This window comes from Argopecten irradians, unplaced genomic scaffold (assembly GCF_041381155.1).
Source record: "Argopecten irradians isolate NY unplaced genomic scaffold, Ai_NY scaffold_0086, whole genome shotgun sequence".
Classification (NCBI taxonomy): domain Eukaryota; kingdom Metazoa; phylum Mollusca; class Bivalvia; order Pectinida; family Pectinidae; genus Argopecten; species Argopecten irradians.
Window position 1 is genome coordinate 6,572 of NW_027187553.1, and position 71,585 is coordinate 78,156.

Here is a 71,585-nt window from a genome sequence, read left to right on the forward strand (position 1 = left end):
TTGGTCATTATCAAAGGTTTCTCCATTGTTTAAATGCTGTCTTTTATAATATTACATTACATTTGTTTGTATCTAAATCAGTTTTTTACTGGTGTTCCTCCTAAACAGAAAACAAAACAGACTTATTGATATTTTGTTTGCATGAGGTCATCATATAACGGTGATATGCCACTGAAACAGTGACGTCACATTCACCGGAATTACGTCATTTTTTCGATATTAAAAAATCTCGTATGGCGGTGTCGTCTTTTTCTTCGCTCATAGCCAAGGGTATGTATTGTGAAGTAATTCTTTGATTTTTTTAGTATTTGTATATTGTGTATTCAGTGATTTTACGCACTGAATCAAATAAATACAACATGAATAATAAATAAACTAGACTTTGGAACCTTAGGTAATTGTCATATAAACCCTTTGGTCCGAAGCTCAGCTCATCCTAATCTGAAAGATAACCTGAACAAGAAAAAAAATCGATTTTATGATATTATTGATTGCATTCGTGAGAAAAAGTAAGCTGAAGGGGGGGGGGATTTTTTAATATTAATTAAGAAATTTTTTTATTATTTTTTGTTCTCAAAATTTTTTTTATTTTTTATTTGGGTGTCAATATCTGACAATTTACACATTTAATTCAATTTTATCATACATATGAATTAATTTTTCATCTTTGATTGTAATAACGCGTTTAGTTGAATGTGGTATCTGGGGAGGGTAGTGAATGGTAGGAGAGGGTGCTGCTTGATATGGGAATTACATATGAAGCAAATTACATGTAATTGATGACAATTTCAGTCTTTGTATATATATATATACGTAGGTTTGCATAATATCTATAAATGAATTGTTTTTCCCAGTTGATGTGAATACCAAATAATTATAATAATATTGCATACATGTACATGAATGTGCAATGCAGGGTCAAAATAGGGTTCTTTAATAATATATGGAAACTGAATGAAGTATGTACACATACCTATCCACATGTACTTTTGCATATTTCATTGGACATTTTATTAGCCGATATTTTCATCAGGATATATAATCTATCATTCAGCATAGATTGGTATAACGATATTTTCGCAAAAAATCTAATTCATGTATTTGCTTTCTCAACGTTTGCATATCTATACACTGTATATCAACATTGTTTCAAAGGATGTTGGCGGACATTTTTCTTTAAGGGGACCTAGTTACCGCTCTTGATAAATATGGGGATATAAATAGTGCAGTATTGTAAAATCGCGTTTCCTTTCAACATTGAATGTGCACGTGCACACAGTACAACTCCAGCAACTTAACTACATCATATCTGTTTTTTTTTTATTGTTAAAACTTGCGTCAAGGAAATGAATAATAAAAAAAATTAACTTTGGAATCTTATATTAGGTCATTGTTATATTTACCTCCGAAGCTCTCATCCTATTCTGAAAGTTAACCTGAAAAGAAAAAAAACGGTTTTATGATATTTTGATTGCATTCGGAAATAAAATAGCTAAAAAATTCCATGCACTGCCTAAAAGAAGACACCTAGGCTACTCACATGCTTTTGACTCTATAGATATACGGAGACCTCTATGGTGGCAGTGTACCGTAGATTTAGGCAATTTATGAAAATAAGGCAACTGCCTTATAAAAATCAATATATAGCCATTTAACTGTTACAAATACCGATAAAAAAGCATATATATATAATAGGGCTGGAAAGTCTCGTAATGGAGTCACTTCCGGTGCACGTGCTGGATACAAACAAACCCACGTGTACCATTGAGACAGTAGTAAAACGAGGTTAATGTACTTGATTTCGTCGTTGATTTTGTCCATCAGTGTACGGTAAACATTATTTTCATTTGATATTCTCTATATTATTTACAGCATGAAATTATACAGGTGAGTGATAGATAATTCCATAAACACAAAAAAACGTAACCGAGTTTGGCCTTGTACATGTGTACTGTGCACTTTCAGTCCCGTGTAGACAATAGTAGTATATCATTTGGGTATCATATCTGACAATTTACACATTTAATTCAATTTTATCAAACAAATGAATTACTTTCACTTTGATTAAATATCTGGTCATACAAACGCGTTTGTGATTGAACTGGGGAGGGTGGGGGTCGAGGGCTGCTGCTATGGGATTACATATGGAAGCAAATTACATGTAATTGATGACAGTTCCAGTCTTTGTGTATATATATATATATATATATACGTAAGTTTTCATATATCTATCAATGAATTGTTATTCCCAGTTGATGTGAATACGATCTTGCACACATTTCAACTAAATACCAAAGAAATATAGTAATATTACAAACATGGACGTGCAATTCAGGGTCAAAATAGGGTTCTTTAATAATATGGAAACTAAATGAATGTATTTAACAGCTCATAAGAATTAGGTAAAATGTATCTGAGATAGTAATATTAACAAATATGTACCCATAACTTGCATCAAGAAACTGAATCATTAAGTTTGGAACCTTCATGTGAGCTATTGTGTTATTTACCTGCAAAGCTGCCATTTCCTGTTGATGGGCCTCCTTAAAAAAAATGAGATTTTATTATATTTTTTTGCATCCGAAAAAATAAATCAGTGGTGTATTTAATTGATATGAGGCACCAAAGGGGGTATTATATCATTCAATAATGCAATGTTTACACACCGATGAATACAGGGAAAGTAAAAATTATTTTTGGTCATTATCAAAGGTTTCTCCATTGTTTAAATGCTGTCTTTTATAAATATTACATTACATTTGTTTGTATCTAAATTATTTTTACTGGTGTTCCTCCTAAACAGAAAACAAACAGACTTATTGATATTATTGTTTGCATGAGGTCATCATATAACGGTGATATGCCACTGAAACAGTGACGTCACATTCACCGGAATTACGTCATTTTTTCGATATTAAAAATCTCGTATGGCGGTGTCGTCTTTTTCTTCGCTCATAGCCAAGGTATGTATTGTGAAGTTATTCTTTGATTTTTTTTAGTATTTGTATATTGTTTCAGTGATTTTACGCACTGAATAAAATAAATAAAAATGAATAATATATAATTAACTTTGGAACCTTAGGTAATTGTCATATATACCTCCGAAGCTCTCATCCTATTCTGAAAGTTAACCTGAAAAGAAAAAAATCGCTTTTATGATATTTTGATTGCATTCGGAAAAAAAAACAGCTGAAGATTATAATATATCATTTGAGTGTCATATCTGACAATTTTACACATTTAATTCAATTTTTATCATACATATGAATTATTTTCACTTTGATTGAATAACGCGTTTTGTGATTGTACTGGGAGGGTAGGGATGGAAGGCTGCTGCTATGGGATTACATATGAAGCAAATTACATGTAATTGATGACAATTTCAGTCTTTGTATATATATATATATATACGTAGGTTTGCATAATATCTATAAATGAATTGTTTTTCCCAGTTGATGTGAATACCAAATAATTATAATAATATTGCATACATGTACATGAATGTGCAATGCAGGGTCAAAATAGGGTTCTTTAATAATATATGGAAACTGAATGAAGTATGTACACATACCTATCCACATGTACTTTTGCATATTTCATTTCATTTCAAAATGATTTATTATCACATTCATTAAGAGTGTATCTAACAGCTGATAAGAACTACATAAAATGATTTGTAGGATTGTCCTTTCTTCATTACAAGTAAGGAAACGTTGGACATTTTATTAGCCGATATTTTCATCAGGATATATAATCTATCATTCAGCATAGATTGGTATAACGATATTTTCGCAAAAAATCTAATTCATGTATTTGCTTTCTCAACGTTTGCATATCTATACACTGTATATCAACATTGTTTCAAAGGATGTTGGCGGAAATTTTTCTTTAAGGGGACCTAGTTACCGCTCTTGATAAATATGGGGATATAAATAGTGCAGTATTGTAAAATCGCGTTTCCTTTCAACATTGAATGTGCACGTGCACACAGTATAACTCCAGCAACTTAACTACATCATATCTGGGTTTTTTTGTTAAAACTTGCGTCAAGGAAATGAATAATAATAAAAATTAACTTTGGAATCTTATATTAGGTCATTGTTATATTTACCTCCGAAGCTCTTATCCTATTCTGAAAGTTAACCTGAAAAGAAAAAAAATCGCTTTTATGATATTTTGATTGCATTCGGAAAAAATAGCTGAAGATAATAATATATCATTTGGGTGTCATATCTGACAATTTACACATTTAATTCAATTTTATCATACATATGAATTATTTTCACTTTGATTGAATAACGCGTTTGTGATTGTACTGGGGAGGGTAGGGATGGAAGGCTGCTGCTATGGGATTACATATGAAGCAAATTACATGTAATTGATGACAATTTCAGTCTTTGTATATATATATATATACGTAGGTTTGCATAATATCTATAAATGAATTGTTTTTTCCCAGTTGATGTGAATACCAAATAATTATAATAATATTGCATACATGTACATGAATGTGCAATGCAGGGTCAAAATAGGGTTCTTTAATAATATATGGAAACTGAATGAAGTATGTACACATACCTATCCACATGAACTTTTGCATGTTTCATTTCATTTCAAAAAAATTTATTATCACATTCATTAAGAGTGTATTTAACAACTGATAAGAACTAGATACAATGATTTGTAGGATTGTCCTTTCTTCATTACAAGTAAGGAAACGTTGGACATTTTATTAGCCGATATTTTCATCAGGATATATAATCTATCATTCAGCATAGATTGGTATAACGATATTTTCGCAAAAAATCTAATTCATGTATTTGCTTTCTCAACGTTTGCATATCTATACACTGTATATCAACATTGTTTCAAAGGATGTTGGCGGACATTTTTTTCTTTAAGGGGACCTAGTTACCGCTCTTGATAAATATGGGGATATAAATAGTGCAGTATTGTAAAATCGCGTTTCCTTTCAACATTGAATGTGCACGTGCACACAGTACAACTCCAGCAACTTAACTACATCATATCTGATTTTTTTGTTAAAACTTGCGTCAAGGAAATGAATAATAAAAAAATTAACTTTGGAATCTTATATTAGGTCATTGTTATATTTACCTCCGAAGCTCTCATCCTATTCTGAAAGTTAACCTGAAAAAAAAAAAAAAACGGTTTTATGATATTTTGATTGCATTCGGAAATAAAATAGCTAAAAATTCCATGCACTGCCTAAAAGAAGACACCTAGGCTACTCACATGCTTTTGACTCTATAGATATACGGAGACCTCTATGGTGGCAGTGTACAGTAGATTTAGGCAATTTATGAAAATAAGGTAACTGCCTTAAAAATCAATATATAGCCATTTAACTGTTACAAATACCGATATAAAAGCATATATATATAATAGGGCTGGAAAGTCTCGTAATGGAGTCACTTCCGGTGCACGTGCTGGATACAAACAAACCCACGTGTACCATTGAGACAGTAGTAAAACGAGGTTAATGTACTTGATTTCGTCGTTGATTTTGTCCATCAGTGTACGGTAAACATTATTTCCATTTGATATTCTCTATATTATTTACAGCATGAAATTATACAGGTGGGTGATAGATAATTCCATAAACACAAAAAAAAACGTAACCGAGTTTGGCCTTGTACATGTGTACTGTGCACTTTTCAGTCCCGTGTAGACAATAGTAATATATCATTTGGGTATCATATCTGACAATTTACACATTTAATTCAATTTTATCAAACAAATGAATTACTTTCACTTTGATTAAATATCTGGTCATACAAACGCGTTTGTGATTGAACTGGGGAGGGTAGGGGTCGAGGGCTGCTGCTATGGGTTTACATATGAAGCAAATTACATGTAATTGATGACAGTTCCAGTCTTTGTGTGTATATAATATATATATATATACGTAAGTTTTTTATATCTATCAATGAATTGTTAATCCCAGTTGATGTGAATACGATCTTGCACACATTTCAACTAAATACCAAAGAAATATAGTAATATTGCAAACATGGACGTGCAATTCAGGGTCAAAATAGGGTTCTTTAATAATATGGAAACTAAATGAATGTATTTAACAGCTCATAAGAATTAGGGTAAAATGTATCGCTGAGAGAGTAATATTAACAATATAGGTATACCCATTAACTTGCATCAAGAAACTGAATCATTAAGTTTGGAACCTTCATGTGAGCCTATTGTGTTTATTTACCTGCAAAGCTGCCCATTTTCCTGGTTGATGGGGCCTCCTTAAAAAAATGAGATTTTATTATAATTTTTTTTGCATTCCGAAAAAAATACCATCAGTTGGTGTATTTAATTGGATACTGCGGCCACCAAAGGGGCGCTATTATATCATTCAATAATGACAATGCTCTTCACACCGTTGACATACACAGGAAAGTAAAAATTATTTTTGGTCATTATCAAAGGTTTCCTCCATTGTTTTTAAAATGCTGTCTTTTATAAATATTACATTTGTTTGTATCACTAAATCATTTTTACTGGTGTTCCTCCTAATACAGAAAACAAACAGACTTATTGATATTTTGTTTGCATGAGGTCATCATATAACGGTGATATGCCACTGAAACAGTGACGTCACATTCACCGGAATTACGTCATTTTTTCGATATTAAAAATCTCGTATGGCGGCGTGTCGTCTTTTTCTTCGCTCATAGCCAAGGTATGTATTGTGAAGTAATTCTTAGATTTTTTTTAGTATTTGTATATTGTTTCAGTGATTTTACGCACTGAATAAAATAAATAAAAGTGAATAATATATAATTAACTTTGGAACCTTAGGTAATTGTCATATATACCTCCGAAGCTCTCATCCTATTCAATGAAAGTTAACCATGAAGAAGCAAAATAAATCGCTTTTATGTTATTTTGATTGCCGTATTCTGACGGGAATAATATTAAGCATGAATGTAATGACTGTATTAGCATTTAGGGTGTCTTATCCTTTAATTCTTTTCCCTGACAATTTACACATTTATATTCTTTTTTATAATACATTATGGATAATATTTATTCTTATTGATTTGTCTCAACGCGTTGTTTGTGATTGTACTGGAGGGCGGGTTGGGATGGAAGGAGGGGGGGGCTGCTGCTATTGCGGGAGTACTTATCAGAGCCAATTTACATGATAATTTGATTGACAATTTTCATCTATTTATGCTATTTATACTTATATATACGTAGAGTTTGGATTATTATCTATAAACTGAATTGCTCTCTTCTCACCAGTCTGATGTGATTACTCAATAATTATAGATTATATTGCAAATTACACTGTACATTGAATGTGCAACTGCCTGGGCGTCAATTTAGTGCGTTCTTTAATTAATATTTGTGAAAATGAATGTAGTCATGTGGACCTCATACCTATCCTCATGTTACTTTTTGCCATATTTTCATTTCACATTTCCAAATATCGCCATTATATTATCACATTCATTATGAGTGTAGTTTAACAGACTGATATGAACTAAGATAGTATGTATTTGCTAGGATCTGTCCTTTCTTCAATTACAAGTAAGGAATCGTTGGACATCTTTATTTAGAAAACCCGGATATTTGCATCAAGGAAATATATAATTCTCATCATTCAGCTATCAGCGATTGGCATATAGACGATTTTTTCGCAAAAAAAAATCTAAATTTCATGTATTTGCTTTCTCAACGTTTGCACAGTATCTATACTACCTGTATATCAAACATTCGCTTTCAAAGGAATGTTGGACAGCGCACATTTTTCTTTTACAGGGGACCTAGTTACCGCTCTTGCGATAAATATGGGGATATAAATAGTGCAGTATTGTAAAATCGCGTTTCCTTTCAACATTGAATGTGCACGTGCACACAGTACAACTCCAGCAACTTAAACTACATCATATCTGTTTTTTTTGGTTAAAACTTGCGTCAAGGAAAATGAATAATAAAAAAATAACTTTGGAATCTTATATTAGGTCATTGTTTATATTTACCTCCGAAGCTCTCATCCAATTCTGAAAGTTAACCTGAAAAGAAAAAAAAACGGCTTTTTATGATATTTTGATTGCATTCGGAAATAAATATAGCTAAAAAAATTCCATGCACTGCCCTAAAAGAAGACACCTAGGCTACTCACATGCTTTTGACTCTATAGACTATACGGATGAACCTCTATGGGTCGGCCAGTGCTACAGTAGATTCTTAGGACCAATGTATGAAAAAATACAGGCACACATGCCTTATAACTCAATATACTAGCCATGTTAAAATGTACCCCAAATACCGATAAAAAACATCATTGTTAATATATAATAGGACTGGAAAGTCTTCAGCTAATAAGGAAGTCCACTTCCGGTTGCCACTCTTGCTTGCCATACAAACAAACCTCACCGTTCTGTACCTATCTGCAGCACAGCGTAGTACACCGAGGTCTAATGTACCTTGATTTCGGTACGTTTGATTTTGTTACATCAAGTGCTACGGTTTAAACATTATTTTCATTTGATGTTATTCTCTATATTTACTTTACAGCAGTGAAATTGATTACAGAGTGGGCTGATAGATAATTTCCATTAATCACAAAAAAAAACGTAACCGAGTTTGGCCTTGTACATGTGTACTGTGCACTTTCAGTCCCGTGTAGACAATAGGTAATATATCATTTTGGGTATCATATCTGACAATTTACACAATTTAATTCAATTTTATCAAACAAATGAATTACTTTCACTTTGATTATATATACTGCCGTCATACAACGCGTTTGTGATTGAACTGGGGAGGGTAGGGGTCGAGGGCCTGCTGCTATGGGTTTACATATGAAGCAAAAATTTACATGTAATTGATGACAGTTCCAGTCTTTGTGTGTGTGTAGCTATATATATATATATACGTAAGTTTTCATATATCTATCAATGAATTGTTAATCCCAGTTGATGTGAATACGATCTTGCACACATTTTCAACTAAATACCAAAGAAATATAGTTATATTGCAAACATGGACGTGCAATTCAGGGTCAAAATAGGGTTCTTTAATAATATGGAAAACTAAATGAATGTATTTAACAGCTCATAAGAATTAGGTAAAATGTATCTGAGAGAGTAATATTAACAAATATATACCCATAACTTGCATCAAGAAACTGAATCATTAAGTTTGGAACCTTCATGTGAGCTATTGTGTTATTTACCTGCAAAGCTTGCCATTTCCTGTTGATGGGCCTCCTTTAAAAAAATGAGATTTTATTATATTTTTTTTGCATCCGAAAAAAATACATCAGTGGTGTATTTAATTGATATGAGGCACCAAGGGGGGTATTATATCATTCAATAATGCAATGTTACACACCGATGAATACAGGGAAAGTAAAAATTATTTTTGGTCATTATCAAAGGTTTCTCCATTGTTTAAATGCTGTCTTTTATAAATATTACATTACATTTGTTTGTATCTAAATCATTTTTACTGGTGTTCCTCCTAAACAGAAAACAAACAGACTTATTGATATTTTGTTTTGCATGAGGTCATCATATAACGGTGATATGCCACTGAAACTTCACTAATTCAACGGGTAGCGATAGGCTTAGGACGTCTCCTTGCTGGCGGTGTTGGTATCGTTTGTTCGATGAGAGGAGATGACGAGGTTTTGCCGATGTCGACACCAAAATAAAACTCGTACTTTAAGATTCTGACCATGTATCCGATGTAAATCCTAAGATATATAATAGTATATTTTGTAGTAATAGCTACATGTACATGTAGCCCTCACCAGATTTTGTGAATAGTTTGAATTGGCATGTTTTGCATGAGATATTCAGGGGCGGATCAAGAGGGGGGCACAGGGGACACGTGCCCCCCGGCAAAAATTCTAATAAAAAATCAAAATGTCATTGTCGTAGTGGAGATCTATCAAAGTTGGAGCCCTAACCTAATTTGTTTCCAATTACATCATTTTTTCCCATCATGCATTTTTTATTTGTAAACTTCCGCTATTGCTGGTATGAGATGGACATCAGAAAATTCCTTCCAAACACTTCAAAACGGTAAGTTACTTTCTGAAATGGTTTGTATTTATGAATGCAAACATAAGAAGTTACACGGGAATCATAATCCGTGCAATAATATGGGACTTTATCCTCATATTTAAACAAAGAGATAATGTGACACGATCGGAATACACAGGATAACTAACAGCGTCGAATTTTTCAACAAAGAAATATTTTGTAGATATCATGTATAAACATTGTAAATTCTTAAATCTTTTTAACAGCATTATGAAGTGGATTTTCGACACCCTAGGGACTTCTTTAAATAAATAAAGTTATTATGGATGATGTTTATGTCCGTACTTCCAACGCTTACAACATCGGCTAGCCGTACACGGTGATGCTCAAAGTTTTCTGTTTGTTTATTTTGTGGTTATGCGATTGTATTAAATATGCTCTGTGTAATCTAAGTTCATGAAGGGAAGGATAAAACATCAAAAAAAAAAACAAAAGTTATGTTGTATAGTTTGATTATAGAATTTGTGTGAAAAGATTGAACAATTACTGATTGAGATTAATAGCAGTCATTTCCTTCGTTTACATTCAATAGTTTACACTACTTTATAATCAAGTCAATATTCTCTGTATTCTAAGCTAAAATTAACTTTAAAAAATGGGTTACATGACTCATACTGAAAAACAATCCACAAAATCTTTGTTTTATTTTTACATCAGTAAGTTTTCTGAATATTGATATGTTATAATATGACAATATTCTAGTGAAGTGGTAGATTCAGCCATGAAATTTTTTCTTGGATTTGAAATGCAATGCTACATGTAAATTTATTTTTATTGTGTTATTTTTTATTTGTATGAGAATGTTAACGGAGTTTAAAAATCTTATAATGATGTATCGTTGCAGCATTTTCAATGTAAACATCACTTTATTTGAATTCACAATTTTATTACAGATCCCTAGACAATTCTTCCAAACGTGCTAGATGTGATCCACCAACTTGCCCCAGTACTTATCATACCCCAGCCATATCATCTAGAAATGCTGGCCTTGATATTGCCACATACATGGGAACAAAACTGTCAGATGAAGATAAATATAAGAGTATTAAAACCATTTTCAACCAGACAGCAGCTATAAGTTTCATTCCACAAAGTTTGGTCAAAAACAGAGAAGTTTACAGCGTACATGGATTGGTCTACTCTCCATCTCTACTGACGGTGCATTTTGCTTGCATTGCTTTCTATTTTCTTGTGGAGCTGTGAGAAAAATGTCAACTTGTGTTGGAGTCATTCAGAAATTGGAAAAAAGCATTTGAGAGATTTGATGAACATTTTCATACGATCAGACACAATTCTGGAGATAACAGTGCTAGTTCACACAAAAAAACCTGGACTGGACACGAACTAAACATGATGGACAGCGTTGTAAAAAGTACTAACTTTGTGAAATATAAGAAGATAAGCAGGTTCCTATCCACCATCAAATTGATGCTGCTCTAGAGGCTAGGAAAGAGAGGAACATGAAAGTCTTGGAGACAATTGTTGAGACCGTTTTGTTTTGTGGAAGACAAAACATTTCCCTACGTGGACACATAGATGACAGTCGCCACAGCGCAGATACGTCATTCAACACAGGAAACTTTAAAGCTCTCCTTGAGTCCAGGATCAAAGGTGGAGACAGAAATCTCCAACATCACCTGGAAAATGGTCCAAAGAATGCAACTTATATTTCCAAAACAACACAAAATGAAATAATCACCACAATTGGAAATTACATACTTCGGAAAGTAATGAATGATTGCCTGGCATCAGGTGGATTCTATTCATTGTCTGCAGATGAAGTCAGAGACATAAGTAAATGAGCAGTTAGCAGTTACAATTAGGTTTGTGGACAACAAGGGTGAAATAAGAGAAGACTGCCTTTCCTTTATAAATGTCAGCGATGGAACAACTGGAGAGAATCTGTCACATGAAACTATTAAATCTAATTGACCAGGATGGAATTGACAGAAACAAAATGCGAAGCCAGTGTTATGATGGAGCTGGGAACATGGCTGGAAAAACAAAAGTTGTTGGACCAAGAATTCAACAACAGTACCCAAAGGCTCTCCCTTTTTGGTGTACAGCTCATCAATTGAATCGCTGTATTGTACAGGCCTGTACATCCCAGCTGTACTTAACATGATGAGTACTGCAAACCAGGTGGTTCGATTCTTTGAGTTTTTCCCCAAAAAGCAAGACTCTCTTGAGGAAGCTATCAATGCTTGGAGTTGCCTGAAAATAAGCGCCACAAACTCAAAGAGTTATGTGGAACCAGGTGGGCTGAGCGCCATGATGCCTTTTATGTATTCTTTGATTTTCTACCTGCTTCAGTGGAAAGTTTGGAGATGTACGCCAAATTGCCGAATAGCAGGACACCAGGAGCTGCTGATGCCTCGTCACTTTTGAACTCTGTTTGCACCTTTGATTTTCTAGTGTGTTTAATCATTGTACACAGATGTCTTGGATATTTGAGGGGACTGTCTAAATCACTTCAAGAGCGTACACTTGATATTGGTCGATTCCTGAAGAATGTGGCATTGGTGAAGCCATCTCTACATTCTTGAAGAGATGACATAGACAATGTTCACTAAGAATGGTTCCAAGAAGCTGTGGTTTTAGCAGAGGAATTGGAAATACCAATTTCTAAACCAAGAACTAGTGGTCGCCGGTCTAAAAAGAAACAATGTTCCAGCAGAGTCTCCAGAAAATTACTATAGAAAATCTATTAGTATTCCAGTGCTCGATCATCTTCTGGAGGAAATGAAGACACGTTTTACCAGTTTGCACCAGAAAGCAGCCCTAGGATTGATGCCAGTTCCTTCAGAGCTGGACAGAAACATTGATATCGGTGCCTTGACAGGAATTCTTGACGATCTGCCTTCTTCGAGAACATTGGAGGCCGAGATGCGACAGTGGAAAATATTTTGGAAGCAAACCCTCATCCATTTCTGCCACCATCAAGGCTTGTAACAAAGATTTTTTTCAAACATTCACACCATTCTTAAGATATGTCGAACCTTTCCGGTGACAAGTTGTGAGTGTGAGAAAAGTATTACTTGTCTACGACTTCTTAAAACCTATATGCGATCCACTATGGGACAGGACAGACTAAGTGCTCTTGCACTGATGTTTATCCATAGGACAATGAATGTGAGGGTAACTGACATTGTGACAGAATTTGCCAGGAAACACCTAAGGAGGATGCAGGACCCAAATATTCTGTTTGAGGAATACACTTGTACACTGAAGTGTAACTGTACACTGAAGTGTAACCGTCATCTAAGACATTTAGCATCATATTATCAATTTTAAGACTTTTTGAAATAGTAGCAATAGGTGACACATTGTATGTGATCATGATGATAGTGTTATTAAGTGGGTTTTTTTTATGAAAATAGTAGCTATTAATGTGATAATAGTTTCACATCAACCTTATGAGTCTGTTGATAAAGTACACACTATTTTTAATACTTTAAGTCTATGATTTTACTGCAATAGTAGCAAAAATGTGATGATAGTGTTGGTTCAATATTTTCCCTATGTTGTTGATGTATATAAGTATTTATATGCTAAGTCTTATGACTTACTGCAGTAGTGCCAGTGTGATAGTAGTACCGTAGTGTTAAAATATAAATTATTGGTTTCATATTTTTAATTTTATTCAGTTTGTTTTTAACTAATAAGATGAAGGACTCAAATATTAAATTCATAAGACTGTCATTAATAATTCAATATGTAGTTTAAAAGTCTTTCACAATTCTAGTCTTGTAAGTGATGATCATTGTTTAGAAAAAATAACAATTGATTTTACATGCATGAAATCAGGATAGAATTTGTATTTTGATAAAGATTTCTTTTATTATTTGTTGAATTAAAAAAACTTAGAGAGTTGTTCTTGGCTACAAGCTTTAACATCTTTACATTTTCTTTTTACTAAGTTATATACTAACAATTGCCATTGAGATTTCATTTTGATAGAGAGAAATTTTTATTATCTCATATTTTTTCCAAATCTGATATATATACAGTGTTCACATAAAATTGGTGAAAATCAATTAATGTCTCTTAGGGGGGGGGGGGGGGGTCTTTTGTCACTTTTACAAGCAGTGTAAGACATTATGCTGAGATCTGCAGAATAAAAGCATAATGCAAATCGCAATGGCATCATATGGGAAACAATCCAATCATTTTTTAGGGCGAGCAGAGTACGCTCGCCCTATTGTTTTCCTTGTCGTGTGTAGAGTCTGTGTACATCCGTTTATGCCTAGTGCGCATGAAAATACCGGAAGTGAGATCTACGTATTGAATAACTATATTCTGTTGGTCTTTGGCTTATGGGTGACATACACAGCATTATGATTACATAAACATAAATTAAATATTATACTCTCCTTTTGCAACGATGTTACCATATGCAATTGTCAGTAATCAAGAACGTACCTGGATTAAAACACTTATCCACAAAAATACGTTTGGAACTGGAACGCGTTATAATCATAAAAACGCTTGCATTTCTCTCTATATATTCAAGCACCTTGCCGATTTTGTACACCAATGTGCATTTAAGGTTTAAGTAGTCGATGAAGGATTATGGTAACTGGAAGCGTATAAAACATACAAACGCTTGTATCGCTCCAAGAAATCCAAGCACCTCAACGAATGGATGTATTAAAAAGGGTTCAAATAGTCGATAAATTTATAGACGCATTGTGAAATGCATTATCATACGAGTGAAACAAAAAAAAGACAATATAAAATATATCAGTCTGGGTGTCTGAGCTCTAGATCTAATGTACCCTAGAAAGGCGGTTCAAGGCGGTGGCACAGGTGAGTCACCATGTGCACAGAGACTAAGACAGTGTTTCTAGCGGACGACTATTTTGAACAGCGAATCAAGTCTTGAGTCTATCGTATCAATGTCTATCTAATCAATAAAAAAACACGCTTCTATGTAACAAAGAACACACTAACGTATTTCACATTTAAAGTCGGTGAAGACACCAAGGGTGTAAACCATCTCCTGCAATAGTCCCAGAGATAATGAGCGAAAGTGCTATGTACACGGGGACACCTGTTCGATTATTTTCATACTGGAAATTAAGGTTAGGAGTAGAGCGAGCCACTTAATGTCTAACAGACCTAGTTTTTGTTCTGTGCACCCCCCCCCTGATAAGACCTGGATCCGCCCCTGAGAAAACAACTAAATGCTCGCTTCGGTGAAGACATTGACATATTCGCCGACGGCCCGTGTTGAACGAAAACTACAACTTTTTACTTCATTTGAATATACAAAGTTTTATGCTGTGAGAAATTTGTACAACACTATTTGTTTTTTAGATTACATCTTTCGATCAAGCTTACTGCGTTGCATCGTAAAATTCCGTTTTTTTCGTATGATTCAACTCAAATATAGAAAATATACGAAAAAATCGAGGATAACTGCGCGCAGAAACATATGGTCGCGACCCAGTACTGTTTCTTTTTGTCAAAGTGACGCTTAAATGCATGTAATGTTTCAAGATAAACTTACACAATTATTGTAAAACTATGTTCTGTTGTATATGAGTGCAACTTGCCACCATAATACCACAAATGAATGCTTATTCCATCAAAACGCCAGTTTGTAAGGTCGAATCACTCGGGATCAACTAAAAATTAAAGTCGTCACTGGAATGTTCGGGATCAAATTATCAAATTTAGAAATGATAATCAAAATTAATTTTTAGTTGTTTTCATACTAAATCCAACTCTCCGATTGGCAGATTCTTTTTCTTCATATACCATGAGAATGGCTTGAAAATCCGACTGTAATCATGACTTCACGACAGATAAGTCTACGTTGCGTATTGATTTAGAAAAAAATAATACCCGAGAACGTAAATTCTTGCTGTTTGCCAATCACGCGAAATTTTATCAGATCAGAGAATATATCATTCAGGGGCCACAGAAAAGATGATATAAACATGTACTTACATCAGCCGAAGCAGCCAGGTGTCCAACCGCGACCGCTCCCCCTACAACCACAATGCCAACTGCTGCACCTGCCAGCATTGCTGGTGTACTGGCCGCTACTCCTGCGCCAATTGCAGCGAGTTTTTTTTACTACGCCATAGCCAACTAAGGCGCCTACAGAAGCAGATGCCACTTCCACTGCAGCCTTCTTTATCGTTTCGAATTTCTACAATAATGAAATATCCTGCAGTTTATTTCTGCTACATTTATCTTTTTAAAGCTATGCAATAATACATTGAGAAGTATAGAATAACCAAAATACACTATGTTTGCATGTCACTCAGTGTTATATGGCCTGGAGTGTTATTCATTGGCTTGAAATCCATTTTGACTTCATGGCTGACATCAGTAAACAATGACGTGGCGTCATGATAAAATTGCACCACAAGATTTTTGCAACACATTTTGATGTTTATGTTCTTCGAAATGTAGGTGATTGTAGCTATGCGATAATCAGTATCTAATGTTCATTTCAAATGAGAATTTATGAAGGCTCGCAAAAATAAAAAAAAAATCATCTCATAAAATCTCATATAAAAAGGTTCTTTATATATATGTCTGATCACGGACATTGAAAAAAGGTTTGAAGAGCTTTCCACTCATCTAAGATCACAAGGTATGGCAGTTGAAAAGGCGCCTTTTACATCCCGTATTCGAGTGACTGTCAAAAACAATCACGTAACACCATTTATTTCTACATATAATCCTTGTAATTTGAATATGTTTCCTGTCATTCGTAGTAAATACGAAGACATGAAAAAGGTAATGTGCGTATGAGAAAAGTTCCAAATAGTTCTGTTTTGAAACAAATCCTAACTTGTTCTAAAGTAGGAAGTTCGTCTGATGGTTGTGTCTCTTAGTGCCACACTTTGTAATTACATTGTAGAAGGAAGTAAAATAACATTAAAATGTTTTTTTTCAAAGTAAAAAAGAATATGAATTGTAGATCTAGTAACGTAATATATATAATGATTTGTGGTAAATGCTTTACATCGGTCAAACGGGTACAGAGTTACGTACATGTACAAGAATGACAGTGCACAGAGAGCAAATACGGACTGATAATTTACGATTTTTACCCGTAAGTAAACATATACATGAATGTTCTAATCATTTCTTTCCCCTCTATATCAGATGAATGATGCGGATGTTGTCAAACGCGAGGCTATAGAGTCTGAATTAATCAGACTTCTTAAACCTAGTTTGAACAGTGCTCATTCAAACTGATTGCTGAACTACTCTTTGTTGTATGTAACATATAGTTAGATGCTTTTCTATGACCAAAAAGATACGTTTAGATGTAGCTCAATTTGTTAATGGTTCTGTGGTAATTAAAGAGCTTGAAAAAATAACGGACAGATCATATATGACACAAATTTAATTATGGATGAAGTTTACAATTTTTATGAAAATCTCTATTCGTGTGTTATTTTGATGATAGTTTGATAGATGATTTTTTACAATGTATCGATAAAAAACTATCTGGTTTTGATAAACAAATGTTTGGATTCTTTGATAACCGATGAAGAAGTTCAAGCTTCCTTGAAAGGAATGTCTAGCAATAAAAGTCCGGGACAAGATGGTTTGACGGTGGAATTTTATTGTAAATTTTATGATATTTAAAGTGATGTTTTTCTTCTTTTTTTTTTAAATTGAACGTAGCGGGGAACGTTCAAAGTCTATGAAACATGGAGTCATTAGTCTGGTTTTTAAAAATAAAGGGAATCGAAATAAACTTAAAAATTGGAGGCCTATAAGTTTTCTAAATATTGACTACAAAATTTTAGCACGAATTATGTCGAATAGGTTGAAAAGTGCTTTACCAAGCATTATCTCCTCTTACCAAAGCTATTGTATTGTGACAAATAGCATTATAATTCTCAGTTAAATTACCATTTCCGGATATTCCGGCTCCGGGCCCTTTTGTTATGTTGATGCATATACTTCCTGTTGTTGTTGAGTTTTGTCGCGATTAAACGCTGTCTAGCAGACCTCAGCGATTTCTAGTCTCATTTTTGCTGTGACACCCATCCTGACACAACAACTGGTGACAGAAGTGGTAATATTATTCTACGTTCATGTCGTGCTCGTCATACCTACATGTGGACCGAAGTCTTCTCCAGGTATTGCGAGTTTGATTTGGACGAAAACGAACACTGTTCGATGTGATTGTTAATGTTTGTGTTACGAATATTTATAAGGGACTGTTTACAAACTTCTGGTGTTATAAATATTTCCTGTGGAATGTTTGCAAACTTTTTCAGTCGAATTATTTTATTTATCATATCTATTTTTGTTTTGACAATGTCATTTTTGGATGTTCACTGCGAACGTCTGGGCTGAATTTTAGCGTGTTGTTCACTGCGAAGGATACATTTGAATGTTGTAGAGGTACGAGAGAGACCTGCTAGACTTCATTCACGACCCTCATCTCGAATATCCATTAGCAGAACCATGTTTTACCCCAGTATTAGTCTCTGATAGTAAGGGTTAGAGGTCACAATCCATTTTTGATTCACAGGTAGTGACGTCACCACTCCAATTCATTTGCAAAGGAGGCGCCACATCATCTCTACTTGTAAACTCGCTACACAAACAGGTACCGATCCTAAAATCTAAATACGGTAGGCCATTGCTTGTGTATTTTTGGGCAGCTACCTGTGACATTACTAGGAGGACAGGCAAGTTCATAGAAATACAGGACAAATGTGTAAGTACATCTCAGAAAATTATAAAACAATACATTTAAGCAAGGGATTTTCTCCTACAACAACAATGCAAGGTTAAGTTTATCGGAGTACCAGTGTACTCAGTCAGCACATATAACGACGTGAAAGGACACCCTCTTCCGACTGATTTTCTTGAGGCTGACGAGGAGGTTATCAACCAAGTGAATTTTCTCAACAAAAAAAATTGAAGATCTGAATATAGGTCTTGGTTGTCACACCATAAAATTTAATGCAGATCTCCAAGATTGCAGAAAGAAAAATAAATTGAGATATAACTTTGAACTGTTGTCAGACGGCTTACACCCTGATTGATTTTTTGATTGAAATGGCTACATAAATTAGAGCTTGACATTGTTAAGGAGTGTTTTAAAGAAACAGACAGTGTTGATATTTGTGTAGACCCTCAAGAATTACTCGCGTTCAACCAACATGAACAGAATGTCTGAGGGGGAGCAGTTGGAGCAGTTAGACCAAATTGGTCAAGATGATAACGCCACAGCTACGGCGGCACAAAACATGATGGAAATTATTATGAAGTCGTTTGATACACAGAGGAATCTCTAAATGTATATATTTCAGCAGACAATGAATGGGATTAAGGCTCAGAGTCAAGAAAATATGAGGTGTCAGAGTGAGGCTTGGGATGAATGGATGCATGAAAACAAAAAACAAAATAACAGCTGAACATCAACGCCAGCACTCAGTGCACAGTTTCGGTGAGGAACTAAGGGTCATTGAGGATAGAGAGAGGAGATACCCACCTTCATATGGTAGAAGCCCATATTCCACCGAATACTGGTCAAATGACTTCAGAGACATTTGAACCAGGCTTACTGCAAGGACATAGCACACCCACGGGGCCCTCATCCTCAACTTTTATGAGTACCTCCAGAGGTGCTGGTAAGGGCCCTCAAACCAAGCTTCCCGTTTATGAAGGAAATGAAGACATTGAGGTTTTCCACGTACTATTTGAACGCCTTGCGGAAAGATATGGCAGGCTTGACACTGCGAAAGTGGACCGCCTGTACGAATGTTTAAAGAGAAAGGCTATGTGGTATATATGTTCTTTGCCAGAAGGATTGAGAAGGAACTATGCCCAACTTAAGGACAGTCTTGTGAAGCGCTTTGGAAGACGGAACCCTCCAACTACAGCCAGAAATAAGCTGCACGAACTTCGCCAAAAGAGCCTCAACAATGATGAATTTGGGGAGGAGGTGCGTCGTCTCGTTACGTTAGCTTACTATGGAGTTGACCTCAAATTGCAGGACCAATTAGCTGCAGAAGCCTTCCTAAAGGGCTATAAAAATAGCAGAGTGGCTTACGACGTATTGAATCAGAAGCCTCTGACACTGAATGCTGCTATCGAATTAGTGACTAAACAAGAACACAACTTCCGCGCCACTGTTGGAAGAGACAAAGAGGATTGGCGGGGAGGACGTTCACGGCGCGTGTCTTGGGCAGACGAAGAGGCTATGGCAGAGGATGAAGAAGTGTTAAGTACAAAAAGAGTCGAGTTGACTAGCTCCTCCACCGTCCAAGCATTAGAAGCTAGACTTAAAGAACTGGAATCCCTGGTCAAGAATAGTTCTCTTGAATGTAGGTATCGGATTCAACAATATCAGCAGAGTAAATTGGCAACTAATGACAAAGCATGTTTCCAGTTCGGAGAAAAGGGGCACTTCAAAAGGGACTGCAGATCAAGATCTCCAAGCCCAATATCACGTTCTCGCAGTCCATCTCCCGGTCGAGAACAAGTAAAGATTGCTCGTATCAACAACAAAGAAAAGAGTATTGTCGTACCGGTCTTGGTGAATGGAACTTTGGTTGATGGAGTGATAGATACGGGTGCAGATGCCACTGTCATCTGCGAAAAGCTAGCGACAACACTTGGCATTCTGCCAAAAGGATCCTCAACAAGTTCGCATGATGAATGCAGAAGATGGTGCGGAGATGACAGCCTTTGGAGGTGTCACTGCGGCACTCAAAATCGGGCAGAAATCAAAGAAATGGTCAGTCTACGTGGCACCAATCAGGGACAACCTCCTTCTTGGCATTGACATTCTTCAAGAGTTGGAGGCGATTATTCACACGGGGAAAAGGAACATCGAGGTTAATGGTGATCTTATCTGTGGGAGGACTCGCAGTAATGGCATGGATATTGCGCGTAGTGTTGTCAGGGTAGAAAATGATGTATGCATCCCTGGAGAATGTGAAAAGATAGTTATCGGCCGATTGGAAACGCCTGCTCCAAACTTTGCTGGCGTGCTAGACACTACTTGCCATCCGAGTGGAATAAGTGTTGGATCCTGCTTTGTACAGCTAACTCCGACAGTGCCTGTTCGAGTGCTTAACTTAAAGGATTGTGACATCACACTGAAAATACTTATGACTTATGACTCCAATGTGCCCCCTGCAAGAACTGCAAGATCTTCTATGGGAGTTCCAGGACATTTTTGCCAAAGATGATTATGACTTGGGGAACTTCAGTGGTCTAAAGCATAGGATCTTAATTGAGGATTCCCCACCTATCAGACAACCAGCAAGACAGACTCCTATAGGATTCCAGGGGGAGGAGGATGAGTATCTAGAAAAACTCCTTAAAGCTGGAATTGTCATTCCATCCAGTTCTGAATGGGCATCGCCAGTAGTTTTAGTCCGGAAGAAGGATGGCACTGTCAGATGGTGCATAGACTACAGAAAAGTAAATGCTGTGAGTGTTAAGGACGCATATCCGTTGCCAAAGATTGAAGAGTGTATCGACACTTTAAGTGGGACAACAGTCTTTTCAACGTTGGACCTCATGAGTGGATACCACCAGGTGGAATTGGATGAGCGAGATAGGTCAAAGACGGCTTTTGTCACCAAGAAAGGCATTTATGAGTACACAAGGATGTCATTTGGACTCTGTAATACACCATCCACTTTCCAAAGAGCCATGGAGTTAGTTCTTCGAGGCCTGCAGTGGTCTTTTCTTCTGATTTACCTGGACGATGTCATCGTTGCTTCTAAATCCTTCTCGGAACACCTTTACCATCTTCGACAGGTGTTTGCTCGTTTTCGTGCCCACGGGTTAGAGCTGAAGGCTAAGAAGTGTTGCTTGCTGAAAACGGAAGTCCTTTTCCTTGGCATGTGATAGGTGGAGAGGGAATTTCCACCAACCCAAAACTGGTATCGGATGTGATAGACTGGCCAACTCCAACGACAGTGCGCGAACTTTAATCCTTCCTGGGGCTGACAAACTACTACCAAAGATTCGTTCATGGTTATGCAGAGATAGCACTCCCACTTTATGATTTCATGAGAAAGGGTGTTCGATTTGAATGGAACAATGGGCAGGCTGAAGCTTTCCAAACACTGAAACACGCTATCACCAGTGCACCTCTCCTTTCGTATCCCGCAGAGGATGATGTTTTTATACTTGACACGGATGCGTCTAATCAGAGTATTGGTGCCGTTTTGTCCCAAGTTCGAAATGGAAATGGAGTGGTGGTTTCCTACGCAAGTAGACGGCTGCCCCGGCCCAGGAGAAGTACTGCGTGACACGACGAGAGCTCCTAGCTGTGGTAGCCTTCTGCCATAATTTTAAGCATTATCTGCTAGGAAGAACATTCCTTCTTCGGACGGATCACAGCAGCTTGTCCTGGCTCTTCTGATTCATGTCCCCACATGGACAACTAGCTAGGTGGCTGGAAGAACTGAGTCAGTTTTCCTTCACCATCCAACAGCGGGCAGGAAAACAACACAGTAATGCTGACGTCCTTTCAAGACGCCCTACAGAGGAATCTTGTCACTGTTACTTTGCTGGAGCATCGGTAGCTTCTTTGCCGTGTGGAGGGTGCTTACATTGTTCTAAACTACAAGAGTCGTTGGAAAGGTTTAAGAGCGATGTAGATGACATTCTTCCGATCGCAATAAGGCAATGTGGAACTGATGAACCAAAGAACATAAAAAAACATTCAAAAACACTCTGAAAAACGGTTGAGTGTAATTGGATGGATACGATGAGCCTTCAGGAAATGCAAAATGCTCAGAAGGAGGATGAGGACATTGCTTTACTGCTGGAAGTTATCCAGGGAAACACCACGTTCTCCAAAGATGAAGCTCACGGTCAAAGCCCAGAGTTCCGTCGATATTTCCTGCTCCTTTCCCACATGCGAATAGTCAATGGAGTCCTTTACTACGAATGGGTAGGGGATGCGGGGCAGAAGTCATTGCGACTCCTGGTACCGCATAGACTCAGGAGGAATATCTTAGAGTTGTGTCATGACGCAGCATTCTCAGGGCATCAGGGAGAAAAGCGAACGCTCGAGCGGGTAAAACAGGGATACTTCTGGCATGGCATGTCCACGGATGTGTCAATCTTCGTCGCAGTTTGTCCTAAATGTGCAGCTTCCAAGAAGGACTGTCGGACCAAAAGAGCGCCTCTGCAGAACTACATTAGTGGAGCACCGATGGATCGTATTCAGCTTGATGTCTGTGGACCTTTTCCAGTGAGCGATTCTGGGAACAAGTTTATACTGGTGATAATAAACCAGTTCACTAAATGGGTCGAGGCATTCCCCATCCCGAGTCAAGACAGCGAAACTACAGCCAAGCGGTTGGTATTTGATTTCATTTCTCAATTTAGTGTTCCCTTAGAAGTACATACGGATCAAGGTCGAAATTTCCAGAGCAATTTGTTTCGCGAGGTATGCCGGCTCCTTGGTATCGCCAAGTCAAGGACCACGCCCTATCATCCATCTTCCAATGGACAGGTTGAAAGATTCAACAGAACACTATTGCAGATGATCAGGTGCTACATGTATATGGACAAAGGACAAAGATATTGGGACAAGAACATTCCTCTTCTATTGGTTGTGTACAGAAGTACTCCTCACCCCGCAACTGGGTTCACCCCGAACCTTCTTATGTTAGGACGTGAGGTATACGCACCACATGATGTGGTATTCAGAGAGCCTGACGTACTACGGAATGATGAGGATGTTCCATCATACTTGGAGAGACTGCGTGAAGGAAAGCATTTAACTGAGTGTCTGGCTAGGAAAATGCTGAAGTCTAGTGCAGTAAGACAGAAAAAGCTATATGACTTGAAAATGCTGGAATGCCAGTACCATTAGGGTGATTTAGTCTTTATTCGAAATGAAACCCGTAAAATTGGAGTTTCGCCAAAACTACAGTCAGTCTAGGATGGTCCCTACGTAGTAACACAAAAAGCTTGGCCCTGTGGCTATGAAGTAACTGGTCGGAAGCGCGTCGTCATTGTTCACCATGATCGTTTGAAGCCATACAAATCAGATGTGATCCCAGGTTTTGTGAAGAAGATCAAACATAGCCTCACATCCAGGCTTGATTCTCTACCGGATATCCTGGAGGACAAGGAGCAAGAAGATGCAGGCATAGTCGAGAATGACAAAACAGACAAAAATAATCAACCAGATCCTGAGGGATTTGGCGAACCCCTAGTCAAGGACGACGATTACGGAGATTACCCCACGAATGACGGGATTGGGTCACTGCGACCTTCATCTGGTCATGTCGTTTCACAGGGTGGAGTATCTCGTTACGGACGTTTGAGGAAAAGACCAGATCGGCTTGACCTTTGAAGGGACTCAAAGGAGCCTGGAGGGGAATTGTGTGACAAATAACATTATTCGCATTTAAATTACCATTTCCGGATATTCCGGCTCTGGACCCTTTTGTTATGTTGATGCATATACTTCCTGTTGCCGCGATTAAACGCTGTCTAGCAGAACTCAGAGCGAATTCTAGTCTCATTTTTTGCTGTGACACCCATCCGGACACAACAGTGCGATGCTGTACGTTTTGACAGCTTAACCTTCAGGCCAAATAATTGAAAAGGGATTTGAAATATGAAGGGATTATTTTAAAATAGCTTTGTCTGGCAAAGACGCTATAGATTTTTCAGACTTTCAGCATTGAAAACAAACGTTGACTCGTCTCGAATACATTTTCTATTAATGGAGTATTGATTGCATGTATTAGAAAAAATATGGTTACAGGTTTGACGGCGGTCGAAAGTTAATATTCGAATAAAGTCGGGAGGAGAATAGTGTTTTGTAAGTGACCTGTATTATAGACAGGAAAGAAGCCAAAGAGGGTCCCAAGTCAAAATCCTGAATAAAACAATACTCTATACTTGGTGTACATACAATCTGGGGTACCCAGGTGGTAAATAGTAACGTGAAATTCACTGTGAACTGGGACGGTCAAAACTAATCATTCTATTGCGCGAAGGATTCTTGGAGCGTCCGTGTGGTCTCCAGAGGATATTATAACAATCCAAGGGCCCGGGCAAGCAGATATTAATATTGTTAATTATTAAAATGTTTGGCATTTATTGTCTATGCTGCTACTATATCCGAATTTCTTAAAGTTAAGTACAGATAAGAAAGACGCTGTGCATAGAATTTCTTCTGGACACAAAGGTGGAAAATATTTGTTTCGTATAAAAAACGAGCCATAGGCCTTAAAAGTAAATAGGTAGTTTGAAGTTTCCAGGAACATTGAGATTGAAAATAAAATCCTTTTACGGAATTAAATTTTGCCGTTTAGGATTTCTGAAACAATGACAAATATTTTAAATGGGAAAGTACCTTAGTCAAATTAATTCCTATCAGTAGTTGGCAAAAAATGAAATTAGGTTTATATCCATTTTTTAAACTGACAATTTTCAAGCGTTCGCAGTTAAATACTATACCAGGTTTTTATCAACAAATTGTTTGCTGTTTTGGATGGAGTATCTTAAATGTTCATTAACTTTGAGGAAAAAAGTGATTATATGTACAGCCAGCATGTATTTTTTAACCCGCTGTTTCAATATTTTAGAAAAGACATGAACAGTAATGTGTTTATTCAAACGTCTATGTGAAAGATTTTACTTACGAGGTACTTCCAAGTTTTACTTCCAATAGAATCCATTATTGAATTAGTCCATGAATATAATCCATATATCCCAAGAAAGTATTTAATCACTGAGTATATAAAGGTAATCAAAAGTTTTCCTGAAAAAGTGCTCACAAGTATTCTCAATTACTGTTATGACAAAACATGTGCCGCAGATTTGTTGTTCGCTATAAAGGGCTGACGGCACGCGCGTGTCACTACGATCCACACGTGACATTTACATGTATGCGGTTCTGTTGAGTGAGACATTCGTTGCACCTGTTGCCCTACAGTTTTGGGGAAGTAAGTTTCCGGAAGAACAGGTTGAGCGCGTATTTAGTATAATCCATGCCCCAAATTATCCGGTCGAAGTAGCGGAAGTGCATTTTAAGGTTGCTCATAATTCTATATTCACGCGCGACAAATTACATGTATTAAAATATGGAATATCGGATACGGATGTATGTCCTGTTTGTAAAACTGACAACGGAAACGTTATGGCACTTGTTTTTAGATTTTTAGTAATTTGTCAAAAAGTTTTTTTTTCTGGTACTAGTGTTGAAAACAGAAATGGTATAGACTGGCATCGTTTGATATTGCTTGGATTTCAATGAGAAATGGAAGAATGTAAATATTTTTGGCCTTTTGTGTACCAGGGGACCGATGGGGCCGATTCTTTATGCATTACACATTTTGATTCTGTGTTTGATGTATCTTTGTTCTCTAATAGACAGAGAAGTGATTTGTACTATTTTGACACTTTCTGATGACGAACAGCGCATAATTTTGACGTCGTGATTTATTTAAGTGACGTCATCAGTGAATGCAGTAGTGGGGTGTTTCACCATTGTTCACCAATTTATTTGGTTCTTCTTATATCTTACCATTTGTTTATTTTCTCAAGACAATTAGCATCAAGAGAAGAATCTGTAGAACCTTGATATGTTTTTATTTTTCCCTAGATTGGGATAAATTAAAGTGTTCCATTAGATTGAGGTAAATTAAAGTGTTCCATTAGATTGAGGTAAATTAAAGTGTTCCATTAGATTGAGGTAAATTAAAGTGTTCCATTAGATTGAGGTAAATTAAAGTGTTCCATTAGATTGAGGTAAATTAAAGTGTTCCATTAGATTGAGGTAAATTAAAGTGTTCCATTAGATTGAGGTAAATTAAAGTGTTCCATTAGATTGAGGTAAATTAAAGTGTTCCATTAGATTGAGGTAAATTAAAGTGTTCCATTAGATTGAGGTAAATTAAAGTGTTTCATTTTCCTTTATTACTATAATTAACATATAACATTTTATACACCATTAGTATACCTGGGGAATACTCACAGTGATTTATGAAAGATAAGCTCACTGCTTTCGTAAACAATTAATTTCGCATATCATTTTCTTGTAATAGAGCTTGATGGAAACATTTCTTTCCATAATTCATAAAAAGTCATTATTGGGTTACGCAAAAGAGCGGTAAAAAATTGATAAAGTTCGATACGTGAATTGATTACATGCACTTCCTTAGAAGGTTAAGCATGCGTGTACTACCACTTGTGTATTTACATATGTAAAGTATATTTTGTGACCATGGTTAAAATAATGCATATTAAAGATGCTATACTATGGCTCTGGGGGTACCAAATAAAAAACATGAATCGAGAAATGATAAACCGATATACCGATAAACGGAATCCTTATATGCAAAAGTCTACAGCTTTTTGTCACCAAACTACCGTCTACCTGTTTGATGTCAAATCTTAAGCTTTCTACCACATCTTCCTATTTCAAACGACGAAGCCGTGAAAACATATTTTTTGCCCCATTGCATATCTTTATTTTAAAATCGACAACAAAACAGGCAAATAATTTCTCAGCTAAACCACTCAAATATCTTTAACAGAAAATTCTTGCCTATTATCTTATCTATACGCATATTTTATTCCATGATCAGAACTTTTTATTAATTTCTCTTGTGAATATATTTCTATCGAAAATCCGAGCTTCTGAACAACAAACAATCATCTCTGCATATAATGGCATGTCATCATTATTAGAATTCCGTTTTTTGACTGTAGTGTATCGTCTACCGATTTTAGTGTATCGTCGGAGCTCTGATACATGCCATGTTGCACATGTCATGTGCGCGCACTTCTCACACGAGTACGCGGGCAACATAGTAAACGTGTTGCGAATAGGAAGAGGCTGGGTTAGACTAAATTACAGGCCTGCTTCTGCCTATCTGTGTGCTTTACATGTGGTTACAACAGGTAGTCACAGTGCTATACATTTGATTACGTATCAGATGTAGCAGCGCTTGTTAATAGTTTGTGTTTAATGGGAATATATATGGTGTCATGGTCATGTGCTGCCTGTAAGAGTGCGTGTTGTATTTTGTCCAAGTGTAGCTGTCGTGTATAATAGGTCATTGTATCGAGCGCCTGTGTTGTGTTCCGTCTTTTTATTGGTCGATCGTGCAATGTATTGTAACTGTCAGGTATATAAAGCGTTTTCTGTCCATTTCATTGCGGTGTGTTGAAGGATTAAGTTTCCTGAGCCAAATAGGTATTAGAGGTAGGTAATGGTAAGCAGGAAGGGGCATGTTCCTAGTTATGGTATGGTAGGGTTTTAGGTGAGATATGGAGAGGTTGACGGGGGATTATGTTTTAAATATATGTGTTAGTCTCATTGTTGTTGGGCTCTACGTCTTGTGTAGTACATCGTTTGATATGTCCTAATAAATAAATAGTGTTACGTGTTGCAATTCTTTGCCTAGAGTTTTTCTTTACCGACAAAAGTCAAGCTGAAACCCAAAGAATCTGGGTTGAAACACACAGGTAGGAAGCCGGGTGTAGTTTGTCGCTATTTATACAAACTGAGCCCGTCTCGCTCCATTTACACAGAGCAATGTCTGTGGACTAGCTCTGCGTTCTAGCTATGACGTCATAATTGTGAAAACGTCACAACTTGGTCGCTGTGATTCTTTGCCGTGGCTAGACTGGTTCCCGCCTCAGTTACCTCCCTTCTGTACGCTTCACTGACGGAGAGTAGAGAACTAAGGGAAGGGAACCAGTCTATGCCGTGGCTGGCAAATTCAGGTACTTGGCACTCTAAGGGTTAATCTGACATTGTATTCTTCCTCATATGTGTTTGTAAAAATGACGTCATAAACTATGACGTCATAATATATGCAACAATAAATAAACAGTCTGAAGAGCTCCTTCGATCAAGCGAAAGCTCTAACGTTAGTCAGTCGTTCTTGATTTTATTGTTTTTGCATATATTTTCGTTCGTAAGGAGTTTTCTTCTTTATGCTACTTAAACTTTTAAAAGACGTTGTGCATCAGTAGATATTAAGAATAAAATACATCAACACGGCATTCCTTTTCGCTAACGTTTTCAGGCCTTTCAGGCCATCTTCAGGCGATTGTTTATTTACTTTAGCTTAGATATATATATATTTTTATCCTGCAACTGTCCCACATACTGACCGATAACTACTGCCGGATAAACTTGTGCTTTATCCGTCAATACGAAATGCTTTATCCGTCAATACGATCACGTGAATTTGTTCCATATCTGACGGAACTTTTTCTAACTCGTCATCTCGGCTTTCCTAAGTCTCGCACCAAAATAAACCTTGTATTGTAAGATACTAACCATGTATTCTCTATATATTCCTGAAGAGCCATCATGAAATGGTGAATGTACAAGAGGAAAGTCGTTCACTTTTATTTTTTATATATTCAACTCTACATGGACACGTACTTTTTTCTCGGTTTATATATATATATAGAAAAAAATGCACAAACGACGAAGTCTTCGTTAAGCGTTAGCGCTTTCACTTTATCTTCAGATGCTCAACTGTAGTTACATGGTAACAATAACAACAACAACGCATGATGACGTCATAGGTTTGTTGACGTCACAATATATAAAGGGGAGGTAAATCTTAAATTAGACTATTTAGTTTTAGGTTTCAATAATTTGATAAAATACTTTTCTTTCTCTTTTCTTTCTAAAGCAGTGTCTGTGTACATTTTGTAAAATGGAAATATAGCAGAAACCGTTATAACTCGGCCAGGGATCCGGAGGAACCAAATAATCTTCCTTATAGAACAAAAAACAAAACAAAACATATTGCACTCAAGGCATCAACATGAGTCAATGGCACGGGGACGTAACAAAGCATGGTATTTTGGAGACAAAGGAGTCTGTCCTATATCTAGTCGCCTTTAACGACATAAGTCCTTGTATAATTCTAGCGCCCTGCCTGCCTGCAGCTCATTGGATACAAAATAAGAATGCATATAGGAAAAAAAGAAACATGCCTCTTTAGAATGAAATAACTCGATATCGAGCGTAATCCAAACCAAATATAAGAGTATCATTTTAAAGATACCATCCTATTCAATATGGTTTTGTAGGTTGAAACTCGACGAAGAAAACAACTGGTACAAATGATATCAAAATGGTATCGTCAATTTAATTCAATAAGCATTGATGCTCCACCGCTGACAAATTATATTTTTTTCACTATCAAAAACACGAGCAGACGATTTTTCTTCAGTTACAAAAGTTACTTACTTTACACCATTACCACCATTGAAAAGTTTGAGCTTCTTATTTTACTTCAAGTTAAAGTTACAAAAAATAGTTAATTGCATCCCGAAAAGATTCCACGGCACTATATCATATATGAAATTAAGTATTGATTGCGAATGCACCAAACGGAAAATGAATTATTTCATATCAGTTTTTGTGTTAATATTCACGATTAAACACCAATTATTGTTCAAGTGATTAATATAATTTATGCTCTGTCGGCGGTGGAGCATCTTTAAAAGAAGCATAACTTACCTCGAACTTTGTTCCAATGTAACACGCTACGAACAGAATGGCGGCTCCTGCTGCGGCACCGACTGCTGCAGGTGCTATTATATGTATTTTAGTGGTCAGTCCATTTCTCACAAGATACCCACAAACGGACCCGATAGCACAACCGGCTCCCCCCGTTCCAACCTTCGCCCATGTTTCGTAATCAATTTTACGCAGCCTGTAAGGTATTAAAAAGTATACATTGTCATTTGGTGTCTAAGTTTCATAAGCGAAGAAAGAATAAATTAACTATTCTGGATACTGTTTAATGCGTAAATTATTAAAGCCACACTATACGTAACTATCAACAAAAATTCAAGTTAAATTCGACTCCGATATTAGTAATTTTTGCAGATGTAGTTGAAATTAAGGTTGTAAGGTCTGTAACTTTCGCTCTTTTTGTCATAGTGAAAACTGTTTAATTGTTATACATATTTTTCTACGTCTGTCTGAGTTTTAAACTTTCTAATTCTACCACTTTTTATAAAGTTGAAGCACTGAAAGTATTTTTAGTTATAAAAGTAAAAAATCGTTTTGACGTGTACACGTGAAAAATAGGCTCGGAAGATGCCGAATCATTCCGAATTCTTACGAACATCGTGGTGTCAATCTTGAAGTAAAACGAGAGTTGTGAAAAGCTAAGAGAAAAGGTCAACAATTTTTCATAAACAAAACATGTGGTTGACCTCAGCAAACTCTATCTTCAAAGAAAATAATGCTCGCACATTACAATATTTGATACACACAATATTTTACATCAATGTGTATAAATGGATGTTTCAAATACTCAATCCGTGGACATATACTAGCATGATTTGGTCATATTAGCCTGAAGGAAAACGTAAACAAAACACATGTGCGCTTGCGCTAGTTATCTGGCTCACCACGTGCAGGTCGTGTCGAACGTCAGCCACGTGATACGATTCGGAATCCGAAAAAAACCCGAAGTCACAGAACATGGCGGTGATTGAAGGCGCTTTATTCAAAACCAGGAATATATGATCCCTAGATTTCGACTCTCTTATAGGCCAACATATGCTTTTAGGGAGCTCAATCATCAAGTTACATGTCAATGTTTAAATATCAAATGTTTAAGTTACATATCGTTACAGTGAAATTAGCAGCAATATAACTTTAAGATATATTAAAGAATATTTATAACGTTTTAAAAAAATAATTTTGGTACAGCAGTTGTTGGAAGTCGATACATGTAAACATGCCTTCATTTTAAACTGGTCGCCATAGAAGTTACGGTTATTGCCGAACGGAAGTCGGAAAGTTCATGACCCGTTTTCGGAAGCATTCGGATAGACGTTATGTAGTTACGGTAATCACATGACGTTTTCGGCAACGACGTTACAATGTCGGCTAACTTCGACTTTTTTGACTAAGTGGGACCCACCTAGCGATGTTAAATATTTATTTGATTTTTATCAAAATATTCCGAATCATAATCGCTCATCTTGACTTCGATTTAGTCCTATCTCTGCATGATTTACAACAGGATTTTTTTTCAACATTAAATCATGAAAAAAATAAGAAAGATACGGATATTGGGCCTTTAACTCTTTAACCCTTAACTCTAAACTACGCCAAACTACGCCAACAGCACATCGGTGTAGGAAAAACACACTTATCTCCCTTGTTTGAAGCGCCATTCTAAAACCAATTATTTATACATTGTACCTACTTAAACTACAGGAGATATCAAACAAGTTTTGTTCTTACAAAAATCGATTGGGTAACGTCTTAATTTATTTTTATCGAGTTTAAAATATAAATGTATTTTTCGACGGCCGTTTTTAATTGTTGACGTCGTCTGTACTACGGTATGAGATGTCGGGGTACGGGTATGGATTTGAAATTACTGGTGATAAAAAAGTAAGCATAAAATGATAAGCGTAAATTGGCAAATTAGTAGTATATATTGCATATTTAGTATTTGTGTATTTATTGTCATGAAAAACGCTTCAAAACAACATTTTAAAGTGAAATTATAAGTTCGTCACATTAAAAAATCGACAATGCTGGAATGTGTGGTATTTTCGCCTAATCATTTTAAATAAAAATCCATAAAACATACGTATATTGAACTCGATATCAATATCCTTTGAAACAACATTTACATCAGTTATTATAAATCCGTACACACGACATAGGACGTTTGCAAAACCACTAACAATCGGCTGTTTTGAGCATTGGAAAAAACGAATGGCAAGGCACAGCTGTGACGTCATGTATTCGGAAAACGTTCGCGGGACGAGCACCTGTCGGAATGTTCGCATTGACTTCTTTGGCAAAATTTCATTAATTTACGTGGAAGATAAGAAACGAAACATGAAATGTAATTGTGTGATCGATAATTAATTTAATAACACAAAATTATCCCAGTGCTAAAAATAGCATTTTAGGATTTCCCAGACGTACTTTCACTTTCTCCCTGGAACGACTACCATGTCGGCCTACATCTTCTATCAGATCATGGAATTTTCTAGACAATATCCGGATATTTTCGTGGGCATATTACCAACGCGATGTGATTTCAAAGATGGCTTCAGATTCAGATACTATGGAATTTGAGTACGATGGCAGTAGTGATGAGAGCGAGAGAGACGATCCTGTGTCAGACATGTCGGACCTGGATATGAATGATGACCTGAACGACCATTCTTTTCAGTCAGACACCGACAGCGACGACGATCCAGACACCTGCTCATCCATGGGGACCCTTGGGAGCCAGGCCAGTTCTGTGGACAACGATTTCTGAGGTGACGAACTGAAAGATGTTGACACTATGGACTTCAAAGAGACAACCGGACCCCGACATGACTTACCACATACAGCCAGTGTTTTGATGTTCTTTTTCCTTATGTTCAGCGACACTTTTTTCAGCACCATGATGGAGGAGACCAACCGTTACGCCGCCCAGAGACAGGAGACCCACCCGGACCAAGACTGGAACGACACAACCATCCCAGAGATGATGGCATTCATCGGTATGCAGATTTTGATGGGGGTTGTGTAGGTGCCAAACCTGGGTATTTACTGGTCCTCAAACCCTTTCTTAGGTAAGATAATCATTCCTATACTAAAAGAGATTTTTTTCAAAAAGTTGTATTTTGTCTACCAATGTGTACATTGTATTTATATTGTATGTAAAAATATTCTGTTGAAAACAGAGTAGTGATATTCAAGTCTAAGTGTAAAATCAAAGAAATAACCATAATTCCTTTATCAAGCTGATCATCATGTTTTCTTGTAAAAAATGAGTCAAGTGTGTACAAACTAACACCCCCACCCCCACCATTATTTTTTTCTGAAAAAAAATGAATTCGCTCAAGATTCGCTCAAGGTACATCGTTGAAAGTGTTTAATGTCACTTGTTCAGATGTATTGATAGTTCTTTCTTTACTAAAGCATAGCGTACAACGCGTACTTAGAAATTGACTTCCGGTTGCTCGATAAAATAAATATATACAATGTATATACAGTTCATTGTGATTGAAAAGTAAAACACTGTAAGGTACTTCTTCACTTTTTTTGCAGGCTTATTCCATGCTTGTTCATAGATGGTATCATCCAAGAAGATGATGTAACACATTTTAGTCTATAGTCCATACATATGTTACTATATATAATTTAGCTAGTCAGCCTTCCTATGTGAAAGAGGGTTTAAATTTAACTGGGTGCTGATGCCATGCCCTGTTTAGATTAGTTTTGAAGCTGTTGACGGATGTAGATGTGACTGTCTTTTCTGGCAAGGAATTCCAAGTGTTCACAATTCTATTGCTGAAAAAATGACCAGTTCTTTGTAATCGACGTTGTTTTTTGAATAATTTCCTGGAGTGCCCCCTTGTTATTCTTTGACCTGTTTCCTGGAAGAGCTTGTCAACATCTAGGATGTCTATTCCTTTTAGAATTTTAAATGTTTGAATAATATCCGCTCTCATCCTGCGATATTCCAGAGTAGGAAGTCCAAATCTTTTTAATCTTTCCTCATACGTAAGATCTTTTAATGCGGGTATTCTTTTTGTGGCTCTAATTTGAACATTTTCGATGGTAATTTTGTCCTTCTGAAGCATAGGAGATGTTACTGGCGTGGCAGACTTCCAGGTGTGGTCTAATGAGCGTTTTATATAAGGTCAGGAACATTTCAGGGCTCATATAGGAAAATGTTCTGAAAACAAGTCCGATCATCCTGTTTGCTTTGGTGCTGGCTTGGTTAGCATGGACTGAGAATCGAAGGGAATGGTCCATGTAGACTCCCAGATCTTTCTCTGACGACACTTTTTGTATCAGAGAGGTGGTCCCGTCCTGCTGGAGCTGGTATTGATGGTTTCCTCGAGTGGTACCTACTTCCAGATATTTGCATTTTGATATGTTCAGTTTCATCAACCAAGTTTGTGTCCATTCACACATTTTATTGATGTTATCTTGGAGATCAAGTCTATCAAGTTCAGAGTGGATTCCTTTTGACAGTTTTGTGTCATCTGCGAATAGTTGGTACAGTTTATCATATCAGGCATGTCATTCACATATACAAGAAAAAGTTTCGGTCCGAGGACATTTCCCTGGGGTACCCAGTTAGTCACCGGTAGGGAGTCAGATAAGCTTCCATTAATCTTTACTCTATGTTTAGTGTCCTCCAAAAAGTTTTTAATCCAGGCTAGTAGTTTTCCTCCAATCCCATATTGTTGTAGTTTATGCAGTAGTAATTTGTGTGACACCTTGTCAAAAGCCTTACTGAAATCTAAATATATAATGTCTACATTGCGTCCAGAGTACAAATCACTGATCCAACCCTCCATTGATTCTAGGAGCTGAGTGAGACACGATCTGCCTGACCTAAAGCCGTGTAGGTACTTTGACAGGAGATCTAGGTCATTCATATACTTCATGATCTCGTTCCGAACTAGTCTCTGCATAATTTTTGATGGGACCGACGTCAGACTAATAGGCCTATAGTTGTTGGGGTCCTTTCTTGAGCCTTTTTTGAAGATTGGATTAACTATAGTTTCTTTCCTGGATGTTGGTAGCTTACTTTGATTTAGGGTCTTTTTGAAGATTATCTGGAGAGGTTTTCTCATTACATCGGCTGTTTCGTAGATAAACTTCGGATGTAAATTGTCTGGTCCAGGTGACTTGTTGGGATTTATTTGAAGTATTGCTCTGTAGACTTTATCTTCAGTTATATCAATTGTGTCAATTTGCTCATGATGGTGTCTACATGGATATGGAGGTACAATGGCCAAATTTTCGTTTACAAAAACACTTGCAAAGAATTTGTTTAGGACGTATGCAATTTCTAAAGGGTCAGTTGTCGGCTCTCCATCAGGATTGATGCTGATCGTTGATCGTTGATTAGTTTTGGATTTTACATGTGTCCAGAAGATTTTGGGATTTGTCTTTATTTTTGTCGCCAAATCTTTTTCAAAGAGATATTTTGGTCTTTGGCATTGCTTGCTAGCCTCGTTTCTGATTTTTTGGTATTGTCGGAAGTTTTCAGGTGTTTTACAGTGAAGATACCGTTTCCAATGTTGATGTTTTTTAATGATGGTTGATCTGGCCTCTTGGTTCAATTCTTGATTTTGCTAGCAGTTTGTTCTTTGCTCACTGGTACAAGCTTTGTCCACATCTAGAGTTGAATCAAGTATTTCACAATCTATATCATGAAAGTCTCTCTTTATTTCTTCATAATTTCCTTTAAAGAAGTTGCGACGTGTTGTCTTGTTACTGGTCTTCACGGATGCAGTCTTTTAAATAATAATTTGCAGATAATTTTAAATTGAATTCCAATATGATCACTTTTTTCTAATCCTGGAGAATATTTCAGGTCCTCAATTTGTTCTTCAACTGTTGTGAAAACTAAATCTAGTGCCGATGATTTTCTCTAGAAATAGGGTTGCTGGGTTGTTTGGTCATACGAGTGACATTTTAATCCCCCAGTTAATTTCCCTGTAGTTGAAATCCCCCAGCAATAGGACACTGGTTGAATCAGATGACTCTAAGCATTCCGATGAGCTGGTTCAATCTAGTGTTGTTCTCACGAGAGCTATTTGGACTTCTGTAGACACAACAGATGAGTATTTTGTCCTTCTTGTTTAATGTTATGAGACAGGATATATATTCTTCGAAACTAATAGTGTAGCCATGAGCTTCACTGATAATAGACTGCTTGACGTAGATTGCTACTCCTCTGTGACTGTCCTTTGGGAAATGTGAATTGTAATTCTTCAGTTGATAAGATTTCTTGTCTATAGCTAATTTAGTGAACTTATGGAATATTTCGGTGAGATAGATTATGTCAGGTTGTTCTTGCTCAATGTAATTTTCTAGTTCCAATCTTTTGTCTGAAGAGAGTACATATATTTTGTATAGTAAACTTTAAGAAATTTGGTTGACTCTTCTTTCTTGTGTTGATCTTCTTTAAAACTGGTAAAACTTGCGTCCTATGTACGTTCTACTTCGGGTGACGTTGGCACATTGGTGTAATTTTCTTCCCTCTGGGGAGTTGAATAGATGAGGATAGTTTCATCATTACCGGTTGCATCCAGTAATGTGTTGTGATGGTAGGGACTATCGTCCTCGGTTTCAAAGTGACTTAGTATAGGACTAGGTGGCTTAGACGTGCTAATTCTTGCCTATCCATCGTTGTCGATCCGACCTCTTTGGTAAGTTTTTGCCTTGTGTCTTCAGCTTTTACACAACCTGTCTTAGGTAAGTTATTTTGAGATACTACTGCAGCTTTAGATCTTAGTGGGCCTCGAGTCGGAGCAATCCCCATACATCGAATTACCACCTGACCTCAGCATGGGAGTTATCTCTGTATATTGTTCTTCAGTTGTGGGCACTTTTGGCGATGTTTGGTCAGATCTTTCTCTTTTTTCTTTCCTTTCTCTCCTTTGTTCCTGAGTTAGATCTTTTGGAAGAATGGTACGTTTTAGGCTATCAGGGACTAAATCTTTGATGTGTCTTGCTTTTTCAAGCAATGTTTTTCGCTGTTTCTTTTTGTTTAGGACGGCAACAAGTGGTCTGATTACTCCCTGTTTGCTTTTTCCCATTCTGAAATGGGCAAGTAACTCCAGCTCTTGTATTTCTAGCCTTCTGGAAATAAGCCTGATTGTTTTCTCATCTTTTTCTTTATTTTCTTTGGGTGTTTCATGAGTCTGCTCTGGCACATTGAATAGTATGATGTTGTTACTCTTTTGTTTCCTTTCTTCCACCTCTTTGTATCTTGCGTCTACTTTAGAATTGATGCTGCATGTTACCGCTTTCTCTATATCTTCTTTCAGTTTGCTCACCTCTTTTTCTATTTGTAGTGGTGTCTGTTTTTCTATTACAGTGATCCGCGTCTCGACATCACTTAGTCGCTTCTCATTAGATATAACTAATTCCTCATGGAGTTATCAATGTCTTGTAGTGTTGGTTGAATCTTGCTACAGGGTTTGCAGTTAAAAAAGATGTGCCTGCCATGCTATTGCTTGCCAGGAGATTATACACTTCTTCTGGATATCCTGTACAATGTTGACAGAACTGAAGTCCACAGCATTCGCATTTAACATATCTGGAGTTGGGTATCAATTGTTTGTCACATTTGCCACAACATTCAGGTCCTGATGGGTCCCTCCTCCTTTTATTCACTTGGTAGGATTGAGGAGGAAAATTCTCATCAAGGCCACCACTATCCATCTTGGTTGACGAAACAGATGGATGTTCAAGATATATGAAGCAGGGATGAGAGGGTCACATACAGTTTTCGTTGACTAGCACTACTATTATTCTTCTCAGCCAATATTCCGATAATGTTTTTCCTGGGTAGACGCCGTCCCTCAGTAGGTTATAAGAAACTTTTAGAGTTGATTTTGATTTGTTATATTTTCTAGAAGTGCGCATATCCTCTGTGAATTCTGGGGCCGGAATTCAAAATGATTCGTTTAGGGATCGAATACCGTTATTTAACTGTTCGATTCTTTCTTCAAGGATTTTGTTGTTATCTTTGAATATATCACTATTGTGGTGGCCTTTACTACGATTCCAAACCTCAATTGAGCAGAAGGGGCACTACAGAATGACTAGTTTTAGCCGGTCACCGTGACGGTTAAGTAGAGGTCTCAGTCTCTCGAAGGAGTCCAGTAAAGTTTGGGGATCATTGTTGTCATTTAAGTCTATGAATTTGTTCACTTTGCGAGTGAGGTCGCAAGTCCCCGTCCATATAGCCAATAATATAGTTCCATATGTTGTGATAAGGGAATCAATATTTTCTAGCACAAAATTTACTAGATAATTCGTCCCTTTCCCAGGTTTCACGAACCATTTGATATTTTTCTCCACTGTGTTTTTACACTGTTGTTGTAGTTGTCTCCCTTTGCTGTCAGACACAATGACAATTTGGCGGGACATATGATCTAGATTAGCTATCTCATCCTCAGTTCTTTGTAGATACTTTGCTAGTCTATTAGCACTCATGGGGTGATAAGGTTTGTAAAGTATCAACAAATATCAAAATGCACATCCATACTCACAGTTTAACTCGTTGTGACTAAGTTGAGAAATCGTGGAACGCCGCTAGTCTATTAGCACTCATGGGGTGATAAAGGTTTGTAAAGTCTCAACACAAATATCAAAAATGCACATCCATACTCACAGTTTAACTCGTTGTGACTAAGTTGAGAAATCGTGGAACGCCATTACATAACACCGATCACTCATCTCCGTCTCCTAAAGTTTAAGAACTCAATTACATCATAGCAACACACGATCACTTTCTGGGATAAAGAGTTGAAAGGCTATATATACAATTGTTATTTTCTGCCATTGTTGGGGATGTTACCCAATGGAAAACGTGGAAATTCCTCATAAACTTGTCCGATAATTGTCGCTGAGATTTTTTTCATTCCTCCATTGATGCGCGCGCAACCGGAAGTATGCATATAAAATAATATGCAAATAGCCATTTATATATAGGCCCATTGCATGTGTACACATTCGAAAACATGTTCATGTGTTAATTACTTGTATGTAGGCATATGTACATGTAATATATATCTATTAACATAGAATAAGATACATTTTTTGTCATTTTAATATACAAGTATTTGATGTTACCGCATTTAACCCAATAAAAGTCCTGTCCCTTCATGTACATGAACCCCTCTCCCTTTTGAGACCTCAAGTTTTTTACATGTACTTCACAGCTATGAAATGCAGACTGACAATATAAAGCAATTTTTTTGCAATTTGATTTGTGGTTTAGTTTGTGAAACAATATATTACACCTAGTATTCTACACCCTCACAATTAATTACATACCGTAAATGGCAATATATGATTATAATTCATTTCAATATTGTTTCTTAGTCAATACAGGATTTCAGAGGGTGATGAGCCGGAACAGATTTCAGGACTTGCAGCGATATTTCCACCTGCGTGACAACAGCACGCAACCTCCTCGTGGTGATCCAAATTATGATAGGTACTAATAAATTGAAATAATATACATTTAGTATTTAATTTTTTGTTATATTGAAAACTGATATAGAATAAAAAAATCTATATTTATAAGATGGTTTGAGTGACGTATCTTAGCTATACTACTACATTTTCTGTATTTAATAATTGAAAACACTAATTTTATTTCATTTCAGAGTTAATCCATGTACTGTAGTAAAATACACTGGCAATATTCTTATGAATATGAATATGGAATATGAAAAAATGAATGTATCTGAAAGTTAAGATACAATTTATTTTGTCTTTTGTCTTAATAATATCTTATCTCTCGAACAGATTGAACAAAGTTCGACCAGTGATTGACATAGCCAGAGCCAACTTCCGGGAGAGATACCAGCCAGGACAGCACCAGACCGTTGATGAGGGTATGGTCAAGTACAAGGGGACAATACTTCGCCAAACATTACATGCCAGCGAAGCCAGTCAAGCGAGGATTCAAGGTAATAATGACAAAGAAAAATTCATCAAAGCCATATGCAAGATAACTTTTACACTTTAATTTCAGATATCATTTTTATTATAGGAATAAGTCAACATGTAAATGGTGCACCAGACATGGAGAGAAAAGACGTCGGGAAACACGCTTTGGTTGCCAGTTGTGTGATGTGTCAGGGGGCTTGTTTCACATCATATCATACTGAAAATAACATGGCGTCTTCCTAAACTGTCAAACAATATCCTTTTCAAACCATTTAATTGTATCCTTACACCCCTGTTAAATTTTGTTAGGTTTATATAAATAGTAATTCTTGGTTCCTTTCCTAATCCATATTAACATTATAGGATTTTTTCTTCAATGGAACTTAATTTGTTTTAACAGTTATTGAAATTACACTATACAAATAATCATTGATATAAATATTTTCAAGTTTTCAGGTATTAGATTCAAAAGTTAATACATGTTCTCAAAGTTTGATATATGGAATTGAATTTTAGAAATTTTCTTTTACTAAATAAGCTTTATTTGAAAATAGTCTGCGAATTTCTTTATATAATATACTTGTAATATCGGTGTTCTCAATCACTTGTACATAAGTTTTTTTTTTAATATATGACACTGATATTAAATTGCAATAACATGCAAACATTTTTTGATTTTGTACTAAATCTTTTTTTTACAGATCTATGCAAGCCTTCAACACAGAGCCGTACTTCAGATGGACTGATATCATTACACTGTGATTCTACATGTACCAATGACTGAGGACATTTCCAATATTCTCGTGGGTTATACGAGAATATTGGAAATGTGTGTTTACCCCGGGTACTCCGGTTTCCTCCCACTTGAAGATACCCCAACTATAAATATGATAAATACCATTTATAGAATAAATAAATTTCATGCATATCTTGCCAATCTTTATCTTGTGATTTGTTGCTGTGATAAAACATGAGGTCATAACTGTCATTTCCGAGACAGTATAAAACTCACAAAACATGAAAAGTCAGTATTGAAGAAACCGATTAATATGCATCTTATTCAACAAAGAAAATAATAATTACTATTGTTGTTTATTTGTATTTTTAAAAACACATTCACATTTTTTCTGATAGATCATGGTGATAGTCTCTGTTTGTACATTTTATAGATGTACCCACGAAAGAAAAACATATCACTCAGCATTGGAGCTTACGTGCCCCAGAAAACGCATTATTTTATATTATTGTGAAAAAAAGAGGTTGTATCCATGGCAACCTTGTTTTTAATTAAATAACAAATAATTTATTGCATGAATTGTCAATTCTGGCTATTCTGATTTGTGTTGAAAAGTACATAAAAAATACTTTGTGCTTACAATGAACAGAAAATATGTCAACACAAGGTAAACTTAGTAAAAAGTACGTGTGATCTTCATTTTGAAAGGTGGTTGCTATGGTAACATAAAAAATGAAGAAGAAGAAAATATTTCAGTAATTTGAACATGTATTGTCTCTTTTATGTGTGTATGCTGATAAGTGTTACACATATTGTATCCAATTCCGAGTAACATCAATAAAATCAGCAGTGTAAGAAAACGAAATTTCAAAACTAACAAAAACCATCGGTTTCTATAGAGTGTTAGTGTCCTTAGAAACGGACAAAACCAGACAACAGACAGGGTTGTTAAGCATAAAAGGGATAACCCTCTAGCAAATAAATAAAAAAACTCTGCATTTGTATAGACATTGTAAGGCATTTAATTTGCTTCTAACCCTTTTTATTGGTTGATTTATACCTTTTTAAAGAAATATGCATGTTCCGGTTGCCATGGTAACTTCATGAAAACACAAAAATTGAAATTTACAATAGAATTGAATAGGTCGTGAACTCTAGTTTCTAAATATATATGGGTTGTTTACCAAAATTATTTAACGGAAAATGGAGAAAAAATGCATTGAAATAAAAGTAGCATTTTTTGCCAATCCCCCCAAAAATTCTTGGGAGTTAAGGGGTTAAGGAAAGGTGGGGTTACAAAATCTGCCTACGCTCCGATTTTTTCTTTCTTTCAAATTTTGCACTGTTAAAGGACTAGGTATATAACTACTTTATATGCGCTTTTTATCTATTTCGTATTTGAAAGGGCCTAAAATGAGGTGTTATGGTCTTTCATTGTTGACTCGGGGAATTGATAAATGTATGTCGTCGCTTAGCTGCGAGGTAGAAAACAGACCATCTGCTTTTCATAACTCTTTATTTTCCTCCTTTTGGAGAGCTCCTCACAAGGGGAGAGAACACATAATACACAGTGACACAACACATCACAATACAAAGATAATATTACACAGTGGATGGTGAATATATATATCATATATACTACATCCCCCCGACAAAACAAAATTGGTTCCCAATTTTTAAGATAAAATGTGGCAAATCAAAGAATTTGATATGATACAAATAATTACTATTAACCAAATTAGTATCAATGTGAATTATGAAAATGTGAAAGTTCTATTAAATCTTACTCAAAGTTTTACGTATTACGTGTATCAACGTTAAACTTTCGAAAACTTGGAAGTGTTCATATGCAAAACATATCGGAAACAATCATTCTAAATACACTGTTTGTACATCTAAATATCAGTATGACAGATTGAGAATACCTTTAATTACCAAGTGAATTGCCATTGTAATTAAATGTATTCTCAATCTGTAACAGGTGTCAATTTATACGTGAATAGGGTAACGCACTGGAATATTCATCACTGCACATCCTATATCATATTTTGGAAATTACTGTTCCATGATGTATCTAAATATTTCACTGATAATCTGTTCGTGAAGTATGTCCGTCGCTGACCGATATTTTACATTTGCTGGATTTTCCTGTCAGAAAGGAATAAAGGTCCTTGGAATCTACGTAACATATTTCTTCGGATTTACATTGCGGTGTTGTGGCTTTAGATGTCCTCTGGTGTAACCTTTCCTGGAATTTTCCTTCAGGTGGTGATCTCTGAGGAAGTAGCTCTCGACAATGAGGTTGTGTGTCACACTTGGAATCACACTAGCTGGAGCTTTTACCTTAACAAATTCCGACTTTCACAGCTAACTCAACTGTCTGTTTCATCACTGAAGACTTGGACTTCTGAGGTATCACATCAGCTGATGATTCCTGTTTGCATGTGTTTACACTAGCACTTTCCAAACATTTCTTTAAATGTTTGTTTCACCACTTTTTGGCTCTCTGTCTATCATGCCGTTTCTGAGATGGGGATTTGGACGGAGTGTTTAGCTTTCTTTAAATTCCGACGTTCTGTAAATGTACATGTCAACTGTTTGGTAGAGGATGTTGAATGACATTGCCGTTTTTCAGGTTTTTCCTATTTAGAGTTACCTCCCCTACATTATCATGGAGCGAAAACGAGCATTTCAAATTTGGAAAGTCCAAATCAAAGGGCTCTAAAATCCTCATTACATTAGTAGGAATCATTCTGAATTCAAGTGTTCAGATAAAATATTCAATTTTTAATATTAAATCATCATTTCGATAAAATAAAGCATCCTAATATCTGACATTTTCACGCCACGTGGTCGACCCATGGGCGGCCACACAAAAAAACGTTTACTGCACAAGTCATATATTTCGTATCAAACACCTACTTGAAATACTTGGATTTGCCACCATGTCTTATTTCATTGCTGACTATAATATCCCGCCATTTTGAAATAAATTCGAAGAAATCCACGGCTGAAAGTCAATTTTTCATACATGAAAAATTACGTGATATTTTCATCAAACATTCCGTTGATTGCATCTTTTATAGTAAAATCAGTCAAGTTATTGAAAAAAAATGTTATAATTTTACCGAGGAGATAGAAATTTTGTTGTTGCCGTGACGTCACGAGGCTTAATTGCATGGGTAGCCATGCAATACAGCCTCAGGCGGCATGAGTGTATTGCCCTAGACCAGCCAGTATTACACCCGTAGGTATGAAAGAAATATATCATATATATTACAGTTGTTTTCTAACAATACTTTGGGTATGTGGCAAGGGGACCCCTTGTGTCCACCTTTTGAACACATTTTTTATTTTTTAAATTATTTTTCTTAATAAAAGATACTTCATGCTTCATTTTATACCCATTTATTATGATATTTACTAATTATTTTGACTACAAATTGATTTTTATAAGCAAACATTTTCAAATTTTTGACAGGATGAAAATTGAGGATATGTATTAAAGATGCTCCACCGCCGACAGAGCATAAAATGATATTCATTAGGCCGGGATCTAGGGGGGGTCTACGTGCACCCCCCCCACAACTTAACGAACCAAGGTTTTTCTGAAGCCTTATGACCCACTGATAACGAAATCGAGAGGTAACATTGTATAAACTGGGATGAACTTCCGGTTATGACGTCATCAAGATGGCCGCCATCTCGTATTTCACTAAAGATTGAAAAATAGTCATAACATTGACATTTTTCAACCGAAGAAGACAAATGAGGCATCAATAGAACAACAAATACATATAAGGACCATATATTCCAATATATGTAGCTATTTCTACGCAGGAAATGAAAAAATCGGATTTTAAGCTCAAAAATGGTAATTTTTTAGCAAATTTTTCATATTTGGCTTGACGCAGCAAAAATGTTTGTCAACAGCAAACTATTATTTCTAATCAGTTATTTGACCTCTTATCAATCAGTAAAAACAACACCAACAAAAAAACAATGTTAACATTGTATAAGCTCCGGTTATGACGTCATCAAGATGGCCGCCATCTCGAATTTCACTAACAATTGAAAAATAGTCATAGCATGAACATTTCTCAACCGAAGTAGACAAATGAGGTATCAAAATGATCATAATAGAACATCAAATTCATATCGGGACCATATAATCCAATATATGTAGTGATTTCTACGCAGGAAATGAAAAAATAGGATTTTAAGCTCAAAAATGATAATTTTTTAGCAAATTTTTCATATTTGGCTTTACGCAGCTGTAATTGTTTCCCAACAAGAAACTATTATTCGTAAACAGTTATTTGACCTCTTATCAATTAGTAAAAACAACAACAACAAAAATATATAGAAATTCAAAAGAGAATGATTGTTATACCATCATTTGGTTTACAAAACATCACCGGGTGCGTATACAGGGTACATGATTGCTGTTTTTTTTCCAACCGCTGACACTACAGTTTCCGGATGTCTTAGAACTTCCTGAAGATAACATTGGCAATTGACGATCCATATCTTAACACATTTGAATTTTAAGGTGGCTTAATATCTAAGTGGGACTTGACAATTTCCTAACAAAATCCATTTTCGTGTTCGAAAGTTTGTAGACTAGTAGCGTCTCAAGATGAATTTTTTACTGCACAACGCCAACTAATAGGGTATCAAATTAAAACTGAAGAAAGCATTTGTTTCCGTTAATACCACGACACTTTCCGAAATTTGTTTCTTTTAGAAATAGCGCATCCACTGTTAACTTTATTTGTCTGTGTGTAACGTAAGGAAATGTCAGATGGTTACTGCAGTATCACATATTTCTTTCAATAGTTCTTAATGATAAGCATTATCTTTGTGCGTGCTTTCTCGCCAGAGTGTCGATGAGCTGATGAGCTGATGTGACATTACATTACCGGTTTACCATCGTGGTTCTAACTTCTCAACCGTCCATGGCCAGAGGTAACATCAAGAACATCGGGTTCGCGGATGTTGGAGCTCATCCTGTTTTCAACCTAGTGATTGACATATCGTATATGATGTTCCAGACCTCTCCGGTAGGATGGAAAAGACACCAGAGCCACATTCTGCGAAGGGTTGAGTTGCATCTCCTTAATTCGTATGAAGCACAATTCCTCATTCTTGTGAACCCTCAGTGACCATAGATGACACAGGTGAATTATTTGAGGTCATAAATGAGGTCTACAGTGAAGTTCCTCTCTTTGCCAAGTCTGGAGAGCACTGTAGAAAACTTTTTCTGGAGAGTTTTCAATGGTGTATCCACGCATACACCAGATGCGACACAACCAGTACCTTCAAGGGACATGGGAAAGTCTGACCAATGAAAAACATTTAACATTAATGACCTCATTAAAGACCTCGAGGATATCAACTGTGCCATCTATAGTCGCACGAGTGTCCACAAGGTTGATGAATGGTGCTTGAATCATTCCACCATTCGAAGAATCTGGATCTGGTGTAATTTCCTGAGAAGTCTGAAACAGCATATACGATATGTTAGAATCTGAAGGAGATCCCACATCCCTGAACCTGTTGTTCCTGATATAAACTCTGGCCATGGATGGGCCATGAAAGATGACAGGCTAGAACACCACTGGTAATGTAGTGTCACATCATCTCATCGACATCGAAGACGACGCTCTGGCTTTCGACGAATTGGATACTGATATCTCGATTACTCTGATTTGGACTGCATGTACCAGCTACCAGACATGCCGAGTCACGTCAGAGGATAGTGCAGTGAGGTGGGAAAGCATGCACAATGATAATGGTTATAATTGAGAACCAGTGAAAGAAATATGTGACATTGTGGTAACTATCTGACATTTTGCTAATAATATGCATAGGAAATAAACGAAACTGTGACTTGTCCTACCCGAGGCTAGATATTCTGTCAACTTTACATTCATGTTTCCTACTTATAAATCGTCAATAGTCAAACTTATTTAAGGAACTTGTAATACACCAGGAAACTGTAGTGTCAGCGGTTTGGAGTTAGAAAAATAGCATATACCCAGTATACGCACCCGGTGATGTTTTGTAAACTTAATGATGGTATAACAATAATTCTTTTTTGTATCTCTATATATTTTATTGTTTTTTTACTGAGTGATTAGAGGTCAAATAACTGTTTACGAATAATAGTTTCTTGTTGGGAAACAATTATAGCTGCGTAAAGCCAAATATGAAAAATTTGCTAAAAAATTATCATTTTTGAGCTTAAAATCCTATTTTTTCATTTTCCTGCGTAGAAATCACTACATATATTGGATTATATGGTCCCGATATGAATTTGATGTTCTATCATGATCATTTTGATACCTCATTTGTCTACTTCGGTTGAAAAATGTTAATGCTATGACTATTTTTCAATTGTTAGTGAAATTCGAGATGGCGGCCATCTTGATGACGTCATAACCGGAGCTTATACAATGTTAACATTGTTTTTTTTGTTGGTGTTGTTTTTACTGATTGATAAGAGGTCAAATAACTGATTAGAAATAATAGTTTGCTGTTGGCAAACATTTTTGCTGCGTCAAGCCAAATATGAAAAATTTGCTAAAAAATTACCATTTTTGAGCTTAAAATCCGATTTTTTCATTTCCTGCGTAGAAATAGCTACATATATTGGAATATATGGTCCTGATATGTATTTGTTGTTCTATTGTGGTCATTTTGATGCCTCATTTGTCTTCTTCGGTTGAAAAATGTCAATGTTATGACTATTTTTCAATCTTTAGTGAAATACGAGATGGCGGCCATCTTGATGACGTCATAACCGGAAGTTCATCCCAGTTTATACAATGTTACCTCTCGATTTCGTTATCAGTGGGTCATAAGGCTTCAGAAAAACCTTGGTTCGTTAAGTTGTGGGGGGGGTGCACGTAGACCCCCCCTAGATCCCGGCCTACATCATTTGAAACAATAATTGGTTGTTTAATCGTGTATATATTTATGCCTAATTAACACAAGAAAAAAATTAACAGAAAATAATTTATTTCGCCTTTGGTGCATGCGCAATCATTACTTCATTCTATATTAGGATATAGTGCCAAGGAAATTTTTTCGGGATGCAATGAAATTATTTTTCATATTTTTAACTTGAATTAAATCAGAAGCTTTAAACTTTTCAATGGTGGTAATGATGTAAGTAGTAAGTAACTTTTGTAACTGAAGAAAAATACTAAATTAATCTGGTCTGTTTTTGATAGTGAAAAAATACCATTTGTCAGCGGTGTGGAGCATCTTTAAAGGGACTAAATCATGTAATAAAAGATATAAAAAAAGTATATAGAACTAAAAATAATTGTAAGAGTTTGTTTACACTTAGTGGAGTAAAAGCTGTATTTCATGTAAATTTTCGCCAGTCTCATCGTGTAGAAACTTGTCACAAACACAGAACAATGTAGGCGTGAATATGATGGTTGCTTATAACTACGAATGATCGGTGTAGATCCACTGGAAAAACTCATCCTCAGATAGACTATTGACATAGCGGTTTAAATGTCGCGTAATGTTGCGCAGATCGGAAATATCATACCGTTTTTGTGGACAAGAACCGCCACAGTCGATACAGCATGTTTCAAAACATTATCGGGTAATAGAGGAGGAAAAATCGACACGTTGCATCACTTGTGACCCGACATCGATGAATGACCCGTATAGTTATCGGAATATCACCCGGAGCATAGTATAAACGTGGTCAATATCGGTAATATACCCGTTGGTGAAGATCGGAATAGATCGGAACAGTGTTCGGATACTTCCGAACTGTGTTTAGTAAACGTTTACACGCGTTACAGAACTATCAATATTTTAATTTAATTGTTTAATAACTTTGCGAATACGAACTTTACAAAAGTCGGTAAATATTTTAAAGTTTAAAGCTTAGAGAGGCAGAGAAAAATATGTAGAACACTTTAAATATTTTTTTTCAAGGCAAAAAAATACAACAAGTCAAAAACCATACAACTTTAATAACAAAATTTAAAAGTTTGTATAAACCATTTTGTTCAAAATGGAGAAAAACAGAAATAAATAGAAACGACTTAGACAGTATTTTATATTATTATTATCTTTCGGCGAGGGTAAAACAATCCCTATTAGTGGGGAAGGAGAAATAGGTTCCCATGTACCCCTCTGGCAGTTTTTCGAAACATGGTTTTTTAGGACGGTATGTTGTCCAAGTTTCATTTTATGCTTGTTGCCATTGACAACTAATGTCCCATGGGGGTCATATGGCGGCCATCTTAGATTTCAGATATCAAAAATGGCCAAAATGACACATTCGCATATATGCGCATAGATAGATAACCAGACAACATTCACAGGCAAATAAACACATTTTTTTGATATGATTGAAACATGCTGAATACGATTAAATAATAATAATGACGTTACGTCTTCTCATTTTAATGAAATGACGGGGAAAACAATGAAATTTTCAGCTTTTTTCCCCTAAAAAATCGATAACTGTCATAATTTTTATCACAAGTAAAAAAAATTGATGGGCAAATGACCTTGTAACAGTCATTTCGAATTGCACTAACCCTTGTGTAAACACATGTGTTCATAAAATATATATCGCATGAGTGAGGTGGAAAAAAAATAGAGGGAACCCCCCACCCCCACACCGAAAGAAAATGCAGAAGACAAAAATTGAAAAACAAAAAATAAAATTAAATAAATTAAAACTCCAAATATTCTGTCAACCTATTGTAACAGATATTCTGAATTGAACTGACTCTTGTCTAAACATTTGTGCATTATAAAAGGATATATTTATGGTTCTTTGCAGAAGAAGCGAGATGATGACCTCCAACCCCCTCCCCAATAATTTAAAAAAAAAGTATACAAGATATTCCCTGATCCAGTTTGTATCCAAAGGCTAGTTCATAGTTTTATCCATAATTCAGGCAGTTCCCAATAACTGTAATAATTTATTTGTTTTTTACTGAAAAAACAACTCTGGGTTCGAACTATTCTCCAATTTTGGATATTAGGCCATGGGCTAGGAGGGTCCCACATGCACCCCCCCCCCCAAACCTCCGAACCAATATTTTTCTTAACCCTTATGACCCACTGATCACAAATCAAAATGTTAACATTGCATAAGTTGGGATGAACTTCCGGTTATGACGTCATCAAGATGGCCGCCATCTCAATTTTCACTAAAAAAATGAAAAATAGTCATAACATTGACATTTTTCAACCGAAGTAGACAAATGAGGCATCAAAATTACCACAATAGAACACGAAAAACACATCAGGACCAAATAAAATAACCAAATATATGTAGTGAGTTTTACGCAGGAAGTGAAAAAAAATAGGAGTTTATGCTCAAAAAATGGTAATTTTTTAGTAAATTTTTCATATTTTGCTTGACGCAACAAAAACGTTTTCCAACCGCAAAACTATTATTTCTAATTAGTTTTTTGTCCACTTCTAAATCAGTTTAAACAAAATCAAGAAAAAAAAACAATGTTAACATTGTATAAGTTCCGGTTATGACGTCATCAAGATGGCCGCCATCACGAATTTCACTAAAAATGAAAAATATTCATAACATTGACATTTTTCAACTGAAGTAGACAAATGAGGTATCAAAATGACCACAATAGAACAACAAATACATATCAGTACCTAATCATCCAATATATGTAGCGATTTGTACGTAGGAAATGAAAAAAAATAAGATTTTTAAGCTCAAAAATGGTAAATTTTTCAGCAAATTTTTCATATTTGTCTTCATGAAGCAAAAATGTTTTCCAACAATTATTATTGATCGTAATCAGTTATTTGATCTCTTGTCAATGAGTAAAAACAACAACAAAATATATAGAAATGCAAAAAAGAATTATTGTTATACCATCATTTGGTTTACAAAGCATCACCGTTTGCGTATACAGGTCATATGATAGTGTATTTTTCCCAAACCGCCGAGACTACAGTTTCCTGGTGTCTTAGAATTTCCTGAATATAAAAGTGGCTATTGAAAATTTAAATCTTAACAAAGAATTTTAGGTTGGCTGAATATCTAAGTGGGACTTCAAAATAATTCACTTTTATGTTCGAAATGTTGTACACTAGTAGCGTCTCAAGCTGAACTATTACAGCTAAAAATGCCAACTAATAGCTATATGGTATCAAATTAAAAACTGAGGTAATTCTGTCATACCGTAAATACCATGACACTTTCCGCGAAACGTTTTGTGCCTTTTAGAATGAGCACATCCAGTGTTATTTCCTGTGTATAATGTCAGGAAATGTCATATGGTTACTTAACAGTGTCACACATTTCTTTCACTAGTTCTTTGTCTTCGATAGCGATGAGCTGATGAGTGATGAGCTGATGTGACATTACATTACCGGGTTGTCATCGTGGTTGTAGCTTGTAAACCGTCCATGGCCAGAGTTAACATAAGAAACATCAGTGTCATGTAGGAGCTCTTCCTGTTTCCAACCTAGTGATTCAAATATCGTATATGATGTTCCAGACTATCAGATCCACATTCTGCGAAGGTTTGAGCTGGTTTCTCCTTATTTCGTATGAAGCACAATTCCTCATTTCTTGTGAACCTTCAGTGACCTTAGATGGCACAGGTGGATTCTTTGAGGTCATAAATGAGGTCTGCAGTGAAGTTCCACTATTCTAATTAGTCATTAATGAATGGTACTTCATACAAATTATGGAGCTATGTGCTAAGGAGAACCAATTCCACTATTCGAATAATGTGGATCTGGTGTAGTTTCCATTATGCCGAAGAAGTCTGGAAAAGTATATACGATATGTTAGAATCTGAGGGAGATCCCACATCTCCGAACCTATTGTTCCTGATATGAACTCTGGCCAAGGATGGGTTATGAAAGATGACAGGCTAGAACAACACTGGTAATGTACTGTCACATCAGCTCATCGACAGTGAAGACAACGCTATGGCTTTCGACGAATTTGATACTGATATCTCGATTATTCTGATAATTTGGACTACCAGCTACCAGACATACCGAGTCTCTTCAGTGGATGGAGCAGTGAGGCGAGATAGCACGTACAATGATAATGGTTATCATTAAGAACCAGTGAAAGAAATATGTAACACTGTAGAGTAACCATCTAACATTTTGCCTATGCGATGCATAGGAAATAAACAATGAATTTTCTCATTTTCAAAGACACAAACGTTCTGGACATGATATAAACAGAAACACAGGCTAATATAGGTTACATTTGTTACTCTATCAGTAGGTGTTGTGCTGTAATAATTATTTTTGAGACGATGGTCAGCGTCAGCGGTTTCGAGTTCGAAAAATAGCATATGCCCATTATACGCACCTGGTGATGTTTTGTAAACCTAATGAGGGTATAACAATAATTATCTTTTGCATTTCTATATATTTTAATTTTTGTTGGTGTTTTCATTGATTTATTGATTGATAAGAGATCAGATAACTGATTACGAATAATGATTTGTTGTTGGGAAAACATGTTTGCTGCATGAAGACAAATATGAAAAATTTGTTGAAAAATTACCATTTTTGAGTTAAAAATCTTATTTTTTCATTTCCTACGTACAAATTGGTACATATATTGGATGTTTTGGTCCTGATATGTATTTGTTGTTCTATTGTGGTCATTTTGATACCTCATTTGTCGACTTCAGTTGAAAAATGTCAATGTTATGAATATTTTTCATTTTTAGTGAAATTCGTGATGGCGGCCATCTTGATGACGTCATAACCGGAACTTATACAATGTTAACATTGTTTTTTTTCTTGTTTTTGTTTAAACTGATTTATAAGTGGACACAAAACTAATTAGAAATAATAGTTTGCGGTTGGAAAACGTTTTTGTTGCGTCAAGCAAAATATGAAAAATTTACTAAAAAATTACCATTTTTGAGCTTAAACTCCTATTTTTTTTCACTTCCTGCGTAAAAATCACTACACATATATTTGGTTATTTGGTCCTGATGTGTTTTTCGTGTTCTATTGTGGTCATTTTGATGCCTCATTTGTCTACTTCGGTTGAAAAATGTCAATGTTATGACTATTTTTCATTTTTTTAGTGAAATTTGAGATGGCGGCCATCTTGATGACGTCATAACCGAAGTTCATCCCAACTTATGCAATGTTAACATTTTGATTTGTGATCAGTGGGTCATAAGGGTTAAGAAAAATATTGGTTCGGAGGTTTTGGGGGGGTGCATGTGGGACCCTCCTAGCCCATGGCCTAATACCTCCCCTTGAAAAAGGTGTGTACCAGGGTGTTGCCTGCTCGCATAAGTTAAAAACTACAAATACATATAATATCTGCTGAGGAGGAACAGTCAACAAAACTGGAGCGCCAAGAACGTGATCTATGGGAAACAGGTCTAATTTGAGAATGCATGCAGGACAGAGGAACCGTTAGGTAAAAGTCATGAAAGTAGTCTGGACCACGAGCCCGCACAAAGGCACGGCCGACCATGATGTCCTGGAACCAAGTACCCTCATTAGTGTGGGAGCCAAAAGAAGCCGCAAGTGGCTCTAACCTCATCGGGCCATCTCTTGCCCCCCCCGCCCCACTTGCTTTCTCCACCAGATTGATAAATTAGATCTGCTCATAAGCACAGCGTCCTGGACATATCATTCTGGTGACGGTACTGGGAGGAGAAAAATCACTGCTGACACTGTTATATGGAGCATGATGAGATTGATATCATCGCAGCCCTTGTTTTGAGATCAGATGGAAAGCACCTAAGCGTCGGACTGGGAGGGGGGGTGTGGTGGGGGGGGGGAGGGGGGGACTGTGAACGACAGACTGATGTCATTTTCTAAGTCTTCGGACTCAATAGAGATTTGTGTAATCCTTTTTACCAAAAATGGTGTCAGGATATCTCGCAGATAGCTGATCTCTAGACGCCGAGTAATAAATAACGAGCTAGCTATGATCTATATGACGCAGTATCCATCAGGAGATGTACTGGGAGCGAGGAAATCATGGTGCCCCCTGTTTAATGGGCAAAGAATTAGATAAATCGGCCTGGCCTTGTTTTATCAGAAGGGAAACACGCTAAAGGCGTTCAGGATCATGTGGAGTATGGAGATAACATCGCTGCAGCTATATATGCCTCAGAAGGAGAGAAGATCTAGTGAGATATAGAAATGTGGATGATTCACGAGTCTCCTACGGCCTGAGGACTCAAAAGCATAAGCAGAGGACAGTCGATAATGTTGTGTGAAAAATATGACATTATTGGACCTTGTGCCCCCTTGAGGAGAGACCGACACCAAAGTGTCTTCCCTTTCACAGTAACACAAGTGATTAGATGCCACTGTGGAGCTAACTGGCCGTACCCTAGGGGCGGGTCCAGACTGAACCACCTAAGCAAGGCAGAAAGAGTTGATAGGACTCTCTAACTCTGATCTACCTATGAGGAATACAGGTACACTGGAAATAAGCCACTGCGATAGCCTAGCAATGTGTGTGTACTAAAGGCAAGTTTGCGTTTCCTGAAACAAATAGAGTATGGGAATCCGCAATCAGCTGGTGCAGAGGCTTTGACATGATGGCTCTCTTATTATCTGTTCGATCTACCACCAATCACAGACAATCTTCCCATGACTGTAGACGAAGGCAGGTGAGGAAGACCTATTGATCGGGCGATGCGAGCTGACATGTCTTAAGAAAAGAGTGGGAAAACCAGAGGAATATCCACCAACAGAAACGACAAGAGCTCCGGAAACCAGGATTGTCTCGGTCACAGGGGCGCTATCAGAAGAAGGGGAAAATGATGCTCCCGAAACTTCTATTAGAACCCTGCCCACCAGGTTGAATGGAGGGAATATATAAGCATGTATCCCCTCCCAATCTAGAGATAGAGCGTCCACAGCCCAAGTCATTTGGTCTGGCACCGGAGAGACAAAAGTGGACAATTAGTGGCGAATGGCGAAAAGGTCTATATGAGGTCTGTTTCACACCTAGCAAATGCCCTCGAAGATCGGGAGATTTAGCTGCCTTTCTGTCACAACCGGCTTGCGGCGCCTGGAAAGAGTATCCGCCAGAACATTCAACCTGTCTGGAAGATGCTTGACTAAGAGAGTCAACCGAATTTCCTAACAGAAGAGAAGAACACGAATGACGAGGGCACAAAGGACATGGGACTTTGCCCCCACCCTTTCTCTCCAGATACGCGACAACTGTAGAGTTGTATGTAGTCACACAAACCATCTTGGAATGTAGAATCTTCCGAAAAGCCTGCAGAGCCAACCGAACAGCCTTATCTCCAGCATATGTGCTCGGAAACCTGATCCCCAGACTACTCCCCCGACTGGCAATGGCCGTCGAGGTAAGCCCCCCAACCTGTCATCTGTCATCGCTCCAAAGATCCGTAGACTCGGTGGAGTATGAGGGAATCGTCGAAATAGATGTGTACATTTATTTTCCTGGAGTGATGAAATCCTACGCCAACCTGCAGCAGTTTGATGAAAACCAAAGTAACAGTCGTGACACCGAAACGATTTAGTTTTGTTGTAATGAGCTGTGCTATACCATCGTGTCTTAAGGACAAAAAAAAATAAGGATAATAATTCGAACACAGTGGTACGTTTCGTTCAAGAGCCGACAATTTATGAAAGGTTCTTTCAGTTGTTCACTAAAAGAGAGTTGATTATTACGGTTCTAACCACATTCTAGTTGTAATTGGGCCGCGATGGCCGATTGGTATGATGTCTCGACATATTACCACAAGCCCTCCACCTCTGGGTAGCTAACTTGTTCGAATCTACAGGGGCAGTTGCCAGGTATTGACTGCTGGCGGTGTTTTTTCTCCGGGAACTCCGCCTTTCCTCCACCAATAAACCTAGCACATCCTTACATGACCCTGACTGTTAAAAATGTAATTGTTGTTTGGAACTGTCTGAATCATAGATCAGGAAATATGGAATTTCTGTAATAATAGTTATGAGATTTTTTTCTCTATGAGTAGTGTTGGGAGGGGGATGTCCACGATTCTTCTGCTAAAAAACATAAAATCCTTTTACAATACACGTATGTTTAAAGGTAAGTGCAATTCGAAATGACTGGTACAAGGTGTTTTGTCCATCAATTGTTTTACTTGCGATGTAATTTATGACATTTATCGATATTTTAGGGGAAAAAAAGCTGAAAATTTCATTGTTTTCCCGTCATTTCACAAAAATGAGAAGACGTAACGTCATTATTATGATTTAATCGTATTCAGCAAGTTTCAATCATATCACAAAATGTGTTTATTTGCCTGTGAATGTTGTCTGGTTCTCTATCTATGCGCATATATGCGAATGTGTCATTTTGGTCATTTTTTGATAAAATTTTAGTAGGGGGGGGGGGGTGGGGGGTCCCTCTCTTTTTCCGACCTCATTGATGCGATCTTTCTTTTTATAGTACACATATGTTTACACAAGGGTTGGTTCAATTCGAAATGACTGTTACAAGGTAATTTGTCCATCATTTTTTTTACTTGTGATAAAAATTATGACATTTATCGATTTTTTAGGGAAAAAAAGCTGAAAATTTCATTGTTTTCCCGTCATTTCATAAAAATGACAAGACATAACGTCATTATTATGATTTAATCGTATTCAGCATGTTTCAATCATATAAAAAATGTGTTTATTTGCCTCTGAATGTTGTCTGGTTCTCTATCTATGCGCATATATGCGAATGTGTCATTTTGGCCATTTTTGATACCTGAAATCCAAGATGGCCGCCATATGACCCCCATGGGACATTAATTGTCAATGGCAACAAGCATAAAATGAAACTAGACATCATACTGGTCCTAAAAAATCATGTTTCGAAAAACTGCCAGAGGGGTACATGGGAACCTATTTCTCCTCCCCCACTAATATATCCTTAGTTATAATGTACATGTATATCCGTCTTATGGACATTCCCTATATATCTCTAGTTATAGTCTCTATCCGTCTTATGGACATTCCTTATATAGCCCTAGTTATAATATATATCCGTCTAATAGACATTCCCTATATGTCACTATTTATATAACCTTTTTCCATCTGATTTACTTAATAAAATCACCCTAACTATATATCTAAATTTTATGTGTATTTTATGTATTCAAAGCAAAAATGTACCTTACATATATAAATTGTAGACCTATGTATATTTCAATACACATGAACTAGACTAAAAATGTTCTAACAAAGCGATTTGATTCTACGTACTATTCTACGTACATTTCTACTTAAACTGTCTCTTAAAAATCAAATTTCGTTATATGACTTCAGCAATGACAATTAATTAATTATTACTTTTGTGGTTACAACAACCTGTGCCGATGTGTGTGAAGCCGGTATGGTCAGATAGAGCAGAGTTGCATATAATGATATGACGACATTCACCAATAATCATCTCTAAATGCAGGTCTAACTTTAAAATAAAGAAATATCATGTTAAGAACGACTTTAAAATCGAAAAATCACTCATCAACAGTGATTATATTTAGACCCGTAGAAGACCCCCAGACCCCTCCAGACACCAAAATCTCGCGCTAGATGTCGCGTATTCATTAAATTTCCTTTTAGTGACGCGCCACTGCACTCTAAATGTGTTACAAGGATTAATACTGATGATATCATCTCAAAAAAAAAGTATATAACCAGGCACAAAAACAAACATGAGTATATATGGTTGCGTGGTTGAAGATAAGGAATTAATCTCCTCCTGTGGGGGTGCGGGGCGAGGAGGCGGGTTCCATATATTGAGGACCTTTGTCCCCCCCCCCTCCCCCCGTTACTTGTTGATCTACATTTTTTCCACATCTTCTCTACTACGCCACGGATATACGCTGTAAAAATTTATCGGCATATTTCACTTATCAGGCTAATATAACCGATAAAATATAAGTGGCCTCTTAGTGGTGTTATTGACATCTCAAACGCTCAGATCATAGCACGGGTTGAGTTTTACAAGCGATCCCGACTTTCGATGTCAAAGATGCACTCGGGCATTTCTTCCGCGTTGAATACATCGTGCTGTGTGCAGACAGATATGCAAGCTTTCGGGTGTGTTAGGAGTTTTTTGCGTATAGTTTTTACGTTAGATATGACATTGGCCGCAGATATTTCAAATAACAATGTTAATGATACAAGTTTTGTAAACTAGAGTCTGAAATCGCTTCAAGGTGGATGTATTCGCTAGAGAGAGACATAAAAAACTAAGAAATCAAATGTAAATCGTAATGATATTTTGTACTCTTTAATATAAAATGTATCGGACCTTTAGTTTAATACGACATTCTACTTTTAGACGACAAGGTCGTCGATATTAAACAGTGGCGACATTGTTAAATGAACATGTAATGGGATTTACTTTATATATTGGCCAATTAAGAACTTATAATGTTATGGTCGAAATAATACAGAGCATTTCTACAAAGAAGCTGCCATATATTAATGTACATTTTAGTATCTGTTGAACACTATAAGGTTAATAAATATAAATGGAATTGAAGAACAATCCAGGTGTTAATTCAGATTTGTCAGAAAAAATATGTTTGCATGTTTTATTCTATAACAATTCAAACATTTACGTCGATATCAGCTTGTATAAAATATACTCGGCACCATATAACTTTAGAACATAAACATTGAACTGATTGGTTAATCAATTCTTCCATTTTCACGATCTTTGAATTGAACATTTGCATTTTTGAGGGGGTTTTCTATTTGTCTCTTGACGGGAAAGCAAGTAGTGTTCCGTCAACCGGCTAGCCTTTAATTACGATATAAAGCTCTCATCATGCTAGCAGCTTGATGTAATTAGTTGCGTAGTTTTTATTATTTATCCTTTTGAGGGCATCATGGTCAGATCTCCTAGCAATCAAAGGGTGCAAGGTAGGCTGAAATAAGAGCGCGCGAATATGTCTTGTTTCAGGACGTCTTCCGTTAAAATAGAATGACTTATGAATATAACTTATATAGACATCCGTGTTGATTAAGATCTACCAGGTCACTTGATCCCAGATAAAACAACTTGGTTTATCAAGTCTCATTCACGCGCGCGCAGAAGTTGTTAGAGAGAGTCTATTAAATGTGATGACTCAACAGTGTAACACATTTAGTGAGTATTTGTTTGTTTTGTATTATTGATCATTAAGAGTGAGATCGCGTTTAAGTGTGTAGACAATTTTTTTTTTTTTCTGCTGGTTTTTAAAAAATTGATTATACTATCGTTTCTGTGTGTCGCTTTCTACTATCACCATTTGACTAATCCCGGTTAATGTGCATACCATCTTTACAATAGAAGAAATATAAATTTCATCCTGAAATAATAGCTATAGAACTCAGTAGATCCAGGACAAGAAGTTCGGTGTCTCTCATCGAGACAATCATTGGTTGGCAGCGTTGGTGATCACCAAGAGTTCACTAAGGGATTGTTCATATTATGAGTTTCTAGGTGTTGGAGTGTTGCTAAGCTTGGAAGTGAGCGCTGTCCCGAGTCGCTCCTCGCATAGGAACATAGCATTGGTGTTGTGACTATTGTAAAGAAATTAGTAGTTAAGATTGGAAATGCTTGAGACATATTATGAAACTTACGTGGTTAACGTCCATATTAACATGAAGTAGATAAAGAAACAGCGCAGCATAGGGGGTGCTGCGTTCCACATTCACTGTTGAACGCTAGAGCGGACCCACAAAACTGTTGAACTGGAGGGCGCAAAGCCCAAATGCAACAGTCGTCTCGGTCGAGACCAAGCGTGAATTTTAAAATACTGTTAGATGTGACTAATGGATGAATGCGTTCGTAAGATCAGTAAACATTAAGTCCTTTTGAATATGGCGACCCGCCATTGAGCGTCAATGATGAACGTAAGCAGAATGATTAATTTCTCTAATGTGTGACCGTTCTCATCTTCGATGGTTGGGACTACAGATATAAACACCTGTAAAGTAATGACATTGTTCATATAGAATGTTGATGCTGCGCATACGAGGCCGCTAAAACGCCTCTGTAGCATTTAGAATGGATGATTTGGTGAGACAATGTCAGTGGCAAACATCCACAGTGTGTCTTAGTACAGCCAACAGCTTGTTTACGAGTCCGGCGTAAATGGAGATCGCATTACGGCCAGTTTTAAGGTTGGTTTTTCTCTTTAGAAAGAGGTACCAATTGACATATTTTGGACGATCCCTTCAATACATCATTGATGTGCATTCGAGCATGCATTAATCATCATTGTATACTTTAGATATTACGATTTTGATAACATTACAAAACTTGAGAACTCCATGCACATAGCGTAATGATATGTAGGCGAGAGGTTAAAGTCACAAATTGATGATTACCATAAGATACGTTTTACAAAGACAATTTCTGAAGAAATGCGATGAGGAAATAGATAAACAGCGACAATTAAAGAAAAAAGCCAACAAAATGTTTAAGGTCCAGTCTTGGTGTAGTTTAAAAAAGACATGATACGATACAGAGAACACACAAAGCCAAGCGATGTTTTTTAATATAGAAAAAAACAAGTCACTCACTAATGTATTGGTCGTTAAAAATTACAAGAACATTGCCACTGTTGCGTTGAATAATTTTAACCTGAAACTACTGTATTTCTGAATTTGTTTTGATTAACATGAATTGCAGCTTTGCAGGTACATTTATGTAGCACTTACGGCCAAATCAAGTTGTTTGTTTTTGTTTTTCATCAATAAAAATATTGTTATTGTTTGACATATGCTTTAAGTTGTGATAACATTTTTTCTCAACGGTATAACAAAACACTTATTGTATGGGTTTATTTCGGGAAATAACACTTTTATTGTCCCTTTCGGCTCCATCGCCAAGGGAAAATAGTTTATGTCTCGAGGGACAATAAAAGTGTTATATTTCCGAATAAATCCATTCAATAAATGTTTTATTATACCCTATACTAATGTATTTTTGCAAATGCTAACTAATTTTCGTTATTTCCCAGGACCGTTTCTATACGTAATTATCATGTTTTTTCAATATTTTTGCCCTAAAAATATCAAATATCAATGAATAGGCAAAAAGGAAATGAAAATCTCTCCATGTCAATTTCACAATATTTGTATATGATATGCTCTCATCAGATAAGGTAATGTATTTTTCAAATATCATATAAAAACATGGGATCCTCAATCACAATTTTGTAAACTTGAAGTTTGTAATCACAACCCTACCTCCATTTTATCCAGTGGTATGATGGGTTGTATTTGACTATTTTTTGAAAACATGCCACAAAAAACATTCCACATCAGTTCATATATTTTTTTGTATCATCTCTATTTTATTTTTTTACATTGGGTTATAATCAACCTTAGACAATTCCGTGGATTTGTAAATTATATTGTCTTTATATAAGAAGAAGTTTCTTTACTCTTTGAATTAAAATATATCACGTTATACGTTTATCGGCGCAAAATGTTGTTTTTCATTAAACATTTCGAAATATTGGATTATTTTAATCATGAAATGAAACATTGATTATATAGGGAAAGTAATAAAAACTCCGAAAATGCTAATGATTGTTGTATCAGCAATGGCAGGCACTGCAGAACAAGTAAATTAATATTGAACACTTTTTCAGTTACTCAGCTGATAGGGATGTGTGATATGTATATAAGTATACGGAAAGTCACGTGGGTTATACCTGACTGACTCGTACACTATTGTGTAACCATTTTATCCAGTGGTAAGATGGGTTATATTTGACTATTTTTTGAAAATCATGCCACAAAAAACATTCTACATCAGTTCATATATTTTTGTTTTGTGATATATCTGGTTTATGTCTATTAATTGTTATGATTTACTTCAAATTTTGTGTTTTAAGGAAATCTGTATACGATCTTTTTTAGAATTCCAGAATTTCGCTCCGGACGGGTCCCCTTTTATCATTTATTGCGACGAACGTTACTTCCTGTGTTTGGAAGTCATTTTCACATTTACGATAGGGACTGCACAAAGCCTTAGAGATTACCATCTTATTTTCAGTTTATTGCTTTAATTTGATTTATTTAATAATTTTAAACATTCAATATTATATGTAGACAATTTTCACCTATCGGAAACCATTCTGGAATTCAAAACAACATCCGCAGATTCCGGTTTAGCGTCACATGAATTGGCGCGGTTTTCAAAAGTATGGACCTACTTTAAAATGGCTATATCCTAGGACTAAGGGACGGGGTAAAGTAGGTTCTATTAATTACTGGTATCATGTGTCAACTTAGTATCCTTTAAGTTAAATTTTAAGCAGGCCCTTAACGTATATGCATTGCACGAATGAGTCTCAGACTACACTAATGCAGGTGGGATATTTACAATCCGTCCATTGAAGGGTGTTCATTCTGCTTCATTTAAGCTACCATTTGCAATGATATTAAAATGAGACGATTTAAAAGAATTTTAAGTTTCGGTTTTTAATATCATATTTATAATTATGTCATAAATACATGTTTAGTAATGACAATAGTAATAATATTGGCCGTTTATATAGCTAAAACTTATATATAAAACAACATTAGGACATGTTCTCATACCTGGTTTGCTTATCCGTTGGCTCATTATCATTGGCTTGTTCTCTGAAAATAAAAGTTTACCGTTTTAGTTTCAGATTGATAAATTTAGATGCTATATTAGGAGATTTCAAGGCATAGACCAAACAGTAATTCTTCAAATATTTAATAAAGTATAATTTGACACAGAAAGCAACATAAGTGCATCTTTCTTGCATCATCTCTATTTTATTTTTTTTACATTGGGTTATAATCAACCTTAGACAAATCCGTGGATTTGTAAATTATATTGTCTTTATATAAAAAGAAGTTTCTTTACTCTTTGAATTAAATATATCACCTTATACGTTTATCGGCGCAAAATGTTGTTTTTCATTAAACATTTCGAAATATTGGATTATTTTAATCATGAAATGAAACATTGATTATATAGGGAAAGTAATAAAAACTCCGAAAATGCTAATGATTGTTGTCGTATCAGCAATGGCAGGCACTGCAGAACAAGTAAATATTATTGAACACTTTTTCAGTTACTCAGCTGATAGGGATGTGTGATATGTATATAAGTATACGGAAAGTAACGTGGGTTATACCTGACTGACTCGTTACACTAATTGTGTAAACCTATTTATATTATTGATACTTGGATACGCCTTCTTTAATCTGAATGGCTACTTGTTTCAGACTTTAAGGCTTGTCGTACAAGTCAGCTCAAAATACCCAAGAGAGAGACCTCACTGGGACACAACAACAATTATGTATTATTTGAGTAATTAATAAAAAACAACTACACATTTTGTTACCGAAAAAGGAAAATCCCAAAATAAGGAATAAAAAGGTGTTTTTGCACATTTGACAACAATGACTAACTTTGGAGTAAAAACTATTATTAGATACACCGAATATAGAAAGAAGAATAGTGTTTCATGAACTTTCCATTGCCACATATTATATTATTCACTCACTCACCCCGTCATAATTCGATTACAGTTACTTCTGGAATGCCTAATCAACAACTTCGAAACTTCTGAAAAATAAGAAATGAAAAACAAAATTTAATGCTTATACAGTTTTGGAAATAATATTCGACTTGAATACACAGTTATGTGTTTTCCAAACTTCCATATACATACATATATATAATTGTATTAAAAAGTCAAGAAAAATTGCGTGTCCATTTAAGGATTGAATCTTGGTTTGGTCGATTTCATGGGGTGATGAATTGAGTTGCTCTTGAAACAAATTCAACATGAACTGCGAACCAAGATTCAATCCTTATATTTCAATTCAATCGTATTAGTCTATAGATTTTTTTTTTTAAATTGAGAGTGTCTGGGCTTGTGCAAGTCTATGTGTACAACGAGAGTCGTAAGAAAATAGTGCGTCATTAGAATACAGTTAATTATGAATAAATAGCGCAAATATTACAATTTGTCATACATTTAATTAGAAACAACTTTATTATCAATGTAATCCAGATGGAACATAAAACATTTCCAACAGATTTAGAAGTGATTGCAAAAATGGTCCGCCAAAGATGCGGAATAATAATGTCTAGACTCGTGATACGGTTGTATCCCGCTTCGATTCAAATATGGAGTTCACCGTATAACGTAATGGCAACGGAAAGGGTTCTTAGTGTGTATATTGTAGTTTTTACGCCTTGATACAAATTAAAACAAATCTGATTAAAGGTAAAATCAACAGACTATTTTGAATTTTATATATAGTATTTCTTTTCGCCGATTGTTTAGGCGCTTCATCACATTGTGTGTAAATATGAGACGGTCTATCGTTAGTTTTCGGACACATGTCTCACAGGGAACATGGCACATTTCATTTTTCTGTCTGGTAGGCTACATGTTGACTGACCCGAACGGAGATACACAAGAGACAGTAAAAACGGAGAGTGCATTAAAAATACTTTTAATAAATGTAGATATCTGTCCGTAAATATTTGCACTTGTAATAAAACACGCTTTTCTATGAATTTTTTGCCTGAGGCCTTGTAGGATGCTACATTGTAATGCACTTCTTATGGAAAACCGTTATGTCTATGATAAAATTACTTTTTTCTTGTGGCGAAAACCGAATGTTAAGATACCTCAAGTTCATACGCAGAGTTCATCGAGCAATGATGAAACCGGAATTTTATTCTTAAGTTAGTTTCGAATTGAGTCCAAAATTCAGTGAAAAAATTGAAATATTGTATTGGAACAGAATGTCTCCTTTGAAATTATGGATAAATGTTAATTTGTTATTCAAAATTATAACGCCACAGTACTTTGAGAAAATATAGAGGTTCAATTTTCTTGAAAAAATTAATGAATAAAAGCTATCTATATATATCTATATTCATCTTTTACGAGTTTTCTGAACAAATGAAATTTACAATTTTGATATTGTTAAGGTGCAGGAAGAGTAACTGAATACAATTGGATTGATGCTGACTCAGGTAAGTTCTAATGTCTCAATAAAACCAGATAAGTGGGCTGGCTTATGTGCATTAATTAGTTTATATTAGTCGCTTGGTTTGGGGCCCAGTGTCAAGCCACATATCTAACTGACACTTCTCTGTCCAGAAGGGGTCTTTCAATGTCCCTTTATAATTGTTTTCCTTTTGTTTTATGAATCGGTCTCAGATTCAGGCCGGTGCGAGGCACACGTCTGTATATATTATATATATATTATGTTAATCAATACAAGTTAGAAATTATTTACTTCAAAAAGGTGTTTGATGTTTTTTGTTCATTAAGAGATATTACAATTGGTGTAACAGATATGTTTTGATTTTTATGGGATTTTTAAGGCTTCTAGAAAATGTATTTTTACCTCATTATCACAAAAAATTATCCCGAAAACTTAATTATAAAGACAAATGAAAACATATTTCTCTATAAAAAAATACAAATATACATCACATTATGCCAAACTGTATGTATATGAAGAAATATTTTCTCTTAGGTTTAATTTAGGGGGACACATTTACCTCAGACGAATATTGGTTTTTCGGTTTTACAGATAAAGTTTTTTTTTAAATGATAAATTTGAATAAGGATATAGATAAAAAAACATGACAAGTTCAATTACTTCGAAGGTGTATAACTTAAACAGCATAGTTATGTGATGAAACAAGTATAAAAAATATTCATTCAAATGAAAAAGTTAAAAGTAATATGAAACTCCACACCCTAAACGACAATAATTACGAAATGCACACTCTCAATGCATGCAACTATGTAGGCTTATTAACAAGTCAACAACTAGATAATATTGTCCATATATGTATGTGATATCGTATTCAAGGTATCACAACCATATGCTGTGATTACAGTTGCATAGTTAATAAATGTATCGGTATATACTTTATAGTATATTTGCACAACAACTGCGCTTATTTTTAATGTGATAAAGTATAATTAGTCAAGTAATTATTATTTGTTTGGCAATTATTGTGAGTAATAAACTAATCTATATTCCTAGTCATCACAACAACCAATATTCCAGCAAAGAGTTTAATCAAACCGTCCGGATACTGGGCGTGACGTTGATCTTTGTATTGTGTTTGCTACGACATTGGATATTAGTACAGTACATACGTATGTCCGTTTGTGAACATGAGACATGGTTATAACAGTACAAAAATCTTAAACTTATCAAAATCCAGAGAAAAACTACGTTGGCAAAAAATAAAAACATAGCTTAGCACAAATACGAGTGAAGCCATCTTAGATATTTTATCGTTCACTAAATGGTGAATGTTATAGAATCAAAATCATCAACTACACTTGGTTTTATTTCGATAAAAGGCATACTTACAGTCGTCTATGTGATATTTGAGTGTTAGTGTATTTTGGCTCCTGTCAGGAAAATGTTGCTTGCCTAATGAATCGCTGTTATTTATACCATATCTTATTTATTTTTAGTCATGACGTATGATAATAATTATGCTCATTGTGTTTGCGGCGTGAAATACTGGATGTTTGTCAATGTAACGGGAAATCAATGTACACGATGATTTTGATGAAGATTATTCAAAGACTAATATCAGTTTGTCTCGATGTTAACTACGTACTCGTGTACAGACAAAAGGCCAAACGTGAGACGGCTAAAACATAATTTAGTTTCAGGCCATTTTAAAGCATCTGCCCTACAAGTGGGATGGACCAGTTGTATTCTGCGTTGAATGATCATTAATTAAAGGCGACTATAAATCTGGTAATTTTTGTCTTTAGTCTTTTCTGATTTTCTGTATCCTAACAAATTTCATGACACAACCTTAAATTTGGCTTTGGTGTTGAACGTTCGCCCAAGTGAGGTTTGGTTTCGTAGCCCATGACAACTACACCATTGTGTAGAAACATTCAGCATTAAGAGGTTTGGACGACTTACTGTTCTGTTGTCTGTATAATGTGACCAATAATGTGTGTTGTTCGATATCTTTGATCATATACTTTAGTGAAATAGCACCATAAATTGACAAACATTTCTATTTTTTACACAATTATACACAGCACGAATATACTACAGCTTCCTTAAACCACACATTATAAGTACTGAACAACATGCAAAAGTTTATTACAATAGAAAAGCGAAACCAATGTTTTTTTTTGGTTTTTTTGTAATACTTTATTAGTAATTTAAAAGAAAAACTCGAGTAATGCATAATCTTTTTTTGATTCGATTTGTTTCTTCACCATGACATGCATTTGGTCCAATATATTTATAATATAAATGCATTAAAACTTTGGCTCTAGAATTTTACACTTTCAGTTATTTATTTTTAAAACGCATGTACATTCTGAAAAGGCTACTTGTGTTTTCCGTTTAATCGTCGGACAATCCTCTTTTCCACAGCTTGGTCAATGTCTCATACAAACTGTGTTAACTGGCTTTTTATACACATATTATGACACAGCATACCATTGTGATTTCACTGCGTGAACCAGGAAGCTTACCACTAATCAGAAGTCATGAGTCAATAGATTAAACATTATCAATCCAATATTTGTAGATTGATGCTACAAATTATCAATTATTATGTAGCGTTTAATTGTGCTCCTTGTCAGTATTAACATCGTGTATATAAACTTAAATATTGGACCTTGGTGGAGGAATATGTCGAAACACAGGCACTAACAACTCAGTCCTCACTACTATATGTAAAGTTACTTGAGTCTTGTTTTCGTTTACTTAAGATTTTTTAGAGTACGCATATTTGTACATATCACATTATCTAATTAAAAACCAATTTGTTAAAATAGTTGACGTGATTCATTTTTATTATTAGTTCTTACCATCTTCGATATCACAGGAGGTTTCTATCTGACTGACGTGATATACTCACACCCTGAGATTATTTCATGATATAAACTGAAGGCATTTGGAGAAATAGGTAATATTGATTCATTTATATAACAAAAGTATCTGGACATAATTGGGGTGATGTTGCTTTGACGTTGGAGCGTCGAATTCATTCTCTACATATTCAATGGACGTTCTTTTCATTCTGTTATCGGTAAGACTTTTATTTTTTCTGAACTGATTAAATATATATTGGAAAATTTTGCGAGGATTGTTAACTATTTAATTTGATTGTGGAGAAAGTACCAAAATCTTAGTGTCAATTATGTAATACTATATCCTTGAACCATGGAGCCGTTGTCAACGTAAGTTAAATAACCAGCAAAGTGATGGTGAATTTTCCAGACAAGATCTGTTACGCTAAATAGGAATACAGTGGGCTTTACTTCCACTTAGAGAGGGCCAAGTATTTGGCATTCAAAGGACGTTGGACCTACAATGTGTTATTTTCACACTGTGACAAAAATAGAAAGTTGTTTATAATCATTTTTTGATGAAATGGTCGATTTCACTATCCTCTTCTATGTCAAATAACATTTTAATAAAAAAAATAAAAGAGTAATTTTTTTTTACACTAAATATGGTTAAAATAGGCCGAAATGCAAGAGATTGAGTACAAATTTATATGATTGATTATATTTTAACAGTTTTACACTTTTTTTTTTTTTTTTTTCCCTAATTACGGAAATTAATCCATTCATACATATTATCAAAACCATTTAATCTTGTTAAGTAAATGTCTTTTCATCTAGAAAACATTTATGGATTATTGTATATAAACAATTCAAATGTATACATATGTACTAGTTTTTGTTTATTCATTCTCCTTCTTTTGATTCATCAATTATTCAAAGAATATAAATGATCACAACATATGCCTTTTGATTATATCTTGTTTGACACTATTCTCTAATAGTTAAACAATATTAAAAACATAATTCAAAATAAGAAATAAACAATTGGGCGTATAGAGGTATATTTCCTACTACTCCTCTATTATGCCACTTTTTTGCTTGAGTGTATGATGTGGATATCAGACTGGAAAAGAGTTTAAAATTAAACGAAGTGATGGTAAACTTATATATGATCCACTTCTTGGACACTCTCATATGTACATGTATTATATGTATGGTGTACGAGAAGAAAATTAAACTAAAGCTAATTAATGTTGATTTATTATTCATACAGTGCGTAAATATTTCAGAAAATGTAAATTACGTTATTGACCGATCCGAACTAAAACTTCACAAATTTATACAAATGCTACATGTGTACGGGTGAATTACCGGTATAGATACAAGGTTAAATTAACAAACAAATTGGCAGATCTATCATTTGATGTACAGTATAGCCGCCATCCTGTCGTTAGATAACCATGTATAGAAATAGGGTTCATAAATGACAAAACAGTACAAAATGATACGTTGATGGCAGCTATGTCACACCATCCATGATTTACATTGTCCACATAATTATTGTATTTGATATCGTATTTCGGATTATTCAACGTACACACCATATGATGTGATTTACATATGCATAGAAAAAAGGTTTATTTTTTAAACTGCATATCAGTAACAATTGCACATATTTCATAGATGATTGTATGATGGAAAATAAAAAAAAAAAAAGCTATAATTATAATCGTTTATTTTTCAGATCACAACTCATGTATTGAGTTAGTTTGTTGTGTTACATAGAAAAAATGTAAGTAATTAAATATATTATTAATGATGTATGTTTTTATGTGTTTGAAATGATTATGAGTGAAATACTAAATAAACTTTTCAGAAATCTACATTTCAAGTCAATTTGAAAAGTGGTCATTAACACACATCTATATTGTATATATCTGTCACCTATAAATTTATTATAGTTCTTCAATCCAAGGATAAAGATTATTATATATATAAAAATGAAAATAATATTTGGGAAAAAGTAAATAAAATTAAGCAAATACTGTCGTTTGAAAAAGGTTGTGGGTGCAGTTTTAAATGATTAACTGCACTCTATTATTTAGTTGAGAAAAAAGTTATTTTCAGTGTTACACTTTTTTGTTTCCTGTCAGATGATGTTTCGTTTGTGATTCAAACGTTTGTGAGATTTCGACCTGTCGAATGTTAGAATCGCTCAGTATTCGATTTCCTATCTTATTTTATATTGGCGTTTATATTTTTAAGCCATGAATATCAGCTGCAGGATAATTTCCTCTGGTGTCTTTACGGATAACCACCGGGGGACCGCTGATTGTGCAACTCGTAACAACACGATGTCACGTTTCTTTTCCCTTGTTGTTTATTGGGTACGGATGCATATATATAACAACCTCTAATATACCAAGATCACATGATGTTGGCTGTATTGTGATGACAATCGTTTATCATGTTAACGATACTCGCTAAGTATTCATGACATACAAACTAGATGAAAATTCGACCAAGGGTGTGAAAGGTCATATTGAGGGGAGGACCTGTTATGAGATAAAGTCGTTTCCGTGAGAAATTGTGGTAGCATTAAAAAATGTTTCTGAAGGAATCGAGTTTGTTATTTTGTTATGATGATTAGATTACTCATTTTTCTGTTTTCAATGAGTACAGAAATCCTATCAAAATATGATACAAACTAATTTGCTGTAGGAAACTTATCCCGACAAAGACACAGTGGCACTAGAATGGTGTGTCGAATAGTAAAAATTTTGTGGTGAGGGGGATGGGGTTGGGGCGTCTATGCATTGTAAGTCGGTTTTCCTTTATCTGATTCACACCCGGATAGTCATTCAAATTCACTCAGTAATTACATTGTAGGTATGTATAATAAATATGACTGACGAGAAATACTTTCGCATAAAAAACACACTTCGGATGAAGTCATTTACCTTCCGTATTGTTCGGCTAAAACTCAAATTGAGTGTTAGAATGTTTATCCATGAGGAATTTAAAATACATGTATTCAAAGTGTAATTCGTGCTGCATATCAATTTTCATAATGGTATATCAAGTAATCTTGTTCATAACTTGCTATGCCAAAATGCCAATTCATGATATTAGGTGGACATTTCGTTTTTCCATTTTTAGATAATAAATAAAACTTCCTGTGAAGAGTAAGGTTCGCTTTAATATAGTACTAAGGCGGTATGAGTATGATAACTTTCATGAGAGAAAATTACACCCAATAGGTTCGACGTTATCTTTCTGACAAGGCAATTCAATTTGTGACCCTGGTAGTGAGGAAAACAGCTTTATGTATAAGTGTACATGTATATGAGAAAATGAAAGAAATAGAGGAAACTGGGTACAATAGAAACCACTCAGTATGATATACATTGTGATGTCAAAAGTAAGAGAATCTCAATATATTGTCTTATGATAAGTACTAACTCTTTTAAAACAGAGCAATTTTCTTACGTTTTGAA

General features: G+C 35.7%; 1 protein-coding gene across 1 annotated transcript; it reads left to right on the forward strand.

The window, feature by feature from the left end:
* The first annotated feature begins 33,037 nt into the window (after positions 1-33,037).
* Positions 33,038-41,396, forward strand: LOC138311690 (uncharacterized). The gene is made up of 4 exons (XM_069252939.1): positions 33,038-33,653; positions 39,943-40,057; positions 40,372-40,535; positions 41,217-41,396. Exons 2-4 carry the CDS (start codon positions 39,966-39,968, stop codon positions 41,297-41,299), a joined length of 339 nt encoding a protein of 112 aa, XP_069109040.1. The 5' UTR covers positions 33,038-33,653; positions 39,943-39,965; the 3' UTR covers positions 41,300-41,396.
* The last annotated feature ends 30,189 nt before the right edge of the window (positions 41,397-71,585 follow it).

Coding starts and splice junctions, on each gene's coding strand:
- LOC138311690 (XM_069252939.1), top strand. CDS start 39,966: ATGAGCCGGAACAGATTTCAGGACTTGCAGCGATATTTCCACCTGCGT. Junction 40,058..40,371: donor GGTGATCCAAATTATGATAG/GTACTAATAAAT, acceptor TCTCTCGAACAG/ATTGAACAAAGTTCGACCAG. Junction 40,536..41,216: donor CAGTCAAGCGAGGATTCAAG/GTAATAATGACA, acceptor TTTTTTTTACAG/ATCTATGCAAGCCTTCAACA.